Consider the following 72,089-nt stretch of genomic DNA (forward strand, 5'->3'; position numbering starts at 1 on the left):
GGATGGAAAGAAGTCTGCTAGGTTGAAATCTAAATTGAGATTATAATTTTTAGTGAGCTTTAAATTGTCACAATATTAGACACGCCATAGTACTAATAATTGATGCTTTATAAAAATCTTTTTTTGGTAGTGTTTCATTTTGTTTGGAAATATTCAAGTTCTAAAAATTGACTAACAGTGGACTTTTCCATCTGCAGATTATACTGAATGGCCAACAGAGGCAGTGTTGCAGAGGAATATTTCTCTGCTTGCTGAGAAAAAAAAAGAAAAGTCATTCCTCAGCCTTCTCCATGCCTCGATAAATATACTTGGTAAGTCAAACTCTCATTTAATAATTTTGCCATTAATAAAAATTTCATACCATCTGATGGCACTCTGTGCCTTTTAGTGGGGTCTTCCGCATTTATATAATCTTCAAAGATGGTAGCAATCTGGGTAACGCTGTGGCCATCATGATAGTTTATCAAAGACTTTGGCTGTCTATGTGGCTGACAAAATCTTCTTTAGATACTTGTGCAGGCAATTTCTCCTCTGAGTTAATTACCATCTTTCAGGCTGGAATGAGGTTTCTTAGGTTAAAGCAATTGACTTACTTTCAGATGGAGGGAAGCTATTTAACCTGTTTCCCTGCTCTCTGCGAGTGGGACACTGATACTCAAGATGGACTGGTATTTAGAAACTGTGTTCTTCTAACTCTAGCCCTCTTTAAATAGGAGCCCAATGCTTTCAATGGTGCAGAGTACTTTCCCATTACACCTCCTACTTGCTGTGCAGACTTATTCCCAGATACATCCCTAGTGTGTAATTGCTGATGTCTGGTCCTCCGGTGTAATCGTCATCCAGGGCGATTGATCAAGTGGTGCCATTACATCACAAAGCTACAGCAGGATGTCATCTCACATGAGGGCCAATCAGTTGCCTCTTCTAACTCTAGTCCTCTTTAAATAGGAGCACAATGCTTTTAATGGTTCAGTGTACTTTCCCATTACACCTCCTACTTGCTGTGCAGTCATATTTACAGGTAGTTACCTAGTGTGTAATTGCTGATGTCTGGTCCTCCGGTGTAATCGTCACCAAGGGCGATTGGTCAAGTGGTGCCATTACATCACAAAGGTACAGCAGGATATCATCTAACATGAGGGCCAATCAGTTGCCTAGTACGCAATAGGATACATGTATCATGGTATAGCAAAGGGAGCAATGTAGACAGGATGCCCAGCTGAAGACTAAGGTGGTGAGATGAAATGACCTAGGCCATTATTTGAAACGTATACTTTTGTTTGAAGGAGTGGTTGATCATAACATTCTGGAGTTCTCTATAGGTTAGCTGATAGGGATGTGCTAAAATTAAGATGTTGGAATCTGTTATTCATAGTTTTTATTATTCCCACAAACTGTAGCGTAAACCTTCCTCCCTTAACATATCAGATCACTGAATTGCGATGGTGTACCATAACCTATAATAATTCCTGTGAGAAGGGCACACTATCTTGTCTGCCAAAGAGATCTTTCTATCGAAGTCCTCATATAGGTGCTAGAGTTGTGTAGAGAGTACCAGCAAATGAGGTATAGGATGGAAAGAAGTCTGCTAGGTTGAAATCTAAATTGAGATTATAATTTTTAGTGAGCTTTAAATTGTCACAATATTAGACACGCCATAGTACTAATAATTGATGCTTTATAAAAATCTTTTTTTGGTAGTGTTGCATTTTGTTTGGAAATATTCAAGTTCTAAAAATTGACTAACAGTGGACTTTTCCATCTGCAGATTATACTGAATGGCCAACAGAGGCAGTGTTGCAGAGGAATATTTCTCTGCTTGCTGAGAAAAAAAAAGAAAAGTCATTCCTCAGCCTTCTCCATGCCTCGATAAATATACTTGGTAAGTCAAACTCTCATTTAATAATTTTGCCATTAATAAAAATTTCATACCATCTGATGGCACTCAGTGCCTTTTAGTGGGGTCTTCCGCATTTATATAATCTTCAAAGATGGTAGCAATCTGGGTAACGCTGTGGCCATCATGATAGTTTATCAAAGACTTTGGCTGTCTATGTGGCTGACAAAATCTTCTTTAGATACTTGTGCAGGCAATTTCTCCTCTGAGTTAATTACCATCTTTCAGGCTGGAATGAGGTTTCTTAGGTTAGAGCAATTGACTTACTTTCAGATGGAGGGAAGCTATTTAACCTGTTTCCCTGCTCTCTGCGAGTGGGACACTGATACTCAAGATGGACTGGTATTTAGAAACTGTGTTCTTCTAACTCTAGCCCTCTTTAAATAGGAGCCCAATGCTTTCAATGATGCAGAGTACTTTCCCATTACACCTCCTACTTGCTGTGCAGACTTATTCCCAGATACATCCCTAGTGTGTAATTGCTGATGTCTGGTCCTCCGGTGTAATCGTCATCCAGGGCGATTGATCAAGTGGTGCCATTACATCACAAAGCTACAGCAGAATGTCATCTCACATGAGGGCCAATCAGTTGCCTCTTCTAACTCTAGTCCTCTTTAAATAGGAGCACAATGCTTTTAATGGTTCAGTGCACTTTCCCATTACACCTTCTACTTGCTGTGCAGTCATATTTACAGGTAGTTACCTAGTGTGTAATTGCTGATGTCTGGTCCTCCGGTGTAATCGTCACCAAGGGCGATTGGTCAAGTGGTGTCATTACATCACAAAGCTACAGCAGGATATCATCTAACATGAGGGCCAATCAGTTGCCTAGTACGCAATAGGATACATGTATCATGGTATAGCAAAGGGAGCAATGTAGACAGGATGCCCAGCTGAAGACTAAGGTGGTGAGATGAAATGACCTAGGCCCTTATTTGAAACGTATACATTTGTTTGAAGGAGTGGTTGATCATAACATTCTGGAGTTCTCTATAGGTTAGCTGATAGGGATGTGCTAAAATTAAGATGTTGGAATCTGTTATTCATAGTTTTTATTATTCCCACAAACTGTAGCGTAAACCTTCCTCCCTTAACATATCAGATCACTGAATTGCGATGGTGTACCATAACCTATAATAATTCCTGTGAGAAGGGCACACTATCTTGTCTGCCAAAGAGATCTTTCTATCGAAGTCCTCATATAGGTGCTAGAGTTGTGTAGAGAGTACCAGCAAATGAGGTATAGGATGGAAAGAAGTCTGCTAGGTTGAAATCTAAATTGAGATTATAATTTTTAGTGAGCTTTAAATTGTCACAATATTAGACACGCCATAGTACTAATAATTGATGCTTTATAAAAATCTTTTTTTGGTAGTGTTGCATTTTGTTTGGAAATATTCAAGTTCTAAAAATTGACTAACAGTGGACTTTTCCATCTGCAGATTATACTGAATGGCCAACAGAGGCAGTGTTGCAGAGGAATATTTCTCTGCTTGCTGAGAAAAAAAAAGAAAAGTCATTCCTCAGCCTTCTCCATGCCTCGATAAATATACTTGGTAAGTCAAACTCTCATTTAATAATTTTGCCATTAATAAAAATGTCATACCATCTGATGGCACTCAGTGCCTTTTAGTGGGGTCTTCCGCATTTATATAATCTTCAAAGATGGTAGCAATCTGGGTAACGCTGTGGCCATCATGATAGTTTATCAAAGACTTTGGCTGTCTATGTGGCTGACAAAATTTTCTTTAGATACTTGTGCAGGCAATTTCTTCTCTAAGTTAATTACCATCTTACTTGCTGGAATGAGGTTTCTTAGGTTAGAGCAATTGACTTACTTTCAGATGGAGGGAAGCTATTTAACCTGTTTCCCTGCTCTCTGCGAGTGGGACACTGATACTCAAGATGGACTGGTATTTAGAAACTGTGTTCTTCTAACTCTAGCCCTCTTTAAATAGGAGCCCAATGCTTTCAATGATGCAGAGTACTTTCCCATTACACCTCCTACTTGCTGTGCAGACTTATTCCCAGATACATCCCTAGTGTGTAATTGCTGATGTCTGGTCCTCCGGTGTAATCGTCATCCAGGGCGATTGATCAAGTGGTGCCATTACATCACAAAGCTACAGCAGAATGTCATCTCACATGAGGGCCAATCAGTTGCCTCTTCTAACTCTAGTCCTCTTTAAATAGGAGCACAATGCTTTTAATGGTTCAGTGCACTTTCCCATTACACCTTCTACTTGCTGTGCAGTCATATTTACAGGTAGTTACCTAGTGTGTAATTGCTGATGTCTGGTCCTCCGGTGTAATCGTCACCAAGGGCGATTGGTCAAGTGGTGTCATTACATCACAAAGCTACAGCAGGATATCATCTAACATGAGGGCCAATCAGTTGCCTAGTACGCAATAGGATACATGTATCATGGTATAGCAAAGGGAGCAATGTAGACAGGATGCCCAGCTGAAGACTAAGGTGGTGAGATGAAATGACCTAGGCCCTTATTTGAAACGTATACATTTGTTTGAAGGAGTGGTTGATCATAACATTCTGGAGTTCTCTATAGGTTAGCTGATAGGGATGTGCTAAAATTAAGATGTTGGAATCTGTTATTCATAGTTTTTATTATTCCCACAAACTGTAGCGTAAACCTTCCTCCCTTAACATATCAGATCACTGAATTGCGATGGTGTACCATAACCTATAATAATTCCTGTGAGAAGGGCACACTATCTTGTCTGCCAAAGAGATCTTTCTATCGAAGTCCTCATATAGGTGCTAGAGTTGTGTAGAGAGTACCAGCAAATGAGGTATAGGATGGAAAGAAGTCTGCTAGGTTGAAATCTAAATTGAGATTATACTTTTTAGTGAGCTTTAAATTGTCACAATATTAGACACGCCATAGTACTAATAATTGATGCTTTATAAAAATCTTTTTTTGGTAGTGTTGCATTTTGTTTGGAAATATTCAAGTTCTAAAAATTGACTAACAGTGGACTTTTCCATCTGCAGATTATACTGAATGGCCAACAGAGGCAGTGTTGCAGAGGAATATTTCTCTGCTTGCTGAGAAAAAAAAAGAAAAGTCATTCCTCAGCCTTCTCCATGCCTCGATAAATATACTTGGTAAGTCAAACTCTCATTTAATAATTTTGCCATTAATAAAAATTTCATACCATCTGATGGCACTCAGTGCCTTTTAGTGGGGTCTTCCGCATTTATATAATCTTCAAAGATGGTAGCAATCTGGGTAACGCTGTGGCCATCATGATAGTTTATCAAAGACTTTGGCTGTCTATGTGGCTGACAAAATCTTCTTTAGATACTTGTGCAGGCAATTTCTCCTCTGAGTTAATTACCATCTTTCAGGCTGGAATGAGGTTTCTTAGGTTAGAGCAATTGACTTACTTTCAGATGGAGGGAAGCTATTCAACCTGTTTCCCTGCTCTCTGCGAGTGGGACACTGATACTCAAGATGGGCTGGTATTTAGAAACTGTGTTCTTCTAACTCTAGCCCTCTTTAAATAGGAGCCCAATGCTTTCAATGGTGCAGAGTACTTACCCATTACACCTCCTACTTGCTGTGCAGACTTATTCCCAGATACATCCCTAGTGTGTAATTGCTGATGTCTGGTCCTCAGGTGTAATCGTCATCCAGGGCGATTGATCAAGTGGTGCCATTACATCACAAAGCTACAGCAGGATGTCATCTCACATGAGGGCCAATCAGTTGCCTCTTCTAACTCTAGTCATCTTTAAATAGGAGCACAATGCTTTTAATGGTTCAGTGTACTTTCCCATTACACCTCCTACTTGCTGTGCAGTCATATTTACAGGTAGTTACCTAGTGTGTAATTGCTGATGTCTGGTCCTCCGGTGTAATCGTCACCAAGGGCGATTGGTCAAGTGGTGCCATTACATCACAAAGGTACAGCAGGATATCATCTAACATGAGGGCCAATCAGTTGCCTAGTACGCAATAGGATACATGTATCATGGTATAGCAAAGGGAGCAATGTAGACAGGATGCCCAGCTGAAGACTAAGGTGGTGAGATGAAATGACCTAGGCCCTTATTTGAAACGTATACATTTGTTTGAAGGAGTGGTTGATCATAACATTCTGGAGTTCTCTATAGGTTAGCTGATAGGGATGTGCTAAAATTAAGATGTTGGAATCTGTTATTCATAGTTTTTATTATTCCCACAAACTGTAGCGTAAACCTTCCTCCCTTAACATATCAGATCACTGAATTGCGATGGTGTACCATAACCTATAATAATTCCTGTGAGAAGGGCACACTATCTTGTCTGCCAAAGAGATCTTTCTATCGAAGTCCTCATATAGGTGCTAGAGTTGTGTAGAGAGTACCAGCAAATGAGGTATAGGATGGAAAGAAGTCTGCTAGGTTGAAATCTAAATTGAGATTATACTTTTTAGTGAGCTTTAAATTGTCACAATATTAGACACGCCATAGTACTAATAATTGATGCTTTATAAAAATCTTTTTTTGGTAGTGTTGCATTTTGTTTGGAAATATTCAAGTTCTAAAAATTGACTAACAGTGGACTTTTCCATCTGCAGATTATACTGAATGGCCAACAGAGGCAGTGTTGCAGAGGAATATTTCTCTGCTTGCTGAGAAAAAAAAAGAAAAGTCATTCCTCAGCCTTCTCCATGCCTCGATAAATATACTTGGTAAGTCAAACTCTCATTTAATAATTTTGCCATTAATAAAAATTTCATACCATCTGATGGCACTCAGTGCCTTTTAGTGGGGTCTTCCGCATTTATATAATCTTCAAAGATGGTAGCAATCTGGGTAACGCTGTGGCCATCATGATAGTTTATCAAAGACTTTGGCTGTCTATGTGGCTGACAAAATCTTCTTTAGATACTTGTGCAGGCAATTTCTCCTCTGAGTTAATTACCATCTTTCAGGCTGGAATGAGGTTTCTTAGGTTAGAGCAATTGACTTACTTTCAGATGGAGGGAAGCTATTCAACCTGTTTCCCTGCTCTCTGCGAGTGGGACACTGATACTCAAGATGGACTGGTATTTAGAAACTGTGTTCTTCTAACTCTAGCCCTCTTTAAATAGGAGCCCAATGCTTTCAATGGTGCAGAGTACTTACCCATTACACCTCCTACTTGCTGTGCAGACTTATTCCCAGATACATCCCTAGTGTGTAATTGCTGATGTCTGGTCCTCCGGTGTAATCGTCATCCAGGGCGATTGATCAAGTGGTGCCATTACATCACAAAGCTACAGCAGGATGTCATCTCACATGAGGGCCAATCAGTTGCCTCTTCTAACTCTAGTCATCTTTAAATAGGAGCACAATGCTTTTAATGGTTCAGTGTACTTTCCCATTACACCTCCTACTTGCTGTGCAGTCATATTTACAGGTAGTTACCTAGTGTGTAATTGCTGATGTCTGGTCCTCCGGTGTAATCGTCACCAAGGGCGATTGGTCAAGTGGTGCCATTACATCACAAAGGTACAGCAGGATATCATCTAACATGAGGGCCAATCAGTTGCCTAGTACGCAATAGGATACATGTATCATGGTATAGCAAAGGGAGCAATGTAGACAGGATGCCCAGCTGAAGACTAAGGTGGTGAGATGAAATGACCTAGGCCATTATTTGAAACGTATACTTTTGTTTGAAGGAGTGGTTGATCATAACATTCTGGAGTTCTCTATAGGTTAGCTGATAGGGATGTGCTAAAATTAAGATGTTGGAATCTGTTATTCATAGTTTTTATTATTCCCACAAACTGTAGCGTAAACCTTCCTCCCTTAACATATCAGATCACTGAATTGCGATGGTGTACCATAACCTATAATAATTCCTGTGAGAAGGGCACACTATCTTGTCTGCCAAAGAGATCTTTCTATCGAAGTCCTCATATAGGTGCTAGAGTTGTGTAGAGAGTACCAGCAAATGAGGTATAGGATGGAAAGAAGTCTGCTAGGTTGAAATCTAAATTGAGATTATACTTTTTAGTGAGCTTTAAATTGTCACAATATTAGACACGCCATAGTACTAATAATTGATGCTTTATAAAAATCTTTTTTTGGTAGTGTTGCATTTTGTTTGGAAATATTCAAGTTCTAAAAATTGACTAACAGTGGACTTTTCCATCTGCAGATTATACTGAATGGCCAACAGAGGCAGTGTTGCAGAGGAATATTTCTCTGCTTGCTGAGAAAAAAAAGAAAAGTCATTCCTCAGCCTTCTCCATGCCTCGATAAATATACTTGGTAAGTCAAACTCTCATTTAATAATTTTGCCATTAATAAAAATTTCATACCATCTGATGGCACTCAGTGCCTTTTAGTGGGGTCTTCCGCATTTATATAATCTTCAAAGATGGTAGCAATCTGGGTAACGCTGTGGCCATCATGATAGTTTATCAAAGACTTTGGCTGTCTATGTGGCTGACAAAATCTTCTTTAGATACTTGTGCAGGCAATTTCTCCTCTGAGTTAATTACCATCTTTCAGGCTGGAATGAGGTTTCTTAGGTTAGAGCAATTGACTTACTTTCAGATGGAGGGAAGCTATTCAACCTGTTTCCCTGCTCTCTGCGAGTGGGACACTGATACTCAAGATGGACTGGTATTTAGAAACTGTGTTCTTCTAACTCTAGCCCTCTTTAAATAGGAGCCCAATGCTTTCAATGGTGCAGAGTACTTACCCATTACACCTCCTACTTGCTGTGCAGACTTATTCCCAGATACATCCCTAGTGTGTAATTGCTGATGTCTGGTCCTCCGGTGTAATCGTCATCCAGGGCGATTGATCAAGTGGTGCCATTACATCACAAAGCTACAGCAGGATGTCATCTCACATGAGGGCCAATCAGTTGCCTCTTCTAACTCTAGTCCTCTTTAAATAGGAGCACAATGCTTTTAATGGTTCAGTGTACTTTCCCATTACACCTCCTACTTGCTGTGCAGTCATATTTACAGGTAGTTACCTAGTGTGTAATTGCTGATGTCTGGTCCTCCGGTGTAATCGTCACCAAGGGCGATTGGTCAAGTGGTGCCATTACATCACAAAGGTACAGCAGGATATCATCTAACATGAGGGCCAATCAGTTGCCTAGTACGCAATAGGATACATGTATCATGGTATAGCAAAGGGAGCAATGTAGACAGGATGCCCAGCTGAAGACTAAGGTGGTGAGATGAAATGACCTAGGCCATTATTTGAAACGTATACTTTTGTTTGAAGGAGTGGTTGATCATAACATTCTGGAGTTCTCTATAGGTTAGCTGATAGGGATGTGCTAAAATTAAGATGTTGGAATCTGTTATTCATAGTTTTTATTATTCCCACAAACTGTAGCGTAAACCTTCCTCCCTTAACATATCAGATCACTGAATTGCGATGGTGTACCATAACCTATAATAATTCCTGTGAGAAGGGCACACTATCTTGTCTGCCAAAGAGATCTTTCTATCGAAGTCCTCATATAGGTGCTAGAGTTGTGTAGAGAGTACCAGCAAATGAGGTATAGGATGGAAAGAAGTCTGCTAGGTTGAAATCTAAATTGAGATTATAATTTTTAGTGAGCTTTAAATTGTCACAATATTAGACACGCCATAGTACTAATAATTGATGCTTTATAAAAATCTTTTTTTGGTAGTGTTGCATTTTGTTTGGAAATATTCAAGTTCTAAAAATTGACTAACAGTGGACTTTTCCATCTGCAGATTATACTGAATGGCCAACAGAGGCAGTGTTGCAGAGGAATATTTCTCTGCTTGCTGAGAAAAAAAAAGAAAAGTCATTCCTCAGCCTTCTCCATGCCTCGATAAATATACTTGGTAAGTCAAACTCTCATTTAATAATTTTGCCATTAATAAAAATTTCATACCATCTGATGGCACTCAGTGCCTTTTAGTGGGGTCTTCCGCATTTATATAATCTTCAAAGATGGTAGCAATCTGGGTAACGCTGTGGCCATCATGATAGTTTATCAAAGACTTTGGCTGTCTATGTGGCTGACAAAATCTTCTTTAGATACTTGTGCAGGCAATTTCTCCTCTGAGTTAATTACCATCTTTCAGGCTGGAATGAGGTTTCTTAGGTTAGAGCAATTGACTTACTTTCAGATGGAGGGAAGCTATTTAACCTGTTTCCCTGCTCTCTGCGAGTGGGACACTGATACTCAAGATGGACTGGTATTTAGAAACTGTGTTCTTCTAACTCTAGCCCTCTTTAAATAGGAGCCCAATGCTTTCAATGATGCAGAGTACTTTCCCATTACACCTCCTACTTGCTGTGCAGACTTATTCCCAGATACATCCCTAGTGTGTAATTGCTGATGTCTGGTCCTCCGGTGTAATCGTCATCCAGGGCGATTGATCAAGTGGTGCCATTACATCACAAAGCTACAGCAGAATGTCATCTCACATGAGGGCCAATCAGTTGCCTCTTCTAACTCTAGTCCTCTTTAAATAGGACCACAATGCTTTTAATGGTTCAGTGCACTTTCCCATTACACCTTCTACTTGCTGTGCAGTCATATTTACAGGTAGTTACCTAGTGTGTAATTGCTGATGTCTGGTCCTCCGGTGTAATCGTCACCAAGGGCGATTGGTCAAGTGGTGCCATTACATCACAAAGCTACAGCAGGATATCATCTAACATGAGGGCCAATCAGTTGGCTAGTACGCAATAGGATACATGTATCATGGTATAGCAAAGGGAGCAATGTAGACAGGATGCCCAGCTGAAGACTAAGGTGGTGAGATGAAATGACCTAGGCCCTTATTTGAAACGTATACATTTGTTTGAAGGAGTGGTTGATCATAACATTCTGGAGTTCTCTATAGGTTAGCTGATAGGGATGTGCTAAAATTAAGATGTTGGAATCTGTTATTCATAGTTTTTATTATTCCCACAAACTGTAGCGTAAACCTTCCTCCCTTAACATATCAGATCACTGAATTGCGATGGTGTACCATAACCTATAATAATTCCTGTGAGAAGGGCACACTATCTTGTCTGCCAAAGAGATCTTTCTATCGAAGTCCTCATATAGGTGCTAGAGTTGTGTAGAGAGTACCAGCAAATGAGGTATAGGATGGAAAGAAGTCTGCTAGGTTGAAATCTAAATTGAGATTATACTTTTTAGTGAGCTTTAAATTGTCACAATATTAGACACGCCATAGTACTAATAATTGATGCTTTATAAAAATCTTTTTTTGGTAGTGTTGCATTTTGTTTGGAAATATTCAAGTTCTAAAAATTGACTAACAGTGGACTTTTCCATCTGCAGATTATACTGAATGGCCAACAGAGGCAGTGTTGCAGAGGAATATTTCTCTGCTTGCTGAGAAAAAAAAAGAAAAGTCATTCCTCAGCCTTCTCCATGCCTCGATAAATATACTTGGTAAGTCAAACTCTCATTTAATAATTTTGCCATTAATAAAAATTTCATACCATCTGATGGCACTCAGTGCCTTTTAGTGGGGTCTTCCGCATTTATATAATCTTCAAAGATGGTAGCAATCTGGGTAACGCTGTGGCCATCATGATAGTTTATCAAAGACTTTGGCTGTCTATGTGGCTGACAAAATCTTCTTTAGATACTTGTGCAGGCAATTTCTCCTCTGAGTTAATTACCATCTTTCAGGCTGGAATGAGGTTTCTTAGGTTAGAGCAATTGACTTACTTTCAGATGGAGGGAAGCTATTCAACCTGTTTCCCTGCTCTCTGCGAGTGGGACACTGATACTCAAGATGGACTGGTATTTAGAAACTGTGTTCTTCTAACTCTAGCCCTCTTTAAATAGGAGCCCAATGCTTTCAATGGTGCAGAGTACTTACCCATTACACCTCCTACTTGCTGTGCAGACTTATTCCCAGATACATCCCTAGTGTGTAATTGCTGATGTCTGGTCCTCCGGTGTAATCGTCATCCAGGGCGATTGATCAAGTGGTGCCATTACATCACAAAGCTACAGCAGGATGTCATCTCACATGAGGGCCAATCAGTTGCCTCTTCTAACTCTAGTCATCTTTAAATAGGAGCACAATGCTTTTAATGGTTCAGTGTACTTTCCCATCACACCTCCTACTTGCTGTGCAGTCATATTTACAGGTAGTTACCTAGTGTGTAATTGCTGATGTCTGGTCCTCCGGTGTAATCGTCACCAAGGGCGATTGGTCAAGTGGTGCCATTACATCACAAAGGTACAGCAGGATATCATCTAACATGAGGGCCAATCAGTTGCCTAGTACGCAATAGGATACATGTATCATGGTATAGCAAAGGGAGCAATGTAGACAGGATGCCCAGCTGAAGACTAAGGTGGTGAGATGAAATGACCTAGGCCATTATTTGAAACGTATACTTTTGTTTGAAGGAGTGGTTGATCATAACATTCTGGAGTTCTCTATAGGTTAGCTGATAGGGATGTGCTAAAATTAAGATGTTGGAATCTGTTATTCATAGTTTTTATTATTCCCACAAACTGTAGCGTAAACCTTCCTCCCTTAACATATCAGATCACTGAATTGCGATGGTGTACCATAACCTATAATAATTCCTGTGAGAAGGGCACACTATCTTGTCTGCCAAAGAGATCTTTCTATCGAAGTCCTCATATAGGTGCTAGAGTTGTGTAGAGAGTACCAGCAAATGAGGTATAGGATGGAAAGAAGTCTGCTAGGTTGAAATCTAAATTGAGATTATACTTTTTAGTGAGCTTTAAATTGTCACAATATTAGACACGCCATAGTACTAATAATTGATGCTTTATAAAAATCTTTTTTTGGTAGTGTTGCATTTTGTTTGGAAATATTCAAGTTCTAAAAATTGACTAACAGTGGACTTTTCCATCTGCAGATTATACTGAATGGCCAACAGAGGCAGTGTTGCAGAGGAATATTTCTCTGCTTGCTGAGAAAAAAAAGAAAAGTCATTCCTCAGCCTTCTCCATGCCTCGATAAATATACTTGGTAAGTCAAACTCTCATTTAATAATTTTGCCATTAATAAAAATTTCATACCATCTGATGGCACTCAGTGCCTTTTAGTGGGGTCTTCCGCATTTATATAATCTTCAAAGATGGTAGCAATCTGGGTAACGCTGTGGCCATCATGATAGTTTATCAAAGACTTTGGCTGTCTATGTGGCTGACAAAATCTTCTTTAGATACTTGTGCAGGCAATTTCTCCTCTGAGTTAATTACCATCTTTCAGGCTGGAATGAGGTTTCTTAGGTTAGAGCAATTGACTTACTTTCAGATGGAGGGAAGCTATTCAACCTGTTTCCCTGCTCTCTGCGAGTGGGACACTGATACTCAAGATGGACTGGTGTTTAGAAACTGTGTTCTTCTAACTCTAGCCCTCTTTAAATAGGAGCCCAATGCTTTCAATGGTGCAGAGTACTTACCCATTACACCTCCTACTTGCTGTGCAGACTTATTCCCAGATACATCCTTAGTGTGTAATTGCTGATGTCTGGTCCTCCGGTGTAATCGTCATCCAGGGCGATTGATCAAGTGGTGCCATTACATCACAAAGCTACAGCAGGATGTCATCTCACATGAGGGCCAATCAGTTGCCTCTTCTAACTCTAGTCCTCTTTAAATAGGAGCACAATGCTTTTAATGGTTCAGTGTACTTTCCCATTACACCTCCTACTTGCTGTGCAGTCATATTTACAGGTAGTTACCTAGTGTGTAATTGCTGATGTCTGGTCCTCCGGTGTAATCGTCACCAAGGGCGATTGGTCAAGTGGTGCCATTACATCACAAAGGTACAGCAGGATATCATCTAACATGAGGGCCAATCAGTTGCCTAGTACGCAATAGGATACATGTATCATGGTATAGCAAAGGGAGCAATGTAGACAGGATGCCCAGCTGAAGACTAAGGTGGTGAGATGAAATGACCTAGGCCATTATTTGAAACGTATACTTTTGTTTGAAGGAGTGGTTGATCATAACATTCTGGAGTTCTCTATAGGTTAGCTGATAGGGATGTGCTAAAATTAAGATGTTGGAATCTGTTATTCATAGTTTTTATTATTCCCACAAACTGTAGCGTAAACCTTCCTCCCTTAACATATCAGATCACTGAATTGCGATGGTGTACCATAACCTATAATAATTCCTGTGAGAAGGGCACACTATCTTGTCTGCCAAAGAGATCTTTCTATCGAAGTCCTCATATAGGTGCTAGAGTTGTGTAGAGAGTACCAGCAAATGAGGTATAGGATGGAAAGAAGTCTGCTAGGTTGAAATCTAAATTGAGATTATAATTTTTAGTGAGCTTTAAATTGTCACAATATTAGACACGCCATAGTACTAATAATTGATGCTTTATAAAAATCTTTTTTTGGTAGTGTTGCATTTTGTTTGGAAATATTCAAGTTCTAAAAATTGACTAACAGTGGACTTTTCCATCTGCAGATTATACTGAATGGCCAACAGAGGCAGTGTTGCAGAGGAATATTTCTCTGCTTGCTGAGAAAAAAAAAGAAAAGTCATTCCTCAGCCTTCTCCATGCCTCGATAAATATACTTGGTAAGTCAAACTCTCATTTAATAATTTTGCCATTAATAAAAATTTCATACCATCTGATGGCACTCAGTGCCTTTTAGTGGGGTCTTCCGCATTTATATAATCTTCAAAGATGGTAGCAATCTGGGTAACGCTGTGGCCATCATGATAGTTTATCAAAGACTTTGGCTGTCTATGTGGCTGACAAAATCTTCTTTAGATACTTGTGCAGGCAATTTCTCCTCTGAGTTAATTACCATCTTTCAGGCTGGAATGAGGTTTCTTAGGTTAGAGCAATTGACTTACTTTCAGATGGAGGGAAGCTATTTAACCTGTTTCCCTGCTCTCTGCGAGTGGGACACTGATACTCAAGATGGACTGGTATTTAGAAACTGTGTTCTTCTAACTCTAGCCCTCTTTAAATAGGAGCCCAATGCTTTCAATGATGCAGAGTACTTTCCCATTACACCTCCTACTTGCTGTGCAGACTTATTCCCAGATACATCCCTAGTGTGTAATTGCTGATGTCTGGTCCTCCGGTGTAATCGTCATCCAGGGCGATTGATCAAGTGGTGCCATTACATCACAAAGCTACAGCAGAATGTCATCTCACATGAGGGCCAATCAGTTGCCTCTTCTAACTCTAGTCCTCTTTAAATAGGACCACAATGCTTTTAATGGTTCAGTGCACTTTCCCATTACACCTTCTACTTGCTGTGCAGTCATATTTACAGGTAGTTACCTAGTGTGTAATTGCTGATGTCTGGTCCTCCGGTGTAATCGTCACCAAGGGCGATTGGTCAAGTGGTGTCATTACATCACAAAGCTACAGCAGGATATCATCTAACATGAGGGCCAATCAGTTGCCTAGTACGCAATAGGATACATGTATCATGGTATAGCAAAGGGAGCAATGTAGACAGGATGCCCAGCTGAAGACTAAGGTGGTGAGATGAAATGACCTAGGCCCTTATTTGAAACGTATACATTTGTTTGAAGGAGTGGTTGATCATAACATTCTGGAGTTCTCTATAGGTTAGCTGATAGGGATGTGCTAAAATTAAGATGTTGGAATCTGTTATTCATAGTTTTTATTATTCCCACAAACTGTAGCGTAAACCTTCCTCCCTTAACATATCAGATCACTGAATTGCGATGGTGTACCATAACCTATAATAATTCCTGTGAGAAGGGCACACTATCTTGTCTGCCAAAGAGATCTTTCTATCGAAGTCCTCATATAGGTGCTAGAGTTGTGTAGAGAGTACCAGCAAATGAGGTATAGGATGGAAAGAAGTCTGCTAGGTTGAAATCTAAATTGAGATTATACTTTTTAGTGAGCTTTAAATTGTCACAATATTAGACACGCCATAGTACTAATAATTGATGCTTTATAAAAATCTTTTTTTGGTAGTGTTGCATTTTGTTTGGAAATATTCAAGTTCTAAAAATTGACTAACAGTGGACTTTTCCATCTGCAGATTATACTGAATGGCCAACAGAGGCAGTGTTGCAGAGGAATATTTCTCTGCTTGCTGAGAAAAAAAAAGAAAAGTCATTCCTCAGCCTTCTCCATGCCTCGATAAATATACTTGGTAAGTCAAACTCTCATTTAATAATTTTGCCATTAATAAAAATTTCATACCATCTGATGGCACTCAGTGCCTTTTAGTGGGGTCTTCCGCATTTATATAATCTTCAAAGATGGTAGCAATCTGGGTAACGCTGTGGCCATCATGATAGTTTATCAAAGACTTTGGCTGTCTATGTGGCTGACAAAATCTTCTTTAGATACTTGTGCAGGCAATTTCTCCTCTGAGTTAATTACCATCTTTCAGGCTGGAATGAGGTTTCTTAGGTTAGAGCAATTGACTTACTTTCAGATGGAGGGAAGCTATTCAACCTGTTTCCCTGCTCTCTGCGAGTGGGACACTGATACTCAAGATGGACTGGTATTTAGAAACTGTGTTCTTCTAACTCTAGCCCTCTTTAAATAGGAGCCCAATGCTTTCAATGGTGCAGAGTACTTACCCATTACACCTCCTACTTGCTGTGCAGACTTATTCCCAGATACATCCCTAGTGTGTAATTGCTGATGTCTGGTCCTCCGGTGTAATCGTCATCCAGGGCGATTGATCAAGTGGTGCCATTACATCACAAAGCTACAGCAGAATGTCATCTCACATGAGGGCCAATCAGTTGCCTCTTCTAACTCTAGTCCTCTTTAAATAGGACCACAATGCTTTTAATGGTTCAGTGCACTTTCCCATTACACCTTCTACTTGCTGTGCAGTCATATTTACAGGTAGTTACCTAGTGTGTAATTGCTGATGTCTGGTCCTCCGGTGTAATCGTCACCAAGGGCGATTGGTCAAGTGGTGCCATTACATCACAAAGCTACAGCAGGATATCATCTAACATGAGGGCCAATCAGTTGGCTAGTACGCAATAGGATACATGTATCATGGTATAGCAAAGGGAGCAATGTAGACAGGATGCCCAGCTGAAGACTAAGGTGGTGAGATGAAATGACCTAGGCCCTTATTTGAAACGTATACATTTGTTTGAAGGAGTGGTTGATCATAACATTCTGGAGTTCTCTATAGGTTAGCTGATAGGGATGTGCTAAAATTAAGATGTTGGAATCTGTTATTCATAGTTTTTATTATTCCCACAAACTGTAGCGTAAACCTTCCTCCCTTAACATATCAGATCACTGAATTGCGATGGTGTACCATAACCTATAATAATTCCTGTGAGAAGGGCACACTATCTTGTCTGCCAAAGAGATCTTTCTATCGAAGTCCTCATATAGGTGCTAGAGTTGTGTAGAGAGTACCAGCAAATGAGGTATAGGATGGAAAGAAGTCTGCTAGGTTGAAATCTAAATTGAGATTATACTTTTTAGTGAGCTTTAAATTGTCACAATATTAGACACGCCATAGTACTAATAATTGATGCTTTATAAAAATCTTTTTTTGGTAGTGTTGCATTTTGTTTGGAAATATTCAAGTTCTAAAAATTGACTAACAGTGGACTTTTCCATCTGCAGATTATACTGAATGGCCAACAGAGGCAGTGTTGCAGAGGAATATTTCTCTGCTTGCTGAGAAAAAAAAAGAAAAGTCATTCCTCAGCCTTCTCCATGCCTCGATAAATATACTTGGTAAGTCAAACTCTCATTTAATAATTTTGCCATTAATAAAAATTTCATACCATCTGATGGCACTCAGTGCCTTTTAGTGGGGTCTTCCGCATTTATATAATCTTCAAAGATGGTAGCAATCTGGGTAACGCTGTGGCCATCATGATAGTTTATCAAAGACTTTGGCTGTCTATGTGGCTGACAAAATCTTCTTTAGATACTTGTGCAGGCAATTTCTCCTCTGAGTTAATTACCATCTTTCAGGCTGGAATGAGGTTTCTTAGGTTAGAGCAATTGACTTACTTTCAGATGGAGGGAAGCTATTCAACCTGTTTCCCTGCTCTCTGCGAGTGGGACACTGATACTCAAGATGGACTGGTATTTAGAAACTGTGTTCTTCTAACTCTAGCCCTCTTTAAATAGGAGCCCAATGCTTTCAATGGTGCAGAGTACTTACCCATTACACCTCCTACTTGCTGTGCAGACTTATTCCCAGATACATCCCTAGTGTGTAATTGCTGATGTCTGGTCCTCCGGTGTAATCGTCATCCAGGGCGATTGATCAAGTGGTGCCATTACATCACAAAGCTACAGCAGGATGTCATCTCACATGAGGGCCAATCAGTTGCCTCTTCTAACTCTAGTCATCTTTAAATAGGAGCACAATGCTTTTAATGGTTCAGTGTACTTTCCCATCACACCTCCTACTTGCTGTGCAGTCATATTTACAGGTAGTTACCTAGTGTGTAATTGCTGATGTCTGGTCCTCCGGTGTAATCGTCACCAAGGGCGATTGGTCAAGTGGTGCCATTACATCACAAAGGTACAGCAGGATATCATCTAACATGAGGGCCAATCAGTTGCCTAGTACGCAATAGGATACATGTATCATGGTATAGCAAAGGGAGCAATGTAGACAGGATGCCCAGCTGAAGACTAAGGTGGTGAGATGAAATGACCTAGGCCATTATTTGAAACGTATACTTTTGTTTGAAGGAGTGGTTGATCATAACATTCTGGAGTTCTCTATAGGTTAGCTGATAGGGATGTGCTAAAATTAAGATGTTGGAATCTGTTATTCATAGTTTTTATTATTCCCACAAACTGTAGCGTAAACCTTCCTCCCTTAACATATCAGATCACTGAATTGCGATGGTGTACCATAACCTATAATAATTCCTGTGAGAAGGGCACACTATCTTGTCTGCCAAAGAGATCTTTCTATCGAAGTCCTCATATAGGTGCTAGAGTTGTGTAGAGAGTACCAGCAAATGAGGTATAGGATGGAAAGAAGTCTGCTAGGTTGAAATCTAAATTGAGATTATACTTTTTAGTGAGCTTTAAATTGTCACAATATTAGACACGCCATAGTACTAATAATTGATGCTTTATAAAAATCTTTTTTTGGTAGTGTTGCATTTTGTTTGGAAATATTCAAGTTCTAAAAATTGACTAACAGTGGACTTTTCCATCTGCAGATTATACTGAATGGCCAACAGAGGCAGTGTTGCAGAGGAATATTTCTCTGCTTGCTGAGAAAAAAAAGAAAAGTCATTCCTCAGCCTTCTCCATGCCTCGATAAATATACTTGGTAAGTCAAACTCTCATTTAATAATTTTGCCATTAATAAAAATTTCATACCATCTGATGGCACTCAGTGCCTTTTAGTGGGGTCTTCCGCATTTATATAATCTTCAAAGATGGTAGCAATCTGGGTAACGCTGTGGCCATCATGATAGTTTATCAAAGACTTTGGCTGTCTATGTGGCTGACAAAATCTTCTTTAGATACTTGTGCAGGCAATTTCTCCTCTGAGTTAATTACCATCTTTCAGGCTGGAATGAGGTTTCTTAGGTTAGAGCAATTGACTTACTTTCAGATGGAGGGAAGCTATTCAACCTGTTTCCCTGCTCTCTGCGAGTGGGACACTGATACTCAAGATGGACTGGTGTTTAGAAACTGTGTTCTTCTAACTCTAGCCCTCTTTAAATAGGAGCCCAATGCTTTCAATGGTGCAGAGTACTTACCCATTACACCTCCTACTTGCTGTGCAGACTTATTCCCAGATACATCCTTAGTGTGTAATTGCTGATGTCTGGTCCTCCGGTGTAATCGTCATCCAGGGCGATTGATCAAGTGGTGCCATTACATCACAAAGCTACAGCAGGATGTCATCTCACATGAGGGCCAATCAGTTGCCTCTTCTAACTCTAGTCCTCTTTAAATAGGAGCACAATGCTTTTAATGGTTCAGTGTACTTTCCCATTACACCTCCTACTTGCTGTGCAGTCATATTTACAGGTAGTTACCTAGTGTGTAATTGCTGATGTCTGGTCCTCCGGTGTAATCGTCACCAAGGGCGATTGGTCAAGTGGTGCCATTACATCACAAAGGTACAGCAGGATATCATCTAACATGAGGGCCAATCAGTTGCCTAGTACGCAATAGGATACATGTATCATGGTATAGCAAAGGGAGCAATGTAGACAGGATGCCCAGCTGAAGACTAAGGTGGTGAGATGAAATGACCTAGGCCATTATTTGAAACGTATACTTTTGTTTGAAGGAGTGGTTGATCATAACATTCTGGAGTTCTCTATAGGTTAGCTGATAGGGATGTGCTAAAATTAAGATGTTGGAATCTGTTATTCATAGTTTTTATTATTCCCACAAACTGTAGCGTAAACCTTCCTCCCTTAACATATCAGATCACTGAATTGCGATGGTGTACCATAACCTATAATAATTCCTGTGAGAAGGGCACACTATCTTGTCTGCCAAAGAGATCTTTCTATCGAAGTCCTCATATAGGTGCTAGAGTTGTGTAGAGAGTACCAGCAAATGAGGTATAGGATGGAAAGAAGTCTGCTAGGTTGAAATCTAAATTGAGATTATAATTTTTAGTGAGCTTTAAATTGTCACAATATTAGACACGCCATAGTACTAATAATTGATGCTTTATAAAAATCTTTTTTTGGTAGTGTTGCATTTTGTTTGGAAATATTCAAGTTCTAAAAATTGACTAACAGTGGACTTTTCCATCTGCAGATTATACTGAATGGCCAACAGAGGCAGTGTTGCAGAGGAATATTTCTCTGCTTGCTGAGAAAAAAAAAGAAAAGTCATTCCTCAGCCTTCTCCATGCCTCGATAAATATACTTGGTAAGTCAAACTCTCATTTAATAATTTTGCCATTAATAAAAATTTCATACCATCTGATGGCACTCAGTGCCTTTTAGTGGGGTCTTCCGCATTTATATAATCTTCAAAGATGGTAGCAATCTGGGTAACGCTGTGGCCATCATGATAGTTTATCAAAGACTTTGGCTGTCTATGTGGCTGACAAAATCTTCTTTAGATACTTGTGCAGGCAATTTCTCCTCTGAGTTAATTACCATCTTTCAGGCTGGAATGAGGTTTCTTAGGTTAGAGCAATTGACTTACTTTCAGATGGAGGGAAGCTATTTAACCTGTTTCCCTGCTCTCTGCGAGTGGGACACTGATACTCAAGATGGACTGGTATTTAGAAACTGTGTTCTTCTAACTCTAGCCCTCTTTAAATAGGAGCCCAATGCTTTCAATGATGCAGAGTACTTTCCCATTACACCTCCTACTTGCTGTGCAGACTTATTCCCAGATACATCCCTAGTGTGTAATTGCTGATGTCTGGTCCTCCGGTGTAATCGTCATCCAGGGCGATTGATCAAGTGGTGCCATTACATCACAAAGCTACAGCAGAATGTCATCTCACATGAGGGCCAATCAGTTGCCTCTTCTAACTCTAGTCCTCTTTAAATAGGACCACAATGCTTTTAATGGTTCAGTGCACTTTCCCATTACACCTTCTACTTGCTGTGCAGTCATATTTACAGGTAGTTACCTAGTGTGTAATTGCTGATGTCTGGTCCTCCGGTGTAATCGTCACCAAGGGCGATTGGTCAAGTGGTGTCATTACATCACAAAGCTACAGCAGGATATCATCTAACATGAGGGCCAATCAGTTGCCTAGTACGCAATAGGATACATGTATCATGGTATAGCAAAGGGAGCAATGTAGACAGGATGCCCAGCTGAAGACTAAGGTGGTGAGATGAAATGACCTAGGCCCTTATTTGAAACGTATACATTTGTTTGAAGGAGTGGTTGATCATAACATTCTGGAGTTCTCTATAGGTTAGCTGATAGGGATGTGCTAAAATTAAGATGTTGGAATCTGTTATTCATAGTTTTTATTATTCCCACAAACTGTAGCGTAAACCTTCCTCCCTTAACATATCAGATCACTGAATTGCGATGGTGTACCATAACCTATAATAATTCCTGTGAGAAGGGCACACTATCTTGTCTGCCAAAGAGATCTTTCTATCGAAGTCCTCATATAGGTGCTAGAGTTGTGTAGAGAGTACCAGCAAATGAGGTATAGGATGGAAAGAAGTCTGCTAGGTTGAAATCTAAATTGAGATTATACTTTTTAGTGAGCTTTAAATTGTCACAATATTAGACACGCCATAGTACTAATAATTGATGCTTTATAAAAATCTTTTTTTGGTAGTGTTGCATTTTGTTTGGAAATATTCAAGTTCTAAAAATTGACTAACAGTGGACTTTTCCATCTGCAGATTATACTGAATGGCCAACAGAGGCAGTGTTGCAGAGGAATATTTCTCTGCTTGCTGAGAAAAAAAAAGAAAAGTCATTCCTCAGCCTTCTCCATGCCTCGATAAATATACTTGGTAAGTCAAACTCTCATTTAATAATTTTGCCATTAATAAAAATTTCATACCATCTGATGGCACTCAGTGCCTTTTAGTGGGGTCTTCCGCATTTATATAATCTTCAAAGATGGTAGCAATCTGGGTAACGCTGTGGCCATCATGATAGTTTATCAAAGACTTTGGCTGTCTATGTGGCTGACAAAATCTTCTTTAGATACTTGTGCAGGCAATTTCTCCTCTGAGTTAATTACCATCTTTCAGGCTGGAATGAGGTTTCTTAGGTTAGAGCAATTGACTTACTTTCAGATGGAGGGAAGCTATTCAACCTGTTTCCCTGCTCTCTGCGAGTGGGACACTGATACTCAAGATGGACTGGTATTTAGAAACTGTGTTCTTCTAACTCTAGCCCTCTTTAAATAGGAGCCCAATGCTTTCAATGGTGCAGAGTACTTACCCATTACACCTCCTACTTGCTGTGCAGACTTATTCCCAGATACATCCCTAGTGTGTAATTGCTGATGTCTGGTCCTCCGGTGTAATCGTCATCCAGGGCGATTGATCAAGTGGTGCCATTACATCACAAAGCTACAGCAGGATGTCATCTCACATGAGGGCCAATCAGTTGCCTCTTCTAACTCTAGTCATCTTTAAATAGGAGCACAATGCTTTTAATGGTTCAGTGTACTTTCCCATTACACCTCCTACTTGCTGTGCAGTCATATTTACAGGTAGTTACCTAGTGTGTAATTGCTGATGTCTGGTCCTCCGGTGTAATCGTCACCAAGGGCGATTGGTCAAGTGGTGCCATTACATCACAAAGGTACAGCAGGATATCATCTAACATGAGGGCCAATCAGTTGCCTAGTACGCAATAGGATACATGTATCATGGTATAGCAAAGGGAGCAATGTAGACAGGATGCCCAGCTGAAGACTAAGGTGGTGAGATGAAATGACCTAGGCCATTATTTGAAACGTATACTTTTGTTTGAAGGAGTGGTTGATCATAACATTCTGGAGTTCTCTATAGGTTAGCTGATAGGGATGTGCTAAAATTAAGATGTTGGAATCTGTTATTCATAGTTTTTATTATTCCCACAAACTGTAGCGTAAACCTTCCTCCCTTAACATATCAGATCACTGAATTGCGATGGTGTACCATAACCTATAATAATTCCTGTGAGAAGGGCACACTATCTTGTCTGCCAAAGAGATCTTTCTATCGAAGTCCTCATATAGGTGCTAGAGTTGTGTAGAGAGTACCAGCAAATGAGGTATAGGATGGAAAGAAGTCTGCTAGGTTGAAATCTAAATTGAGATTATACTTTTTAGTGAGCTTTAAATTGTCACAATATTAGACACGCCATAGTACTAATAATTGATGCTTTATAAAAATCTTTTTTTGGTAGTGTTGCATTTTGTTTGGAAATATTCAAGTTCTAAAAATTGACTAACAGTGGACTTTTCCATCTGCAGATTATACTGAATGGCCAACAGAGGCAGTGTTGCAGAGGAATATTTCTCTGCTTGCTGAGAAAAAAAAGAAAAGTCATTCCTCAGCCTTCTCCATGCCTCGATAAATATACTTGGTAAGTCAAACTCTCATTTAATAATTTTGCCATTAATAAAAATTTCATACCATCTGATGGCACTCAGTGCCTTTTAGTGGGGTCTTCCGCATTTATATAATCTTCAAAGATGGTAGCAATCTGGGTAACGCTGTGGCCATCATGATAGTTTATCAAAGACTTTGGCTGTCTATGTGGCTGACAAAATCTTCTTTAGATACTTGTGCAGGCAATTTCTCCTCTGAGTTAATTACCATCTTTCAGGCTGGAATGAGGTTTCTTAGGTTAGAGCAATTGACTTACTTTCAGATGGAGGGAAGCTATTCAACCTGTTTCCCTGCTCTCTGCGAGTGGGACACTGATACTCAAGATGGACTGGTATTTAGAAACTGTGTTCTTCTAACTCTAGCCCTCTTTAAATAGGAGCCCAATGCTTTCAATGGTGCAGAGTACTTACCCATTACACCTCCTACTTGCTGTGCAGACTTATTCCCAGATACATCCCTAGTGTGTAATTGCTGATGTCTGGTCCTCCGGTGTAATCGTCACCAAGGGCGATTGGTCAAGTGGTGCCATTACATCACAAAGCTACAGCAGGATATCATCTAACATGAGGGCCAATCAGTTGCCTAGTACGCAATAGGATACATGTATCATGGTATAGCAAAGGGAGCAATGTAGACAGGATGCCCAGCTGAAGACTAAGGTGGTGAGATGAAATGACCTAGGCCATTATTTGAAACGTATACATTTGTTTGAAGGAGTGGTTGATCATAACATTCTGGAGTTCTCTATAGGTTAGCTGATAGGGATGTGCTAAAATTAAGATGTTGGAATCTGTTATTCATAGTTTTTATTATTCCCACAAACTGTAGCGTAAACCTTCCTCCTTAACATATCAGATCACTGAATTGCGATGGTGTACCATAACCTATAATAATTCCTGTGAGAAGGGCACACTATCTTGTCTGCCAAAGAGATCTTTCTATCGAAGTCCTCATATAGGTGCTAGAGTTGTGTAGAGAGTACCAGCAAATGAGGTATAGGATGGAAAGAAGTCTGCTAGGTTGAAATCTAAATTGAGATTATAATTTTTAGTGAGCTTTAAATTGTCACAATATTAGACACGCCATAGTACTAATAATTGATGCTTTATAAAAATCTTTTTTTGGTAGTGTTGCATTTTGTTTGGAAATATTCAAGTTCTAAAAATTGACTAACAGTGGACTTTTCCATCTGCAGATTATACTGAATGGCCAACAGAGGCAGTGTTGCAGAGGAATATTTCTCTGCTTGCTGAGAAAAAAAAAGAAAAGTCATTCCTCAGCCTTCTCCATGCCTCGATAAATATACTTGGTAAGTCAAACTCTCATTTAATAATTTTGCCATTAATAAAAATTTCATACCATCTGATGGCACTCAGTGCCTTTTAGTGGGGTCTTCCGCATTTATATAATCTTCAAAGATGGTAGCAATCTGGGTAACGCTGTGGCCATCATGATAGTTTATCAAAGACTTTGGCTGTCTATGTGGCTGACAAAATCTTCTTTAGATACTTGTGCAGGCAATTTCTCCTCTGAGTTAATTACCATCTTTCAGGCTGGAATGAGGTTTCTTAGGTTAGAGCAATTGACTTACTTTCAGATGGAGGGAAGCTATTTAACCTGTTTCCCTGCTCTCTGCGAGTGGGACACTGATACTCAAGATGGACTGGTATTTAGAAACTGTGTTCTTCTAACTCTAGCCCTCTTTAAATAGGAGCCCAATGCTTTCAATGATGCAGAGTACTTTCCCATTACACCTCCTACTTGCTGTGCAGACTTATTCCCAGATACATCCCTAGTGTGTAATTGCTGATGTCTGGTCCTCCGGTGTAATCGTCATCCAGGGCGATTGATCAAGTGGTGCCATTACATCACAAAGCTACAGCAGAATGTCATCTCACATGAGGGCCAATCAGTTGCCTCTTCTAACTCTAGTCCTCTTTAAATAGGACCACAATGCTTTTAATGGTTCAGTGCACTTTCCCATTACACCTTCTACTTGCTGTGCAGTCATATTTACAGGTAGTTACCTAGTGTGTAATTGCTGATGTCTGGTCCTCCGGTGTAATCGTCACCAAGGGCGATTGGTCAAGTGGTGTCATTACATCACAAAGCTACAGCAGGATATCATCTAACATGAGGGCCAATCAGTTGCCTAGTACGCAATAGGATACATGTATCATGGTATAGCAAAGGGAGCAATGTAGACAGGATGCCCAGCTGAAGACTAAGGTGGTGAGATGAAATGACCTAGGCCCTTATTTGAAACGTATACATTTGTTTGAAGGAGTGGTTGATCATAACATTCTGGAGTTCTCTATAGGTTAGCTGATAGGGATGTGCTAAAATTAAGATGTTGGAATCTGTTATTCATAGTTTTTATTATTCCCACAAACTGTAGCGTAAACCTTCCTCCCTTAACATATCAGATCACTGAATTGCGATGGTGTACCATAACCTATAATAATTCCTGTGAGAAGGGCACACTATCTTGTCTGCCAAAGAGATCTTTCTATCGAAGTCCTCATATAGGTGCTAGAGTTGTGTAGAGAGTACCAGCAAATGAGGTATAGGATGGAAAGAAGTCTGCTAGGTTGAAATCTAAATTGAGATTATAATTTTTAGTGAGCTTTAAATTGTCACAATATTAGACACGCCATAGTACTAATAATTGATGCTTTATAAAAATCTTTTTTTGGTAGTGTTGCATTTTGTTTGGAAATATTCAAGTTCTAAAAATTGACTAACAGTGGACTTTTCCATCTGCAGATTATACTGAATGGCCAACAGAGGCAGTGTTGCAGAGGAATATTTCTCTGCTTGCTGAGAGAAAAAAAAAGAAAAGTCATTCCTCAGCCTTCTCCATGCCTCGATAAATATACATGGTAAGCCAAACTCTCATTTAATAATTTTGCCATTAATAAAAAGTTCATACCATCTGATGGCTCTCAGTGCCTTTTAGTGGGGTCTTCCGCATTTATATAATCTTCAAAGACGGTAGCAATATGGGTAACGCTATGGCCATCATGATAGTTTATCAAAGACTTTGGCTGTCTATGTGGCTGACAAAATCTTCTTTAGATACTTGTGCAGGCAATTTCTCCTCTGAGTTAATTACCATCTTTCAGGCTGGAATGAGGTTTCTTAGGTTAGAGCAATTGACTTACTTTCAGATGGAGGGAAGCTATTTAACCTGTTTCCCTGCTCTCTGCGAGTGGGACACTGATACTCAAGATGGACTGGTATTTAGAAACTGTGTTCTTCTAACTCTAGCCCTCTTTAAATAGGAGCCCAATGCTTTCAATGATGCAGAGTACTTTCCCATTACACCTCCTACTTGCTGTGCAGACTTATTCCCAGATACATCCCTAGTGTGTAATTGCTGATGTCTGGTCCTCCGGTGTAATCGTCATCCAGGGCGATTGATCAAGTGGTGCCATTACATCACAAAGCTACAGCAGAATGTCATCTCACATGAGGGCCAATCAGTTGCCTCTTCTAACTCTAGTCCTCTTTAAATAGGACCACAATGCTTTTAATGGTTCAGTGCACTTTCCCATTACACCTTCTACTTGCTGTGCAGTCATATTTACAGGTAGTTACCTAGTGTGTAATTGCTGATGTCTGGTCCTCCGGTGTAATCGTCACCAAGGGCGATTGGTCAAGTGGTGTCATTACATCACAAAGCTACAGCAGGATATCATCTAACATGAGGGCCAATCAGTTGCCTAGTACGCAATAGGATACATGTATCATGGTATAGCAAAGGGAGCAATGTAGACAGGATGCCCAGCTGAAGACTAAGGTGGTGAGATGAAATGACCTAGGCCCTTATTTGAAACGTATACATTTGTTTGAAGGAGTGGTTGATCATAACATTCTGGAGTTCTCTATAGGTTAGCTGATAGGGATGTGCTAAAATTAAGATGTTGGAATCTGTTATTCATAGTTTTTATTATTCCCACAAACTGTAGCGTAAACCTTCCTCCCTTAACATATCAGATCACTGAATTGCGATGGTGTACCATAACCTATAATAATTCCTGTGAGAAGGGCACACTATCTTGTCTGCCAAAGAGATCTTTCTATCGAAGTCCTCATATAGGTGCTAGAGTTGTGTAGAGAGTACCAGCAAATGAGGTATAGGATGGAAAGAAGTCTGCTAGGTTGAAATCTAAATTGAGATTATAATTTTTAGTGAGCTTTAAATTGTCACAATATTAGACACGCCATAGTACTAATAATTGATGCTTTATAAAAATCTTTTTTTGGTAGTGTTGCATTTTGTTTGGAAATATTCAAGTTCTAAATTGACTAACAGTGGACTTTTCCATCTGCAGATTATACTGAATGGCCAACAGAGGCAGTGTTGCAGAGGAATATTTCTCTGCTTGCTGAGAAAAAAAAAGAAAAGTCATTCCTCAGCCTTCTCCATGCCTCGATAAATATACTTGGTAAGTCAAACTCTCATTTAATAATTTTGCCATTAATAAAAATTTCATACCATCTGATGGCACTCAGTGCCTTTTAGTGGGGTCTTCCGCATTTATATAATCTTCAAAGATGGTAGCAATCTGGGTAACGCTGTGGCCATCATGATAGTTTATCAAAGACTTTGGCTGTCTATGTGGCTGACAAAATCTTCTTTAGATACTTGTGCAGGCAATTTCTCCTCTGAGTTAATTACCATCTTTCAGGCTGGAATGAGGTTTCTTAGGTTAGAGCAATTGACTTACTTTCAGATGGAGGGAAGCTATTTAACCTGTTTCCCTGCTCTCTGCGAGTGGGACACTGATACTCAAGATGGACTGGTATTTAGAAACTGTGTTCTTCTAACTCTAGCCCTCTTTAAATAGGAGCCCAATGCTTTCAATGATGCAGAGTACTTTCCCATTACACCTCCTACTTGCTGTGCAGACTTATTCCCAGATACATCCCTAGTGTGTAATTGCTGATGTCTGGTCCTCCGGTGTAATCGTCATCCAGGGCGATTGATCAAGTGGTGCCATTACATCACAAAGCTACAGCAGAATGTCATCTCACATGAGGGCCAATCAGTTGCCTCTTCTAACTCTAGTCCTCTTTAAATAGGACCACAATGCTTTTAATGGTTCAGTGCACTTTCCCATTACACCTTCTACTTGCTGTGCAGTCATATTTACAGGTAGTTACCTAGTGTGTAATTGCTGATGTCTGGTCCTCCGGTGTAATCGTCACCAAGGGCGATTGGTCAAGTGGTGTCATTACATCACAAAGCTACAGCAGGATATCATCTAACATGAGGGCCAATCAGTTGCCTAGTACGCAATAGGATACATGTATCATGGTATAGCAAAGGGAGCAATGTAGACAGGATGCCCAGCTGAAGACTAAGGTGGTGAGATGAAATGACCTAGGCCCTTATTTGAAACGTATACATTTGTTTGAAGGAGTGGTTGATCATAACATTCTGGAGTTCTCTATAGGTTAGCTGATAGGGATGTGCTAAAATTAAGATGTTGGAATCTGTTATTCATAGTTTTTATTATTCCCACAAACTGTAGCGTAAACCTTCCTCCCTTAACATATCAGATCACTGAATTGCGATGGTGTACCATAACCTATAATAATTCCTGTGAGAAGGGCACACTATCTTGTCTGCCAAAGAGATCTTTCTATCGAAGTCCTCATATAGGTGCTAGAGTTGTGTAGAGAGTACCAGCAAATGAGGTACAGGATGGAAAGAAGTCTGCTAGGTTGAAATCTAAATTGAGATTATAATTTTTAGTGAGCTTTAAATTGTCACAATATTAGACACGCCATAGTACTAATAATTGATGCTTTATAAAAATCTTTTTTTGGTAGTGTTTCATTTTGTTTGGAAATATTCAAGTTCTAAAAATTGACTAACAGTGGACTTTTCCATCTGCAGATTATACTGAATGGCCAACAGAGGCAGTGTTGCAGAGGAATATTTCTCTGCTTGCTGAGAAAAAAAAAGAAAAGTCATTCCTCAGCCTTCTCCATGCCTCGATAAATATACTTGGTAAGTCAAACTCTCATTTAATAATTTTGCCATTAATAAAAATTTCATACCATCTGATGGCACTCTGTGCCTTTTAGTGGGGTCTTCCGCATTTATATAATCTTCAAAGATGGTAGCAATCTGGGTAACGCTGTGGCCATCATGATAGTTTATCAAAGACTTTGGCTGTCTATGTGGCTGACAAAATCTTCTTTAGATACTTGTGCAGGCAATTTCTCCTCTGAGTTAATTACCATCTTTCAGGCTGGAATGAGGTTTCTTAGGTTAAAGCAATTGACTTACTTTCAGATGGAGGGAAGCTATTTAACCTGTTTCCCTGCTCTCTGCGAGTGGGACACTGATACTCAAGATGGACTGGTATTTAGAAACTGTGTTCTTCTAACTCTAGCCCTCTTTAAATAGGAGCCCAATGCTTTCAATGGTGCAGAGTACTTTCCCATTACACCTCCTACTTGCTGTGCAGACTTATTCCCAGATACATCCCTAGTGTGTAATTGCTGATGTCTGGTCCTCCGGTGTAATCGTCATCCAGGGCGATTGATCAAGTGGTGCCATTACATCACAAAGCTACAGCAGGATGTCATCTCACATGAGGGCCAATCAGTTGCCTCTTCTAACTCTAGTCCTCTTTAAATAGGAGCACAATGCTTTTAATGGTTCAGTGTACTTTCCCATTACACCTCCTACTTGCTGTGCAGTCATATTTACAGGTAGTTACCTAGTGTGTAATTGCTGATGTCTGGTCCTCCGGTGTAATCGTCACCAAGGGCGATTGGTCAAGTGGTGCCATTACATCACAAAGGTACAGCAGGATATCATCTAACATGAGGGCCAATCAGTTGCCCAGTACGCAATAGGATACATGTATCATGGTATAGCAAAGGGAGCAATGTAGACAGGATGCCCAGCTGAAGACTAAGGTGGTGAGATGAAATGACCTAGGCCATTATTTGAAACGTATACTTTTGTTTGAAGGAGTGGTTGATCATAACATTCTGGAGTTCTCTATAGGTTAGCTGATAGGGATGTGCTAAAATTAAGATGTTGGAATCTGTTATTCATAGTTTTTATTATTCCCACAAACTGTAGCGTAAACCTTCCTCCCTTAACATATCAGATCACTGAATTGCGATGGTGTACCATAACCTATAATAATTCCTGTGAGAAGGGCACACTATCTTGTCTGCCAAAGAGATCTTTCTATCGAAGTCCTCATATAGGTGCTAGAGTTGTGTAGAGAGTACCAGCAAATGAGGTATAGGATGGAAAGAAGTCTGCTAGGTTGAAATCTAAATTGAGATTATAATTTTTAGTGAGCTTTAAATTGTCACAATATTAGACACGCCATAGTACTAATAATTGATGCTTTATAAAAATCTTTTTTTGGTAGTGTTGCATTTTGTTTGGAAATATTCAAGTTCTAAAAATTGACTAACAGTGGACTTTTCCATCTGCAGATTATACTGAATGGCCAACAGAGGCAGTGTTGCAGAGGAATATTTCTCTGCTTGCTGAGAAAAAAAAAGAAAAGTCATTCCTCAGCCTTCTCCATGCCTCGATAAATATACTTGGTAAGTCAAACTCTCTCATTTAATAATTTTGCCATTAATAAAAATTTCATACCATCTGATGGCACTCAGTGCCTTTTAGTGGGGTCTTCCGCATTTATATAATCTTCAAAGATGGTAGCAATCTGGGTAACGCTGTGGCCATCATGATAGTTTATCAAAGACTTTGGCTGTCTATGTGGCTGACAAAATCTTCTTTAGATACTTGTGCAGGCAATTTCTCCTCTGAGTTAATTACCATCTTTCAGGCTGGAATGAGGTTTCTTAGGTTAGAGCAATTGACTTACTTTCAGATGGAGGGAAGCTATTTAACCTGTTTCCCTGCTCTCTGCGAGTGGGACACTGATACTCAAGATGGACTGGTATTTAGAAACTGTGTTCTTCTAACTCTAGCCCTCTTTAAATAGGAGCCCAATGCTTTCAATGATGCAGAGTACTTTCCCATTACACCTCCTACTTGCTGTGCAGACTTATTCCCAGATACATCCCTAGTGTGTAATTGCTGATGTCTGGTCCTCCGGTGTAATCGTCATCCAGGGCGATTGATCAAGTGGTGCCATTACATCACAAAGCTACAGCAGAATGTCATCTCACATGAGGGCCAATCAGTTGCCTCTTCTAACTCTAGTCCTCTTTAAATAGGAGCACAATGCTTTTAATGGTTCAGTGCACTTTCCCATTACACCTTCTACTTGCTGTGCAGTCATATTTACAGGTAGTTACCTAGTGTGTAATTGCTGATGTCTGGTCCTCCGGTGTAATCGTCACCAAGGGCGATTGGTCAAGTGGTGTCATTACATCACAAAGCTACAGCAGGATATCATCTAACATGAGGGCCAATCAGTTGCCTAGTACGCAATAGGATACATGTATCATGGTATAGCAAAGGGAGCAATGTAGACAGGATGCCCAGCTGAAGACTAAGGTGGTGAGATGAAATGACCTAGGCCCTTATTTGAAACGTATACATTTGTTTGAAGGAGTGGTTGATCATAACATTCTGGAGTTCTCTATAGGTTAGCTGATAGGGATGTGCTAAAATTAAGATGTTGGAATCTGTTATTCATAGTTTTTATTATTCCCACAAACTGTAGCGTAAACCTTCCTCCCTTAACATATCAGATCACTGAATTGCGATGGTGTACCATAACCTATAATAATTCCTGTGAGAAGGGCACACTATCTTGTCTGCCAAAGAGATCTTTCTATCGAAGTCCTCATATAGGTGCTAGAGTTGTGTAGAGAGTACCAGCAAATGAGGTATAGGATGGAAAGAAGTCTGCTAGGTTGAAATCTAAATTGAGATTATAATTTTTAGTGAGCTTTAAATTGTCACAATATTAGACACGCCATAGTACTAATAATTGATGCTTTATAAAAATCTTTTTTTGGTAGTGTTGCATTTTGTTTGGAAATATTCAAGTTCTAAAAATTGACTAACAGTGGACTTTTCCATCTGCAGATTATACTGAATGGCCAACAGAGGCAGTGTTGCAGAGGAATATTTCTCTGCTTGCTGAGAAAAAAAAAGAAAAGTCATTCCTCAGCCTTCTCCATGCCTCGATAAATATACTTGGTAAGTCAAACTCTCATTTAATAATTTTGCCATTAATAAAAATTTCATACCATCTGATGGCACTCTGTGCCTTTTAGTGGGGTCTTCCGCATTTATATAATCTTCAAAGATGGTAGCAATCTGGGTAACGCTGTGGCCATCATGATAGTTTATCAAAGACTTTGGCTGTCTATGTGGCTGACAAAATTTTCTTTAGATACTTGTGCAGGCAATTTCTTCTCTAAGTTAATTACCATCTTACTTGCTGGAATGAGGTTTCTTAGGTTAGAGCAATTGACTTACTTTCAGATGGAGGGAAGCTATTTAACCTGTTTCCCTGCTCTCTGCGAGTGGGACACTGATACTCAAGATGGACTGGTATTTAGAAACTGTGTTCTTCTAACTCTAGCCCTCTTTAAATAGGAGCCCAATGCTTTCAATGATGCAGAGTACTTTCCCATTACACCTCCTACTTGCTGTGCAGACTTATTCCCAGATACATCCCTAGTGTGTAATTGCTGATGTCTGGTCCTCCGGTGTAATCGTCATCCAGGGCGATTGATCAAGTGGTGCCATTACATCACAAAGCTACAGCAGAATGTCATCTCACATGAGGGCCAATCAGTTGCCTCTTCTAACTCTAGTCCTCTTTAAATAGGACCACAATGCTTTTAATGGTTCAGTGCACTTTCCCATTACACCTTCTACTTGCTGTGCAGTCATATTTACAGGTAGTTACCTAGTGTGTAATTGCTGATGTCTGGTCCTCCGGTGTAATCGTCACCAAGGGCGATTGGTCAAGTGGTGTCATTACATCACAAAGCTACAGCAGGATATCATCTAACATGAGGGCCAATCAGTTGCCTAGTACGCAATAGGATACATGTATCATGGTATAGCAAAGGGAGCAATGTAGACAGGATGCCCAGCTGAAGACTAAGGTGGTGAGATGAAATGACCTAGGCCCTTATTTGAAACGTATACATTTGTTTGAAGGAGTGGTTGATCATAACATTCTGGAGTTCTCTATAGGTTAGCTGATAGGGATGTGCTAAAATTAAGATGTTGGAATCTGTTATTCATAGTTTTTATTATTCCCACAAACTGTAGCGTAAACCTTCCTCCCTTAACATATCAGATCACTGAATTGCGATGGTGTACCATAACCTATAATAATTCCTGTGAGAAGGGCACACTATCTTGTCTGCCAAAGAGATCTTTCTATCGAAGTCCTCATATAGGTGCTAGAGTTGTGTAGAGAGTACCAGCAAATGAGGTACAGGATGGAAAGAAGTCTGCTAGGTTGAAATCTAAATTGAGATTATAATTTTTAGTGAGCTTTAAATTGTCACAATATTAGACACGCCATAGTACTAATAATTGATGCTTTATAAAAATCTTTTTTTGGTAGTGTTGCATTTTGTTTGGAAATATTCAAGTTCTAAAAATTGACTAACAGTGGACTTTTCCATCTGCAGATTATACTGAATGGCCAACAGAGGCAGTGTTGCAGAGGAATATTTCTCTGCTTGCTGAGAAAAAAAAAGAAAAGTCATTCCTCAGCCTTCTCCATGCCTCGATAAATATACTTGGTAAGTCAAACTCTCATTTAATAATTTTGCCATTAATAAAAATTTCATACCATCTGATGGCACTCTGTGCCTTTTAGTGGGGTCTTCCGCATTTATATAATCTTCAAAGATGGTAGCAATCTGGGTAACGCTGTGGCCATCATGATAGTTTATCAAAGACTTTGGCTGTCTATGTGGCTGACAAAATCTTCTTTAGATACTTGTGCAGGCAATTTCTCCTCTGAGTTAATTACCATCTTTCAGGCTGGAATGAGGTTTCTTAGGTTAAAGCAATTGACTTACTTTCAGATGGAGGGAAGCTATTTAACCTGTTTCCCTGCTCTCTGCGAGTGGGACACTGATACTCAAGATGGACTGGTATTTAGAAACTGTGTTCTTCTAACTCTAGCCCTCTTTAAATAGGAGCCCAATGCTTTCAATGGTGCAGAGTACTTTCCCATTACACCTCCTACTTGCTGTGCAGACTTATTCCCAGATACATCCCTAGTGTGTAATTGCTGATGTCTGGTCCTCCGGTGTAATCGTCATCCAGGGCGATTGATCAAGTGGTGCCATTACATCACAAAGCTACAGCAGGATGTCATCTCACATGAGGGCCAATCAGTTGCCTCTTCTAACTCTAGTCCTCTTTAAATAGGAGCACAATGCTTTTAATGGTTCAGTGTACTTTCCCATTACACCTCCTACTTGCTGTGCAGTCATATTTACAGGTAGTTACCTAGTGTGTAATTGCTGATGTCTGGTCCTCCGGTGTAATCGTCACCAAGGGCGATTGGTCAAGTGGTGCCATTACATCACAAAGGTACAGCAGGATATCATCTAACATGAGGGCCAATCAGTTGCCTAGTACGCAATAGGATACATGTATCATGGTATAGCAAAGGGAGCAATGTAGACAGGATGCCCAGCTGAAGACTAAGGTGGTGAGATGAAATGACCTAGGCCATTATTTGAAACGTATACTTTTGTTTGAAGGAGTGGTTGATCATAACATTCTGGAGTTCTCTATAGGTTAGCTGATAGGGATGTGCTAAAATTAAGATGTTGGAATCTGTTATTCATAGTTTTTATTATTCCCACAAACTGTAGCGTAAACCTTCCTCCCTTAACATATCAGATCACTGAATTGCGATGGTGTACCATAACCTATAATAATTCCTGTGAGAAGGGCACACTATCTTGTCTGCCAAAGAGATCTTTCTATCGAAGTCCTCATATAGGTGCTAGAGTTGTGTAGAGAGTACCAGCAAATGAGGTATAGGATGGAAAGAAGTCTGCTAGGTTGAAATCTAAATTGAGATTATAATTTTTAGTGAGCTTTAAATTGTCACAATATTAGACACGCCATAGTACTAATAATTGATGCTTTATAAAAATCTTTTTTTGGTAGTGTTGCATTTTGTTTGGAAATATTCAAGTTCTAAAAATTGACTAACAGTGGACTTTTCCATCTGCAGATTATACTGAATGGCCAACAGAGGCAGTGTTGCAGAGGAATATTTCTCTGCTTGCTGAGAAAAAAAAAGAAAAGTCATTCCTCAGCCTTCTCCATGCCTCGATAAATATACTTGGTAAGTCAAACTCTCATTTAATAATTTTGCCATTAATAAAAATTTCATACCATCTGATGGCACTCAGTGCCTTTTAGTGGGGTCTTCCGCATTTATATAATCTTCAAAGATGGTAGCAATCTGGGTAACGCTGTGGCCATCATGATAGTTTATCAAAGACTTTGGCTGTCTATGTGGCTGACAAAATCTTCTTTAGATACTTGTGCAGGCAATTTCTCCTCTGAGTTAATTACCATCTTTCAGGCTGGAATGAGGTTTCTTAGGTTAGAGCAATTGACTTACTTTCAGATGGAGGGAAGCTATTTAACCTGTTTCCCTGCTCTCTGCGAGTGGGACACTGATACTCAAGATGGACTGGTATTTAGAAACTGTGTTCTTCTAACTCTAGCCCTCTTTAAATAGGAGCCCAATGCTTTCAATGATGCAGAGTACTTTCCCATTACACCTCCTACTTGCTGTGCAGACTTATTCCCAGATACATCCCTAGTGTGTAATTGCTGATGTCTGGTCCTCCGGTGTAATCGTCATCCAGGGCGATTGATCAAGTGGTGCCATTACATCACAAAGCTACAGCAGAATGTCATCTCACATGAGGGCCAATCAGTTGCCTCTTCTAACTCTAGTCCTCTTTAAATAGGAGCACAATGCTTTTAATGGTTCAGTGCACTTTCCCATTACACCTTCTACTTGCTGTGCAGTCATATTTACAGGTAGTTACCTAGTGTGTAATTGCTGATGTCTGGTCCTCCGGTGTAATCGTCACCAAGGGCGATTGGTCAAGTGGTGTCATTACATCACAAAGCTACAGCAGGATATCATCTAACATGAGGGCCAATCAGTTGCCTAGTACGCAATAGGATACATGTATCATGGTATAGCAAAGGGAGCAATGTAGACAGGATGCCCAGCTGAAGACTAAGGTGGTGAGATGAAATGACCTAGGCCCTTATTTGAAACGTATACATTTGTTTGAAGGAGTGGTTGATCATAACATTCTGGAGTTCTCTATAGGTTAGCTGATAGGGATGTGCTAAAATTAAGATGTTGGAATCTGTTATTCATAGTTTTTATTATTCCCACAAACTGTAGCGTAAACCTTTCTCCCTTAACATATCAGATCACTGAATTGCGATGGTGTACCATAACCTATAATAATTCCTGTGAGAAGGGCACACTATCTTGTCTGCCAAAGAGATCTTTCTATCGAAGTCCTCATATAGGTGCTAGAGTTGTGTAGAGAGTACCAGCAAATGAGGTATAGGATGGAAAGAAGTCTGCTAGGTTGAAATCTAAATTGAGATTATAATTTTTAGTGAGCTTTAAATTGTCACAATATTAGACACGCCATAGTACTAATAATTGATGCTTTATAAAAATCTTTTTTTGGTAGTGTTGCATTTTGTTTGGAAATATTCAAGTTCTAAAAATTGACTAACAGTGGACTTTTCCATCTGCAGATTATACTGAATGGCCAACAGAGGCAGTGTTGCAGAGGAATATTTCTCTGCTTGCTGAGAAAAAAAAAGAAAAGTCATTCCTCAGCCTTCTCCATGCCTCGATAAATATACTTGGTAAGTCAAACTCTCATTTAATAATTTTGCCATTAATAAAAATGTCATACCATCTGATGGCACTCAGTGCCTTTTAGTGGGGTCTTCCGCATTTATATAATCTTCAAAGATGGTAGCAATCTGGGTAACGCTGTGGCCATCATGATAGTTTATCAAAGACTTTGGCTGTCTATGTGGCTGACAAAATTTTCTTTAGATACTTGTGCAGGCAATTTCTTCTCTAAGTTAATTACCATCTTACTTGCTGGAATGAGGTTTCTTAGGTTAGAGCAATTGACTTACTTTCAGATGGAGGGAAGCTATTTAACCTGTTTCCCTGCTCTCTGCGAGTGGGACACTGATACTCAAGATGGACTGGTATTTAGAAACTGTGTTCTTCTAACTCTAGCCCTCTTTAAATAGGAGCCCAATGCTTTCAATGATGCAGAGTACTTTCCCATTACACCTCCTACTTGCTGTGCAGACTTATTCCCAGATACATCCCTAGTGTGTAATTGCTGATGTCTGGTCCTCCGGTGTAATCGTCATCCAGGGCGATTGATCAAGTGGTGCCATTACATCACAAAGCTACAGCAGAATGTCATCTCACATGAGGGCCAATCAGTTGCCTCTTCTAACTCTAGTCCTCTTTAAATAGGAGCACAATGCTTTTAATGGTTCAGTGCACTTTCCCATTACACCTTCTACTTGCTGTGCAGTCATATTTACAGGTAGTTACCTAGTGTGTAATTGCTGATGTCTGGTCCTCCGGTGTAATCGTCACCAAGGGCGATTGGTCAAGTGGTGTCATTACATCACAAAGCTACAGCAGGATATCATCTAACATGAGGGCCAATCAGTTGCCTAGTACGCAATAGGATACATGTATCATGGTATAGCAAAGGGAGCAATGTAGACAGGATGCCCAGCTGAAGACTAAGGTGGTGAGATGAAATGACCTAGGCCCTTATTTGAAACGTATACATTTGTTTGAAGGAGTGGTTGATCATAACATTCTGGAGTTCTCTATAGGTTAGCTGATAGGGATGTGCTAAAATTAAGATGTTGGAATCTGTTATTCATAGTTTTTATTATTCCCACAAACTGTAGCGTAAACCTTCCTCCCTTAACATATCAGATCACTGAATTGCGATGGTGTACCATAACCTATAATAATTCCTGTGAGAAGGGCACACTATCTTGTCTGCCAAAGAGATCTTTCTATCGAAGTCCTCATATAGGTGCTAGAGTTGTGTAGAGAGTACCAGCAAATGAGGTATAGGATGGAAAGAAGTCTGCTAGGTTGAAATCTAAATTGAGATTATACTTTTTAGTGAGCTTTAAATTGTCACAATATTAGACACGCCATAGTACTAATAATTGATGCTTTATAAAAATCTTTTTTTGGTAGTGTTGCATTTTGTTTGGAAATATTCAAGTTCTAAAAATTGACTAACAGTGGACTTTTCCATCTGCAGATTATACTGAATGGCCAACAGAGGCAGTGTTGCAGAGGAATATTTCTCTGCTTGCTGAGAAAAAAAAAGAAAAGTCATTCCTCAGCCTTCTCCATGCCTCGATAAATATACTTGGTAAGTCAAACTCTCATTTAATAATTTTGCCATTAATAAAAATTTCATACCATCTGATGGCACTCAGTGCCTTTTAGTGGGGTCTTCCGCATTTATATAATCTTCAAAGATGGTAGCAATCTGGGTAACGCTGTGGCCATCATGATAGTTTATCAAAGACTTTGGCTGTCTATGTGGCTGACAAAATCTTCTTTAGATACTTGTGCAGGCAATTTCTCCTCTGAGTTAATTACCATCTTTCAGGCTGGAATGAGGTTTCTTAGGTTAGAGCAATTGACTTACTTTCAGATGGAGGGAAGCTATTCAACCTGTTTCCCTGCTCTCTGCGAGTGGGACACTGATACTCAAGATGGGCTGGTATTTAGAAACTGTGTTCTTCTAACTCTAGCCCTCTTTAAATAGGAGCCCAATGCTTTCAATGGTGCAGAGTACTTACCCATTACACCTCCTACTTGCTGTGCAGACTTATTCCCAGATACATCCCTAGTGTGTAATTGCTGATGTCTGGTCCTCAGGTGTAATCGTCATCCAGGGCGATTGATCAAGTGGTGCCATTACATCACAAAGCTACAGCAGGATGTCATCTCACATGAGGGCCAATCAGTTGCCTCTTCTAACTCTAGTCATCTTTAAATAGGAGCACAATGCTTTTAATGGTTCAGTGTACTTTCCCATTACACCTCCTACTTGCTGTGCAGTCATATTTACAGGTAGTTACCTAGTGTGTAATTGCTGATGTCTGGTCCTCCGGTGTAATCGTCACCAAGGGCGATTGGTCAAGTGGTGCCATTACATCACAAAGGTACAGCAGGATATCATCTAACATGAGGGCCAATCAGTTGCCTAGTACGCAATAGGATACATGTATCATGGTATAGCAAAGGGAGCAATGTAGACAGGATGCCCAGCTGAAGACTAAGGTGGTGAGATGAAATGACCTAGGCCCTTATTTGAAACGTATACATTTGTTTGAAGGAGTGGTTGATCATAACATTCTGGAGTTCTCTATAGGTTAGCTGATAGGGATGTGCTAAAATTAAGATGTTGGAATCTGTTATTCATAGTTTTTATTATTCCCACAAACTGTAGCGTAAACCTTCCTCCCTTAACATATCAGATCACTGAATTGCGATGGTGTACCATAACCTATAATAATTCCTGTGAGAAGGGCACACTATCTTGTCTGCCAAAGAGATCTTTCTATCGAAGTCCTCATATAGGTGCTAGAGTTGTGTAGAGAGTACCAGCAAATGAGGTATAGGATGGAAAGAAGTCTGCTAGGTTGAAATCTAAATTGAGATTATACTTTTTAGTGAGCTTTAAATTGTCACAATATTAGACACGCCATAGTACTAATAATTGATGCTTTATAAAAATCTTTTTTTGGTAGTGTTGCATTTTGTTTGGAAATATTCAAGTTCTAAAAATTGACTAACAGTGGACTTTTCCATCTGCAGATTATACTGAATGGCCAACAGAGGCAGTGTTGCAGAGGAATATTTCTCTGCTTGCTGAGAAAAAAAAAGAAAAGTCATTCCTCAGCCTTCTCCATGCCTCGATAAATATACTTGGTAAGTCAAACTCTCATTTAATAATTTTGCCATTAATAAAAATTTCATACCATCTGATGGCACTCAGTGCCTTTTAGTGGGGTCTTCCGCATTTATATAATCTTCAAAGATGGTAGCAATCTGGGTAACGCTGTGGCCATCATGATAGTTTATCAAAGACTTTGGCTGTCTATGTGGCTGACAAAATCTTCTTTAGATACTTGTGCAGGCAATTTCTCCTCTGAGTTAATTACCATCTTTCAGGCTGGAATGAGGTTTCTTAGGTTAGAGCAATTGACTTACTTTCAGATGGAGGGAAGCTATTCAACCTGTTTCCCTGCTCTCTGCGAGTGGGACACTGATACTCAAGATGGACTGGTATTTAGAAACTGTGTTCTTCTAACTCTAGCCCTCTTTAAATAGGAGCCCAATGCTTTCAATGGTGCAGAGTACTTACCCATTACACCTCCTACTTGCTGTGCAGACTTATTCCCAGATACATCCCTAGTGTGTAATTGCTGATGTCTGGTCCTCCGGTGTAATCGTCATCCAGGGCGATTGATCAAGTGGTGCCATTACATCACAAAGCTACAGCAGGATGTCATCTCACATGAGGGCCAATCAGTTGCCTCTTCTAACTCTAGTCATCTTTAAATAGGAGCACAATGCTTTTAATGGTTCAGTGTACTTTCCCATTACACCTCCTACTTGCTGTGCAGTCATATTTACAGGTAGTTACCTAGTGTGTAATTGCTGATGTCTGGTCCTCCGGTGTAATCGTCACCAAGGGCGATTGGTCAAGTGGTGCCATTACATCACAAAGGTACAGCAGGATATCATCTAACATGAGGGCCAATCAGTTGCCTAGTACGCAATAGGATACATGTATCATGGTATAGCAAAGGGAGCAATGTAGACAGGATGCCCAGCTGAAGACTAAGGTGGTGAGATGAAATGACCTAGGCCATTATTTGAAACGTATACTTTTGTTTGAAGGAGTGGTTGATCATAACATTCTGGAGTTCTCTATAGGTTAGCTGATAGGGATGTGCTAAAATTAAGATGTTGGAATCTGTTATTCATAGTTTTTATTATTCCCACAAACTGTAGCGTAAACCTTCCTCCCTTAACATATCAGATCACTGAATTGCGATGGTGTACCATAACCTATAATAATTCCTGTGAGAAGGGCACACTATCTTGTCTGCCAAAGAGATCTTTCTATCGAAGTCCTCATATAGGTGCTAGAGTTGTGTAGAGAGTACCAGCAAATGAGGTATAGGATGGAAAGAAGTCTGCTAGGTTGAAATCTAAATTGAGATTATACTTTTTAGTGAGCTTTAAATTGTCACAATATTAGACACGCCATAGTACTAATAATTGATGCTTTATAAAAATCTTTTTTTGGTAGTGTTGCATTTTGTTTGGAAATATTCAAGTTCTAAAAATTGACTAACAGTGGACTTTTCCATCTGCAGATTATACTGAATGGCCAACAGAGGCAGTGTTGCAGAGGAATATTTCTCTGCTTGCTGAGAAAAAAAAGAAAAGTCATTCCTCAGCCTTCTCCATGCCTCGATAAATATACTTGGTAAGTCAAACTCTCATTTAATAATTTTGCCATTAATAAAAATTTCATACCATCTGATGGCACTCAGTGCCTTTTAGTGGGGTCTTCCGCATTTATATAATCTTCAAAGATGGTAGCAATCTGGGTAACGCTGTGGCCATCATGATAGTTTATCAAAGACTTTGGCTGTCTATGTGGCTGACAAAATCTTCTTTAGATACTTGTGCAGGCAATTTCTCCTCTGAGTTAATTACCATCTTTCAGGCTGGAATGAGGTTTCTTAGGTTAGAGCAATTGACTTACTTTCAGATGGAGGGAAGCTATTCAACCTGTTTCCCTGCTCTCTGCGAGTGGGACACTGATACTCAAGATGGACTGGTATTTAGAAACTGTGTTCTTCTAACTCTAGCCCTCTTTAAATAGGAGCCCAATGCTTTCAATGGTGCAGAGTACTTACCCATTACACCTCCTACTTGCTGTGCAGACTTATTCCCAGATACATCCCTAGTGTGTAATTGCTGATGTCTGGTCCTCCGGTGTAATCGTCATCCAGGGCGATTGATCAAGTGGTGCCATTACATCACAAAGCTACAGCAGGATGTCATCTCACATGAGGGCCAATCAGTTGCCTCTTCTAACTCTAGTCCTCTTTAAATAGGAGCACAATGCTTTTAATGGTTCAGTGTACTTTCCCATTACACCTCCTACTTGCTGTGCAGTCATATTTACAGGTAGTTACCTAGTGTGTAATTGCTGATGTCTGGTCCTCCGGTGTAATCGTCACCAAGGGCGATTGGTCAAGTGGTGCCATTACATCACAAAGGTACAGCAGGATATCATCTAACATGAGGGCCAATCAGTTGCCTAGTACGCAATAGGATACATGTATCATGGTATAGCAAAGGGAGCAATGTAGACAGGATGCCCAGCTGAAGACTAAGGTGGTGAGATGAAATGACCTAGGCCATTATTTGAAACGTATACTTTTGTTTGAAGGAGTGGTTGATCATAACATTCTGGAGTTCTCTATAGGTTAGCTGATAGGGATGTGCTAAAATTAAGATGTTGGAATCTGTTATTCATAGTTTTTATTATTCCCACAAACTGTAGCGTAAACCTTCCTCCCTTAACATATCAGATCACTGAATTGCGATGGTGTACCATAACCTATAATAATTCCTGTGAGAAGGGCACACTATCTTGTCTGCCAAAGAGATCTTTCTATCGAAGTCCTCATATAGGTGCTAGAGTTGTGTAGAGAGTACCAGCAAATGAGGTATAGGATGGAAAGAAGTCTGCTAGGTTGAAATCTAAATTGAGATTATAATTTTTAGTGAGCTTTAAATTGTCACAATATTAGACACGCCATAGTACTAATAATTGATGCTTTATAAAAATCTTTTTTTGGTAGTGTTGCATTTTGTTTGGAAATATTCAAGTTCTAAAAATTGACTAACAGTGGACTTTTCCATCTGCAGATTATACTGAATGGCCAACAGAGGCAGTGTTGCAGAGGAATATTTCTCTGCTTGCTGAGAAAAAAAAAGAAAAGTCATTCCTCAGCCTTCTCCATGCCTCGATAAATATACTTGGTAAGTCAAACTCTCATTTAATAATTTTGCCATTAATAAAAATTTCATACCATCTGATGGCACTCAGTGCCTTTTAGTGGGGTCTTCCGCATTTATATAATCTTCAAAGATGGTAGCAATCTGGGTAACGCTGTGGCCATCATGATAGTTTATCAAAGACTTTGGCTGTCTATGTGGCTGACAAAATCTTCTTTAGATACTTGTGCAGGCAATTTCTCCTCTGAGTTAATTACCATCTTTCAGGCTGGAATGAGGTTTCTTAGGTTAGAGCAATTGACTTACTTTCAGATGGAGGGAAGCTATTTAACCTGTTTCCCTGCTCTCTGCGAGTGGGACACTGATACTCAAGATGGACTGGTATTTAGAAACTGTGTTCTTCTAACTCTAGCCCTCTTTAAATAGGAGCCCAATGCTTTCAATGATGCAGAGTACTTTCCCATTACACCTCCTACTTGCTGTGCAGACTTATTCCCAGATACATCCCTAGTGTGTAATTGCTGATGTCTGGTCCTCCGGTGTAATCGTCATCCAGGGCGATTGATCAAGTGGTGCCATTACATCACAAAGCTACAGCAGAATGTCATCTCACATGAGGGCCAATCAGTTGCCTCTTCTAACTCTAGTCCTCTTTAAATAGGACCACAATGCTTTTAATGGTTCAGTGCACTTTCCCATTACACCTTCTACTTGCTGTGCAGTCATATTTACAGGTAGTTACCTAGTGTGTAATTGCTGATGTCTGGTCCTCCGGTGTAATCGTCACCAAGGGCGATTGGTCAAGTGGTGCCATTACATCACAAAGCTACAGCAGGATATCATCTAACATGAGGGCCAATCAGTTGGCTAGTACGCAATAGGATACATGTATCATGGTATAGCAAAGGGAGCAATGTAGACAGGATGCCCAGCTGAAGACTAAGGTGGTGAGATGAAATGACCTAGGCCCTTATTTGAAACGTATACATTTGTTTGAAGGAGTGGTTGATCATAACATTCTGGAGTTCTCTATAGGTTAGCTGATAGGGATGTGCTAAAATTAAGATGTTGGAATCTGTTATTCATAGTTTTTATTATTCCCACAAACTGTAGCGTAAACCTTCCTCCCTTAACATATCAGATCACTGAATTGCGATGGTGTACCATAACCTATAATAATTCCTGTGAGAAGGGCACACTATCTTGTCTGCCAAAGAGATCTTTCTATCGAAGTCCTCATATAGGTGCTAGAGTTGTGTAGAGAGTACCAGCAAATGAGGTATAGGATGGAAAGAAGTCTGCTAGGTTGAAATCTAAATTGAGATTATACTTTTTAGTGAGCTTTAAATTGTCACAATATTAGACACGCCATAGTACTAATAATTGATGCTTTATAAAAATCTTTTTTTGGTAGTGTTGCATTTTGTTTGGAAATATTCAAGTTCTAAAAATTGACTAACAGTGGACTTTTCCATCTGCAGATTATACTGAATGGCCAACAGAGGCAGTGTTGCAGAGGAATATTTCTCTGCTTGCTGAGAAAAAAAAAGAAAAGTCATTCCTCAGCCTTCTCCATGCCTCGATAAATATACTTGGTAAGTCAAACTCTCATTTAATAATTTTGCCATTAATAAAAATTTCATACCATCTGATGGCACTCAGTGCCTTTTAGTGGGGTCTTCCGCATTTATATAATCTTCAAAGATGGTAGCAATCTGGGTAACGCTGTGGCCATCATGATAGTTTATCAAAGACTTTGGCTGTCTATGTGGCTGACAAAATCTTCTTTAGATACTTGTGCAGGCAATTTCTCCTCTGAGTTAATTACCATCTTTCAGGCTGGAATGAGGTTTCTTAGGTTAGAGCAATTGACTTACTTTCAGATGGAGGGAAGCTATTCAACCTGTTTCCCTGCTCTCTGCGAGTGGGACACTGATACTCAAGATGGACTGGTATTTAGAAACTGTGTTCTTCTAACTCTAGCCCTCTTTAAATAGGAGCCCAATGCTTTCAATGGTGCAGAGTACTTACCCATTACACCTCCTACTTGCTGTGCAGACTTATTCCCAGATACATCCCTAGTGTGTAATTGCTGATGTCTGGTCCTCCGGTGTAATCGTCATCCAGGGCGATTGATCAAGTGGTGCCATTACATCACAAAGCTACAGCAGGATGTCATCTCACATGAGGGCCAATCAGTTGCCTCTTCTAACTCTAGTCATCTTTAAATAGGAGCACAATGCTTTTAATGGTTCAGTGTACTTTCCCATCACACCTCCTACTTGCTGTGCAGTCATATTTACAGGTAGTTACCTAGTGTGTAATTGCTGATGTCTGGTCCTCCGGTGTAATCGTCACCAAGGGCGATTGGTCAAGTGGTGCCATTACATCACAAAGGTACAGCAGGATATCATCTAACATGAGGGCCAATCAGTTGCCTAGTACGCAATAGGATACATGTATCATGGTATAGCAAAGGGAGCAATGTAGACAGGATGCCCAGCTGAAGACTAAGGTGGTGAGATGAAATGACCTAGGCCATTATTTGAAACGTATACTTTTGTTTGAAGGAGTGGTTGATCATAACATTCTGGAGTTCTCTATAGGTTAGCTGATAGGGATGTGCTAAAATTAAGATGTTGGAATCTGTTATTCATAGTTTTTATTATTCCCACAAACTGTAGCGTAAACCTTCCTCCCTTAACATATCAGATCACTGAATTGCGATGGTGTACCATAACCTATAATAATTCCTGTGAGAAGGGCACACTATCTTGTCTGCCAAAGAGATCTTTCTATCGAAGTCCTCATATAGGTGCTAGAGTTGTGTAGAGAGTACCAGCAAATGAGGTATAGGATGGAAAGAAGTCTGCTAGGTTGAAATCTAAATTGAGATTATACTTTTTAGTGAGCTTTAAATTGTCACAATATTAGACACGCCATAGTACTAATAATTGATGCTTTATAAAAATCTTTTTTTGGTAGTGTTGCATTTTGTTTGGAAATATTCAAGTTCTAAAAATTGACTAACAGTGGACTTTTCCATCTGCAGATTATACTGAATGGCCAACAGAGGCAGTGTTGCAGAGGAATATTTCTCTGCTTGCTGAGAAAAAAAAGAAAAGTCATTCCTCAGCCTTCTCCATGCCTCGATAAATATACTTGGTAAGTCAAACTCTCATTTAATAATTTTGCCATTAATAAAAATTTCATACCATCTGATGGCACTCAGTGCCTTTTAGTGGGGTCTTCCGCATTTATATAATCTTCAAAGATGGTAGCAATCTGGGTAACGCTGTGGCCATCATGATAGTTTATCAAAGACTTTGGCTGTCTATGTGGCTGACAAAATCTTCTTTAGATACTTGTGCAGGCAATTTCTCCTCTGAGTTAATTACCATCTTTCAGGCTGGAATGAGGTTTCTTAGGTTAGAGCAATTGACTTACTTTCAGATGGAGGGAAGCTATTCAACCTGTTTCCCTGCTCTCTGCGAGTGGGACACTGATACTCAAGATGGACTGGTGTTTAGAAACTGTGTTCTTCTAACTCTAGCCCTCTTTAAATAGGAGCCCAATGCTTTCAATGGTGCAGAGTACTTACCCATTACACCTCCTACTTGCTGTGCAGACTTATTCCCAGATACATCCTTAGTGTGTAATTGCTGATGTCTGGTCCTCCGGTGTAATCGTCATCCAGGGCGATTGATCAAGTGGTGCCATTACATCACAAAGCTACAGCAGGATGTCATCTCACATGAGGGCCAATCAGTTGCCTCTTCTAACTCTAGTCCTCTTTAAATAGGAGCACAATGCTTTTAATGGTTCAGTGTACTTTCCCATTACACCTCCTACTTGCTGTGCAGTCATATTTACAGGTAGTTACCTAGTGTGTAATTGCTGATGTCTGGTCCTCCGGTGTAATCGTCACCAAGGGCGATTGGTCAAGTGGTGCCATTACATCACAAAGGTACAGCAGGATATCATCTAACATGAGGGCCAATCAGTTGCCTAGTACGCAATAGGATACATGTATCATGGTATAGCAAAGGGAGCAATGTAGACAGGATGCCCAGCTGAAGACTAAGGTGGTGAGATGAAATGACCTAGGCCATTATTTGAAACGTATACTTTTGTTTGAAGGAGTGGTTGATCATAACATTCTGGAGTTCTCTATAGGTTAGCTGATAGGGATGTGCTAAAATTAAGATGTTGGAATCTGTTATTCATAGTTTTTATTATTCCCACAAACTGTAGCGTAAACCTTCCTCCCTTAACATATCAGATCACTGAATTGCGATGGTGTACCATAACCTATAATAATTCCTGTGAGAAGGGCACACTATCTTGTCTGCCAAAGAGATCTTTCTATCGAAGTCCTCATATAGGTGCTAGAGTTGTGTAGAGAGTACCAGCAAATGAGGTATAGGATGGAAAGAAGTCTGCTAGGTTGAAATCTAAATTGAGATTATAATTTTTAGTGAGCTTTAAATTGTCACAATATTAGACACGCCATAGTACTAATAATTGATGCTTTATAAAAATCTTTTTTTGGTAGTGTTGCATTTTGTTTGGAAATATTCAAGTTCTAAAAATTGACTAACAGTGGACTTTTCCATCTGCAGATTATACTGAATGGCCAACAGAGGCAGTGTTGCAGAGGAATATTTCTCTGCTTGCTGAGAAAAAAAAAGAAAAGTCATTCCTCAGCCTTCTCCATGCCTCGATAAATATACTTGGTAAGTCAAACTCTCATTTAATAATTTTGCCATTAATAAAAATTTCATACCATCTGATGGCACTCAGTGCCTTTTAGTGGGGTCTTCCGCATTTATATAATCTTCAAAGATGGTAGCAATCTGGGTAACGCTGTGGCCATCATGATAGTTTATCAAAGACTTTGGCTGTCTATGTGGCTGACAAAATCTTCTTTAGATACTTGTGCAGGCAATTTCTCCTCTGAGTTAATTACCATCTTTCAGGCTGGAATGAGGTTTCTTAGGTTAGAGCAATTGACTTACTTTCAGATGGAGGGAAGCTATTTAACCTGTTTCCCTGCTCTCTGCGAGTGGGACACTGATACTCAAGATGGACTGGTATTTAGAAACTGTGTTCTTCTAACTCTAGCCCTCTTTAAATAGGAGCCCAATGCTTTCAATGATGCAGAGTACTTTCCCATTACACCTCCTACTTGCTGTGCAGACTTATTCCCAGATACATCCCTAGTGTGTAATTGCTGATGTCTGGTCCTCCGGTGTAATCGTCATCCAGGGCGATTGATCAAGTGGTGCCATTACATCACAAAGCTACAGCAGAATGTCATCTCACATGAGGGCCAATCAGTTGCCTCTTCTAACTCTAGTCCTCTTTAAATAGGACCACAATGCTTTTAATGGTTCAGTGCACTTTCCCATTACACCTTCTACTTGCTGTGCAGTCATATTTACAGGTAGTTACCTAGTGTGTAATTGCTGATGTCTGGTCCTCCGGTGTAATCGTCACCAAGGGCGATTGGTCAAGTGGTGTCATTACATCACAAAGCTACAGCAGGATATCATCTAACATGAGGGCCAATCAGTTGCCTAGTACGCAATAGGATACATGTATCATGGTATAGCAAAGGGAGCAATGTAGACAGGATGCCCAGCTGAAGACTAAGGTGGTGAGATGAAATGACCTAGGCCCTTATTTGAAACGTATACATTTGTTTGAAGGAGTGGTTGATCATAACATTCTGGAGTTCTCTATAGGTTAGCTGATAGGGATGTGCTAAAATTAAGATGTTGGAATCTGTTATTCATAGTTTTTATTATTCCCACAAACTGTAGCGTAAACCTTCCTCCCTTAACATATCAGATCACTGAATTGCGATGGTGTACCATAACCTATAATAATTCCTGTGAGAAGGGCACACTATCTTGTCTGCCAAAGAGATCTTTCTATCGAAGTCCTCATATAGGTGCTAGAGTTGTGTAGAGAGTACCAGCAAATGAGGTATAGGATGGAAAGAAGTCTGCTAGGTTGAAATCTAAATTGAGATTATACTTTTTAGTGAGCTTTAAATTGTCACAATATTAGACACGCCATAGTACTAATAATTGATGCTTTATAAAAATCTTTTTTTGGTAGTGTTGCATTTTGTTTGGAAATATTCAAGTTCTAAAAATTGACTAACAGTGGACTTTTCCATCTGCAGATTATACTGAATGGCCAACAGAGGCAGTGTTGCAGAGGAATATTTCTCTGCTTGCTGAGAAAAAAAAAGAAAAGTCATTCCTCAGCCTTCTCCATGCCTCGATAAATATACTTGGTAAGTCAAACTCTCATTTAATAATTTTGCCATTAATAAAAATTTCATACCATCTGATGGCACTCAGTGCCTTTTAGTGGGGTCTTCCGCATTTATATAATCTTCAAAGATGGTAGCAATCTGGGTAACGCTGTGGCCATCATGATAGTTTATCAAAGACTTTGGCTGTCTATGTGGCTGACAAAATCTTCTTTAGATACTTGTGCAGGCAATTTCTCCTCTGAGTTAATTACCATCTTTCAGGCTGGAATGAGGTTTCTTAGGTTAGAGCAATTGACTTACTTTCAGATGGAGGGAAGCTATTCAACCTGTTTCCCTGCTCTCTGCGAGTGGGACACTGATACTCAAGATGGACTGGTATTTAGAAACTGTGTTCTTCTAACTCTAGCCCTCTTTAAATAGGAGCCCAATGCTTTCAATGGTGCAGAGTACTTACCCATTACACCTCCTACTTGCTGTGCAGACTTATTCCCAGATACATCCCTAGTGTGTAATTGCTGATGTCTGGTCCTCCGGTGTAATCGTCATCCAGGGCGATTGATCAAGTGGTGCCATTACATCACAAAGCTACAGCAGGATGTCATCTCACATGAGGGCCAATCAGTTGCCTCTTCTAACTCTAGTCATCTTTAAATAGGAGCACAATGCTTTTAATGGTTCAGTGTACTTTCCCATTACACCTCCTACTTGCTGTGCAGTCATATTTACAGGTAGTTACCTAGTGTGTAATTGCTGATGTCTGGTCCTCCGGTGTAATCGTCACCAAGGGCGATTGGTCAAGTGGTGCCATTACATCACAAAGGTACAGCAGGATATCATCTAACATGAGGGCCAATCAGTTGCCTAGTACGCAATAGGATACATGTATCATGGTATAGCAAAGGGAGCAATGTAGACAGGATGCCCAGCTGAAGACTAAGGTGGTGAGATGAAATGACCTAGGCCATTATTTGAAACGTATACTTTTGTTTGAAGGAGTGGTTGATCATAACATTCTGGAGTTCTCTATAGGTTAGCTGATAGGGATGTGCTAAAATTAAGATGTTGGAATCTGTTATTCATAGTTTTTATTATTCCCACAAACTGTAGCGTAAACCTTCCTCCCTTAACATATCAGATCACTGAATTGCGATGGTGTACCATAACCTATAATAATTCCTGTGAGAAGGGCACACTATCTTGTCTGCCAAAGAGATCTTTCTATCGAAGTCCTCATATAGGTGCTAGAGTTGTGTAGAGAGTACCAGCAAATGAGGTATAGGATGGAAAGAAGTCTGCTAGGTTGAAATCTAAATTGAGATTATACTTTTTAGTGAGCTTTAAATTGTCACAATATTAGACACGCCATAGTACTAATAATTGATGCTTTATAAAAATCTTTTTTTGGTAGTGTTGCATTTTGTTTGGAAATATTCAAGTTCTAAAAATTGACTAACAGTGGACTTTTCCATCTGCAGATTATACTGAATGGCCAACAGAGGCAGTGTTGCAGAGGAATATTTCTCTGCTTGCTGAGAAAAAAAAGAAAAGTCATTCCTCAGCCTTCTCCATGCCTCGATAAATATACTTGGTAAGTCAAACTCTCATTTAATAATTTTGCCATTAATAAAAATTTCATACCATCTGATGGCACTCAGTGCCTTTTAGTGGGGTCTTCCGCATTTATATAATCTTCAAAGATGGTAGCAATCTGGGTAACGCTGTGGCCATCATGATAGTTTATCAAAGACTTTGGCTGTCTATGTGGCTGACAAAATCTTCTTTAGATACTTGTGCAGGCAATTTCTCCTCTGAGTTAATTACCATCTTTCAGGCTGGAATGAGGTTTCTTAGGTTAGAGCAATTGACTTACTTTCAGATGGAGGGAAGCTATTCAACCTGTTTCCCTGCTCTCTGCGAGTGGGACACTGATACTCAAGATGGACTGGTATTTAGAAACTGTGTTCTTCTAACTCTAGCCCTCTTTAAATAGGAGCCCAATGCTTTCAATGGTGCAGAGTACTTACCCATTACACCTCCTACTTGCTGTGCAGACTTATTCCCAGATACATCCCTAGTGTGTAATTGCTGATGTCTGGTCCTCCGGTGTAATCGTCACCAAGGGCGATTGGTCAAGTGGTGCCATTACATCACAAAGCTACAGCAGGATATCATCTAACATGAGGGCCAATCAGTTGCCTAGTACGCAATAGGATACATGTATCATGGTATAGCAAAGGGAGCAATGTAGACAGGATGCCCAGCTGAAGACTAAGGTGGTGAGATGAAATGACCTAGGCCATTATTTGAAACGTATACATTTGTTTGAAGGAGTGGTTGATCATAACATTCTGGAGTTCTCTATAGGTTAGCTGATAGGGATGTGCTAAAATTAAGATGTTGGAATCTGTTATTCATAGTTTTTATTATTCCCACAAACTGTAGCGTAAACCTTCCTCCTTAACATATCAGATCACTGAATTGCGATGGTGTACCATAACCTATAATAATTCCTGTGAGAAGGGCACACTATCTTGTCTGCCAAAGAGATCTTTCTATCGAAGTCCTCATATAGGTGCTAGAGTTGTGTAGAGAGTACCAGCAAATGAGGTATAGGATGGAAAGAAGTCTGCTAGGTTGAAATCTAAATTGAGATTATAATTTTTAGTGAGCTTTAAATTGTCACAATATTAGACACGCCATAGTACTAATAATTGATGCTTTATAAAAATCTTTTTTTGGTAGTGTTGCATTTTGTTTGGAAATATTCAAGTTCTAAAAATTGACTAACAGTGGACTTTTCCATCTGCAGATTATACTGAATGGCCAACAGAGGCAGTGTTGCAGAGGAATATTTCTCTGCTTGCTGAGAAAAAAAAAGAAAAGTCATTCCTCAGCCTTCTCCATGCCTCGATAAATATACTTGGTAAGTCAAACTCTCATTTAATAATTTTGCCATTAATAAAAATTTCATACCATCTGATGGCACTCAGTGCCTTTTAGTGGGGTCTTCCGCATTTATATAATCTTCAAAGATGGTAGCAATCTGGGTAACGCTGTGGCCATCATGATAGTTTATCAAAGACTTTGGCTGTCTATGTGGCTGACAAAATCTTCTTTAGATACTTGTGCAGGCAATTTCTCCTCTGAGTTAATTACCATCTTTCAGGCTGGAATGAGGTTTCTTAGGTTAGAGCAATTGACTTACTTTCAGATGGAGGGAAGCTATTTAACCTGTTTCCCTGCTCTCTGCGAGTGGGACACTGATACTCAAGATGGACTGGTATTTAGAAACTGTGTTCTTCTAACTCTAGCCCTCTTTAAATAGGAGCCCAATGCTTTCAATGATGCAGAGTACTTTCCCATTACACCTCCTACTTGCTGTGCAGACTTATTCCCAGATACATCCCTAGTGTGTAATTGCTGATGTCTGGTCCTCCGGTGTAATCGTCATCCAGGGCGATTGATCAAGTGGTGCCATTACATCACAAAGCTACAGCAGAATGTCATCTCACATGAGGGCCAATCAGTTGCCTCTTCTAACTCTAGTCCTCTTTAAATAGGACCACAATGCTTTTAATGGTTCAGTGCACTTTCCCATTACACCTTCTACTTGCTGTGCAGTCATATTTACAGGTAGTTACCTAGTGTGTAATTGCTGATGTCTGGTCCTCCGGTGTAATCGTCACCAAGGGCGATTGGTCAAGTGGTGTCATTACATCACAAAGCTACAGCAGGATATCATCTAACATGAGGGCCAATCAGTTGCCTAGTACGCAATAGGATACATGTATCATGGTATAGCAAAGGGAGCAATGTAGACAGGATGCCCAGCTGAAGACTAAGGTGGTGAGATGAAATGACCTAGGCCCTTATTTGAAACGTATACATTTGTTTGAAGGAGTGGTTGATCATAACATTCTGGAGTTCTCTATAGGTTAGCTGATAGGGATGTGCTAAAATTAAGATGTTGGAATCTGTTATTCATAGTTTTTATTATTCCCACAAACTGTAGCGTAAACCTTCCTCCCTTAACATATCAGATCACTGAATTGCGATGGTGTACCATAACCTATAATAATTCCTGTGAGAAGGGCACACTATCTTGTCTGCCAAAGAGATCTTTCTATCGAAGTCCTCATATAGGTGCTAGAGTTGTGTAGAGAGTACCAGCAAATGAGGTATAGGATGGAAAGAAGTCTGCTAGGTTGAAATCTAAATTGAGATTATAATTTTTAGTGAGCTTTAAATTGTCACAATATTAGACACGCCATAGTACTAATAATTGATGCTTTATAAAAATCTTTTTTTGGTAGTGTTGCATTTTGTTTGGAAATATTCAAGTTCTAAAAATTGACTAACAGTGGACTTTTCCATCTGCAGATTATACTGAATGGCCAACAGAGGCAGTGTTGCAGAGGAATATTTCTCTGCTTGCTGAGAGAAAAAAAAAGAAAAGTCATTCCTCAGCCTTCTCCATGCCTCGATAAATATACATGGTAAGCCAAACTCTCATTTAATAATTTTGCCATTAATAAAAAGTTCATACCATCTGATGGCTCTCAGTGCCTTTTAGTGGGGTCTTCCGCATTTATATAATCTTCAAAGACGGTAGCAATATGGGTAACGCTATGGCCATCATGATAGTTTATCAAAGACTTTGGCTGTCTATGTGGCTGACAAAATCTTCTTTAGATACTTGTGCAGGCAATTTCTCCTCTGAGTTAATTACCATCTTTCAGGCTGGAATGAGGTTTCTTAGGTTAGAGCAATTGACTTACTTTCAGATGGAGGGAAGCTATTTAACCTGTTTCCCTGCTCTCTGCGAGTGGGACACTGATACTCAAGATGGACTGGTATTTAGAAACTGTGTTCTTCTAACTCTAGCCCTCTTTAAATAGGAGCCCAATGCTTTCAATGATGCAGAGTACTTTCCCATTACACCTCCTACTTGCTGTGCAGACTTATTCCCAGATACATCCCTAGTGTGTAATTGCTGATGTCTGGTCCTCCGGTGTAATCGTCATCCAGGGCGATTGATCAAGTGGTGCCATTACATCACAAAGCTACAGCAGAATGTCATCTCACATGAGGGCCAATCAGTTGCCTCTTCTAACTCTAGTCCTCTTTAAATAGGACCACAATGCTTTTAATGGTTCAGTGCACTTTCCCATTACACCTTCTACTTGCTGTGCAGTCATATTTACAGGTAGTTACCTAGTGTGTAATTGCTGATGTCTGGTCCTCCGGTGTAATCGTCACCAAGGGCGATTGGTCAAGTGGTGTCATTACATCACAAAGCTACAGCAGGATATCATCTAACATGAGGGCCAATCAGTTGCCTAGTACGCAATAGGATACATGTATCATGGTATAGCAAAGGGAGCAATGTAGACAGGATGCCCAGCTGAAGACTAAGGTGGTGAGATGAAATGACCTAGGCCCTTATTTGAAACGTATACATTTGTTTGAAGGAGTGGTTGATCATAACATTCTGGAGTTCTCTATAGGTTAGCTGATAGGGATGTGCTAAAATTAAGATGTTGGAATCTGTTATTCATAGTTTTTATTATTCCCACAAACTGTAGCGTAAACCTTCCTCCCTTAACATATCAGATCACTGAATTGCGATGGTGTACCATAACCTATAATAATTCCTGTGAGAAGGGCACACTATCTTGTCTGCCAAAGAGATCTTTCTATCGAAGTCCTCATATAGGTGCTAGAGTTGTGTAGAGAGTACCAGCAAATGAGGTATAGGATGGAAAGAAGTCTGCTAGGTTGAAATCTAAATTGAGATTATAATTTTTAGTGAGCTTTAAATTGTCACAATATTAGACACGCCATAGTACTAATAATTGATGCTTTATAAAAATCTTTTTTTGGTAGTGTTGCATTTTGTTTGGAAATATTCAAGTTCTAAATTGACTAACAGTGGACTTTTCCATCTGCAGATTATACTGAATGGCCAACAGAGGCAGTGTTGCAGAGGAATATTTCTCTGCTTGCTGAGAAAAAAAAAGAAAAGTCATTCCTCAGCCTTCTCCATGCCTCGATAAATATACTTGGTAAGTCAAACTCTCATTTAATAATTTTGCCATTAATAAAAATTTCATACCATCTGATGGCACTCAGTGCCTTTTAGTGGGGTCTTCCGCATTTATATAATCTTCAAAGATGGTAGCAATCTGGGTAACGCTGTGGCCATCATGATAGTTTATCAAAGACTTTGGCTGTCTATGTGGCTGACAAAATCTTCTTTAGATACTTGTGCAGGCAATTTCTCCTCTGAGTTAATTACCATCTTTCAGGCTGGAATGAGGTTTCTTAGGTTAGAGCAATTGACTTACTTTCAGATGGAGGGAAGCTATTTAACCTGTTTCCCTGCTCTCTGCGAGTGGGACACTGATACTCAAGATGGACTGGTATTTAGAAACTGTGTTCTTCTAACTCTAGCCCTCTTTAAATAGGAGCCCAATGCTTTCAATGATGCAGAGTACTTTCCCATTACACCTCCTACTTGCTGTGCAGACTTATTCCCAGATACATCCCTAGTGTGTAATTGCTGATGTCTGGTCCTCCGGTGTAATCGTCATCCAGGGCGATTGATCAAGTGGTGCCATTACATCACAAAGCTACAGCAGAATGTCATCTCACATGAGGGCCAATCAGTTGCCTCTTCTAACTCTAGTCCTCTTTAAATAGGACCACAATGCTTTTAATGGTTCAGTGCACTTTCCCATTACACCTTCTACTTGCTGTGCAGTCATATTTACAGGTAGTTACCTAGTGTGTAATTGCTGATGTCTGGTCCTCCGGTGTAATCGTCACCAAGGGCGATTGGTCAAGTGGTGTCATTACATCACAAAGCTACAGCAGGATATCATCTAACATGAGGGCCAATCAGTTGCCTAGTACGCAATAGGATACATGTATCATGGTATAGCAAAGGGAGCAATGTAGACAGGATGCCCAGCTGAAGACTAAGGTGGTGAGATGAAATGACCTAGGCCCTTATTTGAAACGTATACATTTGTTTGAAGGAGTGGTTGATCATAACATTCTGGAGTTCTCTATAGGTTAGCTGATAGGGATGTGCTAAAATTAAGATGTTGGAATCTGTTATTCATAGTTTTTATTATTCCCACAAACTGTAGCGTAAACCTTCCTCCCTTAACATATCAGATCACTGAATTGCGATGGTGTACCATAACCTATAATAATTCCTGTGAGAAGGGCACACTATCTTGTCTGCCAAAGAGATCTTTCTATCGAAGTCCTCATATAGGTGCTAGAGTTGTGTAGAGAGTACCAGCAAATGAGGTATAGGATGGAAAGAAGTCTGCTAGGTTGAAATCTAAATTGAGATTATAATTTTTAGTGAGCTTTAAATTGTCACAATATTAGACACGCCATAGTACTAATAATTGATGCTTTATAAAAATCTTTTTTTGGTAGTGTTGCATTTTGTTTGGAAATATTCAAGTTCTAAAAATTGACTAACAGTGGACTTTTCCATCTGCAGATTATACTGAATGGCCAACAGAGGCAGTGTTGCAGAGGAATATTTCTCTGCTTGCTGAGAGAAAAAAAAAGAAAAGTCATTCCTCAGCCTTCTCCATGCCTCGATAAATATACATGGTAAGCCAAACTCTCATTTAATAATTTTGCCATTAATAAAAAGTTCATACCATCTGATGGCTCTCAGTGCCTTTTAGTGGGGTCTTCCGCATTTATATAATCTTCAAAGACGGTAGCAATATGGGTAACGCTATGGCCATCATGATAGTTTATCAAAGACTTTGGCTGTCTATGTGGCTGACAAAATCTTCTTTAGATACTTGTGCAGGCAATTTCTCCTCTGAGTTAATTACCATCTTTCAGGCTGGAATGAGGTTTCTTAGGTTAGAGCAATTGACTTACTTTCAGATGGAGGGAAGCTATTTAACCTGTTTCCCTGCTCTCTGCGAGTGGGACACTGATACTCAAGATGGACTGGTATTTAGAAACTGTGTTCTTCTAACTCTAGCCCTCTTTAAATAGGAGCCCAATGCTTTCAATGATGCAGAGTACTTTCCCATTACACCTCCTACTTGCTGTGCAGACTTATTCCCAGATACATCCCTAGTGTGTAATTGCTGATGTCTGGTCCTCCGGTGTAATCGTCATCCAGGGCGATTGATCAAGTGGTGCCATTACATCACAAAGCTACAGCAGAATGTCATCTCACATGAGGGCCAATCAGTTGCCTCTTCTAACTCTAGTCCTCTTTAAATAGGACCACAATGCTTTTAATGGTTCAGTGCACTTTCCCATTACACCTTCTACTTGCTGTGCAGTCATATTTACAGGTAGTTACCTAGTGTGTAATTGCTGATGTCTGGTCCTCCGGTGTAATCGTCACCAAGGGCGATTGGTCAAGTGGTGTCATTACATCACAAAGCTACAGCAGGATATCATCTAACATGAGGGCCAATCAGTTGCCTAGTACGCAATAGGATACATGTATCATGGTATAGCAAAGGGAGCAATGTAGACAGGATGCCCAGCTGAAGACTAAGGTGGTGAGATGAAATGACCTAGGCCCTTATTTGAAACGTATACATTTGTTTGAAGGAGTGGTTGATCATAACATTCTGGAGTTCTCTATAGGTTAGCTGATAGGGATGTGCTAAAATTAAGATGTTGGAATCTGTTATTCATAGTTTTTATTATTCCCACAAACTGTAGCGTAAACCTTCCTCCCTTAACATATCAGATCACTGAATTGCGATGGTGTACCATAACCTATAATAATTCCTGTGAGAAGGGCACACTATCTTGTCTGCCAAAGAGATCTTTCTATCGAAGTCCTCATATAGGTGCTAGAGTTGTGTAGAGAGTACCAGCAAATGAGGTATAGGATGGAAAGAAGTCTGCTAGGTTGAAATCTAAATTGAGATTATAATTTTTAGTGAGCTTTAAATTGTCACAATATTAGACACGCCATAGTACTAATAATTGATGCTTTATAAAAATCTTTTTTTGGTAGTGTTGCATTTTGTTTGGAAATATTCAAGTTCTAAATTGACTAACAGTGGACTTTTCCATCTGCAGATTATACTGAATGGCCAACAGAGGCAGTGTTGCAGAGGAATATTTCTCTGCTTGCTGAGAAAAAAAAAGAAAAGTCATTCCTCAGCCTTCTCCATGCCTCGATAAATATACTTGGTAAGTCAAACTCTCATTTAATAATTTTGCCATTAATAAAAATTTCATACCATCTGATGGCACTCAGTGCCTTTTAGTGGGGTCTTCCGCATTTATATAATCTTCAAAGATGGTAGCAATCTGGGTAACGCTGTGGCCATCATGATAGTTTATCAAAGACTTTGGCTGTCTATGTGGCTGACAAAATCTTCTTTAGATACTTGTGCAGGCAATTTCTCCTCTGAGTTAATTACCATCTTTCAGGCTGGAATGAGGTTTCTTAGGTTAGAGCAATTGACTTACTTTCAGATGGAGGGAAGCTATTTAACCTGTTTCCCTGCTCTCTGCGAGTGGGACACTGATACTCAAGATGGACTGGTATTTAGAAACTGTGTTCTTCTAACTCTAGCCCTCTTTAAATAGGAGCCCAATGCTTTCAATGATGCAGAGTACTTTCCCATTACACCTCCTACTTGCTGTGCAGACTTATTCCCAGATACATCCCTAGTGTGTAATTGCTGATGTCTGGTCCTCCGGTGTAATCGTCATCCAGGGCGATTGATCAAGTGGTGCCATTACATCACAAAGCTACAGCAGAATGTCATCTCACATGAGGGCCAATCAGTTGCCTCTTCTAACTCTAGTCCTCTTTAAATAGGACCACAATGCTTTTAATGGTTCAGTGCACTTTCCCATTACACCTTCTACTTGCTGTGCAGTCATATTTACAGGTAGTTACCTAGTGTGTAATTGCTGATGTCTGGTCCTCCGGTGTAATCGTCACCAAGGGCGATTGGTCAAGTGGTGTCATTACATCACAAAGCTACAGCAGGATATCATCTAACATGAGGGCCAATCAGTTGCCTAGTACGCAATAGGATACATGTATCATGGTATAGCAAAGGGAGCAATGTAGACAGGATGCCCAGCTGAAGACTAAGGTGGTGAGATGAAATGACCTAGGCCCTTATTTGAAACGTATACATTTGTTTGAAGGAGTGGTTGATCATAACATTCTGGAGTTCTCTATAGGTTAGCTGATAGGGATGTGCTAAAATTAAGATGTTGGAATCTGTTATTCATAGTTTTTATTATTCCCACAAACTGTAGCGTAAACCTTCCTCCCTTAACATATCAGATCACTGAATTGCGATGGTGTACCATAACCTATAATAATTCCTGTGAGAAGGGCACACTATCTTGTCTGCCAAAGAGATCTTTCTATCGAAGTCCTCATATAGGTGCTAGAGTTGTGTAGAGAGTACCAGCAAATGAGGTATAGGATGGAAAGAAGTCTGCTAGGTTGAAATCTAAATTGAGATTATAATTTTTAGTGAGCTTTAAATTGTCACAATATTAGACACGCCATAGTACTAATAATTGATGCTTTATAAAAATCTTTTTTTGGTAGTGTTGCATTTTGTTTGGAAATATTCAAGTTCTAAAAATTGACTAACAGTGGACTTTTCCATCTGCAGATTATACTGAATGGCCAACAGAGGCAGTGTTGCAGAGGAATATTTCTCTGCTTGCTGAGAGAAAAAAAAAGAAAAGTCATTCCTCAGCCTTCTCCATGCCTCGATAAATATACATGGTAAGCCAAACTCTCATTTAATAATTTTGCCATTAATAAAAAGTTCATACCATCTGATGGCTCTCAGTGCCTTTTAGTGGGGTCTTCCGCATTTATATAATCTTCAAAGACGGTAGCAATATGGGTAACGCTATGGCCATCATGATAGTTTATCAAAGACTTTGGCTGTCTATGTGGCTGACAAAATCTTCTTTAGATACTTGTGCAGGCAATTTCTCCTCTGAGTTAATTACCATCTTTCAGGCTGGAATGAGGTTTCTTAGGTTAGAGCAATTGACTTACTTTCAGATGGAGGGAAGCTATTTAACCTGTTTCCCTGCTCTCTGCGAGTGGGACACTGATACTCAAGATGGACTGGTATTTAGAAACTGTGTTCTTCTAACTCTAGCCCTCTTTAAATAGGAGCCCAATGCTTTCAATGATGCAGAGTACTTTCCCATTACACCTCCTACTTGCTGTGCAGACTTATTCCCAGATACATCCCTAGTGTGTAATTGCTGATGTCTGGTCCTCCGGTGTAATCGTCATCCAGGGCGATTGATCAAGTGGTGCCATTACATCACAAAGCTACAGCAGAATGTCATCTCACATGAGGGCCAATCAGTTGCCTCTTCTAACTCTAGTCCTCTTTAAATAGGACCACAATGCTTTTAATGGTTCAGTGCACTTTCCCATTACACCTTCTACTTGCTGTGCAGTCATATTTACAGGTAGTTACCTAGTGTGTAATTGCTGATGTCTGGTCCTCCGGTGTAATCGTCACCAAGGGCGATTGGTCAAGTGGTGTCATTACATCACAAAGCTACAGCAGGATATCATCTAACATGAGGGCCAATCAGTTGCCTAGTACGCAATAGGATACATGTATCATGGTATAGCAAAGGGAGCAATGTAGACAGGATGCCCAGCTGAAGACTAAGGTGGTGAGATGAAATGACCTAGGCCCTTATTTGAAACGTATACATTTGTTTGAAGGAGTGGTTGATCATAACATTCTGGAGTTCTCTATAGGTTAGCTGATAGGGATGTGCTAAAATTAAGATGTTGGAATCTGTTATTCATAGTTTTTATTATTCCCACAAACTGTAGCGTAAACCTTCCTCCCTTAACATATCAGATCACTGAATTGCGATGGTGTACCATAACCTATAATAATTCCTGTGAGAAGGGCACACTATCTTGTCTGCCAAAGAGATCTTTCTATCGAAGTCCTCATATAGGTGCTAGAGTTGTGTAGAGAGTACCAGCAAATGAGGTATAGGATGGAAAGAAGTCTGCTAGGTTGAAATCTAAATTGAGATTATAATTTTTAGTGAGCTTTAAATTGTCACAATATTAGACACGCCATAGTACTAATAATTGATGCTTTATAAAAATCTTTTTTTGGTAGTGTTGCATTTTGTTTGGAAATATTCAAGTTCTAAAAATTGACTAACAGTGGACTTTTCCATCTGCAGATTATACTGAATGGCCAACAGAGGCAGTGTTGCAGAGGAATATTTCTCTGCTTGCTGAGAAAAAAAAAGAAAAGTCATTCCTCAGCCTTCTCCATGCCTCGATAAATATACTTGGTAAGTCAAACTCTCATTTAATAATTTTGCCATTAATAAAAATTTCATACCATCTGATGGCACTCAGTGCCTTTTAGTGGGGTCTTCCGCATTTATATAATCTTCAAAGATGGTAGCAATCTGGGTAACGCTGTGGCCATCATGATAGTTTATCAAAGACTTTGGCTGTCTATGTGGCTGACAAAATCTTCTTTAGATACTTGTGCAGGCAATTTCTCCTCTGAGTTAATTACCATCTTTCAGGCTGGAATGAGGTTTCTTAGGTTAGAGCAATTGACTTACTTTCAGATGGAGGGAAGCTATTTAACCTGTTTCCCTGCTCTCTGCGAGTGGGACACTGATACTCAAGATGGACTGGTATTTAGAAACTGTGTTCTTCTAACTCTAGCCCTCTTTAAATAGGAGCCCAATGCTTTCAATGATGCAGAGTACTTTCCCATTACACCTCCTACTTGCTGTGCAGACTTATTCCCAGATACATCCCTAGTGTGTAATTGCTGATGTCTGGTCCTCCGGTGTAATCGTCATCCAGGGCGATTGATCAAGTGGTGCCATTACATCACAAAGCTACAGCAGAATGTCATCTCACATGAGGGCCAATCAGTTGCCTCTTCTAACTCTAGTCCTCTTTAAATAGGACCACAATGCTTTTAATGGTTCAGTGCACTTTCCCATTACACCTTCTACTTGCTGTGCAGTCATATTTACAGGTAGTTACCTAGTGTGTAATTGCTGATGTCTGGTCCTCCGGTGTAATCGTCACCAAGGGCGATTGGTCAAGTGGTGTCATTACATCACAAAGCTACAGCAGGATATCATCTAACATGAGGGCCAATCAGTTGCCTAGTACGCAATAGGATACATGTATCATGGTATAGCAAAGGGAGCAATGTAGACAGGATGCCCAGCTGAAGACTAAGGTGGTGAGATGAAATGACCTAGGCCCTTATTTGAAACGTATACATTTGTTTGAAGGAGTGGTTGATCATAACATTCTGGAGTTCTCTATAGGTTAGCTGATAGGGATGTGCTAAAATTAAGATGTTGGAATCTGTTATTCATAGTTTTTATTATTCCCACAAACTGTAGCGTAAACCTTCCTCCCTTAACATATCAGATCACTGAATTGCGATGGTGTACCATAACCTATAATAATTCCTGTGAGAAGGGCACACTATCTTGTCTGCCAAAGAGATCTTTCTATCGAAGTCCTCATATAGGTGCTAGAGTTGTGTAGAGAGTACCAGCAAATGAGGTATAGGATGGAAAGAAGTCTGCTAGGTTGAAATCTAAATTGAGATTATAATTTTTAGTGAGCTTTAAATTGTCACAATATTAGACACGCCATAGTACTAATAATTGATGCTTTATAAAAATCTTTTTTTGGTAGTGTTGCATTTTGTTTGGAAATATTCAAGTTCTAAAAATTGACTAACAGTGGACTTTTCCATCTGCAGATTATACTGAATGGCCAACAGAGGCAGTGTTGCAGAGGAATATTTCTCTGCTTGCTGAGAAAAAAAAAGAAAAGTCATTCCTCAGCCTTCTCCATGCCTCGATAAATATACTTGGTAAGTCAAACTCTCATTTAATAATTTTGCCATTAATAAAAATTTCATACCATCTGATGGCACTCAGTGCCTTTTAGTGGGGTCTTCCGCATTTATATAATCTTCAAAGATGGTAGCAATCTGGGTAACGCTGTGGCCATCATGATAGTTTATCAAAGACTTTGGCTGTCTATGTGGCTGACAAAATCTTCTTTAGATACTTGTGCAGGCAATTTCTCCTCTGAGTTAATTACCATCTTTCAGGCTGGAATGAGGTTTCTTAGGTTAAAGCAATTGACTTACTTTCAGATGGAGGGAAGCTATTTAACCTGTTTCCCTGCTCTCTGCGAGTGGGACACTGATACTCAAGATGGACTGGTATTTAGAAACTGTGTTCTTCTAACTCTAGCCCTCTTTAAATAGGAGCCCAATGCTTTCAATGGTGCAGAGTACTTTCCCATTACACCTGCTACTTGCTGTGCAGACTTATTCCCAGATACATGCCTAGTGTGTAATTGCTGATGTCTGGTCCTCCAGTGTAATCATCATCCAGGGCGATTGATCAAGTGGTGCCATTACATCACAAAGCTACAGCAGGATGTCATCTCACATGAGGGCCAATCAGTTGCCTCTTCTAACTCTAGTCCTCTTTAAATAGGAGCACAATGCTTTTAATGGTTCAGTGTACTTTCCCATTACACCTCCTACTTGCTGTGCAGTCATATTTACAGGTAGTTACCTAGTGTGTAATTGCTGATGTCTGGTCCTCCGGTGTAATCGTCACCAAGGGCGATTGGTCAAGTGGTGCCATTACATCACAAAGCTACAGCAGGATATCATCTAACATGAGGGCCAATCAGTTGCCTAGTACGCAATAGGATACATGTATCATGGTATAGCAAAGGGAGCAATGTAGACAGGATGCCCAGCTGAAGACTAAGGTGGTGAGATGAAATGACCTAGGCCATTATTTGAAACGTATACATTTGTTTGAAGGAGTGGTTGATCATAACATTCTGGAGTTCTCTATAGGTTAGCTGATAGGGATGTGCTAAAATTAAGATGTTGGAATCTGTTATTCATAGTTTTTATTATTCCCACAAACTGTAGCGTAAACCTTCCTCCTTAACATATCAGATCACTGAATTGCGATGGTGTACCATAACCTATAATAATTCCTGTGAGAAGGGCACACTATCTTGTCTGCCAAAGAGATCTTTCTATCGAAGTCCTCATATAGGTGCTAGAGTTGTGTAGAGAGTACCAGCAAATGAGGTATAGGATGGAAAGAAGTCTGCTAGGTTGAAATCTAAATTGAGATTATAATTTTTAGTGAGCTTTAAATTGTCACAATATTAGACACGCCATAGTACTAATAATTGATGCTTTATAAAAATCTTTTTTTGGTAGTGTTGCATTTGGTTTGGAAATATTCAAGTTCTAAAAATTGACTAACAGTGGACTTTTCCATCTGCAGATTATACTGAATGGCCAACAGAGGCAGTGTTGCAGAGGAATATTTCTCTGCTTGCTGAGAAAAAAAAAGAAAAGTCATTCCTCAGCCTTCTCCATGCCTCGATAAATATACTTGGTAAGTCAAACTCTCATTTAATAATTTTGCCATTAATAAAAATTTCATACCATCTGATGGCACTCAGTGCCTTTTAGTGGGGTCTTCCGCATTTATATAATCTTCAAAGATGGTAGCAATCTGGGTAACGCTATGGCCATCATGATAGTTTATCAAAGACTTTGGCTGTCTATGTGGCTGACAAAATCTTCTTTAGATACTTGTGCAGGCAATTTCTCCTCTGAGTTAATTACCATCTTTCAGGCTGGAATGAGGTTTCTTAGGTTAGAGCAATTGACTTACTTTCAGATGGAGGGAAGCTATTTAACCTGTTTCCCTGCTCTCTGCGAGTGGGACACTGATACTCAAGATGGACTGGTATTTAGAAACTGTGTTCTTCTAACTCTAGCCCTCTTTAAATAGGAGCCCAATGCTTTCAATGGTGCAGAGTACTTTCCCATTACACCTCCTACTTGCTGTGCAGACTTATTCCCAGATACATCCCTAGTGTGTAATTGCTGATGTCTGGTCCTCCGGTGTAATCGTCATCCAGGGCGATTGATCAAGTGGTGCCATTACATCACAAAGCTACAGCAGGATGTCATCTCACATGAGGGCCAATCAGTTGCCTCTTCTAACTCTAGTCCTCTTTAAATAGGAGCACAATGCTTTTAATGGTTCAGTGTACTTTCCCATTACACCTCCTACTTGCTGTGCAGTCATATTTACAGGTAGTTACCTAGTGTGTAATTGCTGATGTCTGGTCCTCCGGTGTAATCGTCACCAAGGGCGATTGGTCAAGTGGTGCCATTACATCACAAAGCTACAGCAGGATATCATCTAACATGAGGGCCAATCAGTTGCCTAGTACGCAATAGGATACATGTATCATGGTATAGCAAAGGGAGCAATGTAGACAGGATGCCCAGCTGAAGACTAAGGTGGTGAGATGAAATGACCTAGGCCATTATTTGAAACGTATACTTTTGTTTGAAGGAGTGGTTGATCATAACATTCTGGAGTTCTCTATAGGTTAGCTGATAGGGATGTGCTAAAATTAAGATGTTGGAATCTGTTATTCATAGTTTTTATTATTCCCACAAACTGTAGCGTAAACCTTCCTCCCTTAACATATCAGATCACTGAATTGCGATGGTGTACCATAACCTATAATAATTCCTGTGAGAAGGGCACACTATCTTGTCTGCCAAAGAGATCTTTCTATCGAAGTCCTCATATAGGTGCTAGAGTTGTGTAGAGAGTACCAGCAAATGAGGTATAGGATGGAAAGAAGTCTGCTAGGTTGAAATCTAAATTGAGATTATAATTTTTAGTGAGCTTTAAATTGTCACAATATTAGACACGCCATAGTACTAATAATTGATGCTTTATAAAAATCTTTTTTTGGTAGTGTTGCATTTGGTTTGGAAATATTCAAGTTCTAAAAATTGACTAACAGTGGACTTTTCCATCTGCAGATTATACTCAATGGCCAACAGAGGCAGTGTTGCAGAGGAATATTTCTCTGCTTGCTGAGAAAAAAAAAGAAAAGTCATTCCTCAGCCTTCTCCATGCCTCGATAAATATACTTGGTAAGTCAAACTCTCATTTAATAATTTTGCCATTAATAAAAATTTCATACCATCTGATGGCACTCAGTGCCTTTTAGTGGGGTCTTCCGCATTTATATAATCTTCAAAGACGGTAGCAATCTGGGTAACGCTATGGCCATCATGATAGTTTATCAAAGACTTTGGCTGTCTATGTGGCTGACAAAATCTTCTTTAGATACTTGTGCAGGCAATTTCTCCTCTGAGTTAATTACCATCTTTCAGGCTGGAATGAGGTTTCTTAGGTTAGAGCAATTGACTTACTTTCAGATGGAGGGAAGCTATTTAACCTGTTTCCCTGCTCTCTGCGAGTGGGACACTGATACTCAAGATGGACTGGTATTTAGAAACTGTGTTCTTCTAACTCTAGCCCTCTTTAAATAGGAGCCCAATGCTTTCAATGGTGCAGAGTACTTTCCCATTACACCTCCTACTTGCTGTGCAGACTTATTCCCAGATACATCCCTAGTGTGTAATTGCTGATGTCTGGTCCTCCGGTGTAATCGTCATCCAGGGCGATTGATCAAGTGGTGCCATTACATCACAAAGCTACAGCAGGATGTCATCTCACATGAGGGCCAATCAGTTGCCTCTTCTAACTCTAGTCCTCTTTAAATAGGAGCACAATGCTTTTAATGGTTCAGTGTACTTTCCCATTACACCTCCTACTTGCTGTGCAGTCATATTTACAGGTAGTTACCTAGTGTGTAATTGCTGATGTCTGGTCCTCCGGTGTAATCGTCACCAAGGGCGATTGGTCAAGTGGTGCCATTACATCACAAAGCTACAGCAGGATATCATCTAACATGAGGGCCAATCAGTTGCCTAGTATGCAATAGGATACATGTATCATGGTATAGCAAAGGGAGCAATGTAGACAGGATGCCCAGCTGAAGACTAAGGTGGTGAGATGAAATGACCTAGGCCATTATTTGAAACGTATACATTTGTTTGAAGGAGTGGTTGATCATAACATTCTGGAGTTCTCTATAGGTTAGCTGATAGGGAGGTGCTAAAATTAAGATGTTGGAATCTGTTATTCATAGTTTTTATTATTCCCACAAACTGTAGCGTAAACCTTCCTCCCTTAACATATCAGATCACTGAATTGCGATGGTGTACCATAACCTATAATAATTCCTGTGAGAAGGGCACACTATCTTGTCTGCCAAAGAGATCTTTCTATCGAAGTCCTCATATAGGTGCTAGAGTTGTGTAGAGAGTACCAGCAAATGAGGTATAGGATGGAAAGAAGTCTGCTAGGTTGAAATCTAAATTGAGATTATAATTTTTAGTGAGCTTTAAATTGTCACAATATTAGACACGCCATAGTACTAATAATTGATGCTTTATAAAAATCTTTTTTTGGTAGTGTTGCATTTTGTTTGGAAATATTCAAGTTCTAAAAATTGACTAACAGTGGACTTTTCCATCTGCAGATTATACTGAATGGCCAACAGAGGCAGTGTTGCAGAGGAATATTTCTCTGCTTGCTGAGAAAAAAAAAGAAAAGTCATTCCTCAGCCTTCTCCATGCCTCGATAAATATACTTGGTAAGTCAAACTCTCATTTAATAATTTTGCCATTAATAAAAATTTCATACCATCTGATGGCACTCAGTGCCTTTTAGTGGGGTCTTCCGCATTTATATAATCTTCAAAGATGGTAGCAATCTGGGTAACGCTGTGGCCATCATGATAGTTTATCAAAGACTTTGGCTGTCTATGTGGCTGACAAAATCTTCTTTAGATACTTGTGCAGGCAATTTCTCCTCTGAGTTAATTACCATCTTTCAGGCTGGAATGAGGTTTCTTAGGTTAAAGCAATTGACTTACTTTCAGATGGAGGGAAGCTATTTAACCTGTTTCCCTGCTCTCTGCGAGTGGGACACTGATACTCAAGATGGACTGGTATTTAGAAACTGTGTTCTTCTAACTCTAGCCCTCTTTAAATAGGAGCCCAATGCTTTCAATGGTGCAGAGTACTTTCCCATTACACCTCCTACTTGCTGTGCAGACTTATTCCCAGATACATCCCTAGTGTGTAATTGCTGATGTCTGGTCCTCCGGTGTAATCGTCATCCAGGGCGATTGATCAAGTGGTGCCATTACATCACAAAGCTACAGCAGGATGTCATCTCACATGAGGGCCAATCAGTTGCCTCTTCTAACTCTAGTCCTCTTTAAATAGGAGCACAATGCTTTTAATGGTTCAGTGTACTTTCCCATTACACCTCCTACTTGCTGTGCAGTCATATTTACAGGTAGTTACCTAGTGTGTAATTGCTGATGTCTGGTCCTCCGGTGTAATCGTCACCAAGGGCGATTGGTCAAGTGGTGCCATTACATCACAAAGCTACAGCAGGATATCATCTAACATGAGGGCCAATCAGTTGCCTAGTACGCAATAGGATACATGTATCATGGTATAGCAAAGGGAGCAATGTAGACAGGATGCCCAGCTGAAGACTAAGGTGGTGAGATGAAATGACCTAGGCCATTATTTGAAACGTATACATTTGTTTGAAGGAGTGGTTGATCATAACATTCTGGAGTTCTCTATAGGTTAGCTGATAGGGATGTGCTAAAATTAAGATGTTGGAATCTGTTATTCATAGTTTTTATTATTCCCACAAACTGTAGCGTAAACCTTCCTCCCTTAACATATCAGATCACTGAATTGCGATGGTGTACCATAACCTATAATAATTCCTGTGAGAAGGGCACACTATCTTGTCTGCCAAAGAGATCTTTCTATCGAAGTCCTCATATAGGTGCTAGAGTTGTGTAGAGAGTACCAGCAAATGAGGTATAGGATGGAAAGAAGTCTGCTAGGTTGAAATCTAAATTGAGATTATAATTTTTAGTGAGCTTTAAATTGTCACAATATTAGACACGCCATAGTACTAATAATTGATGCTTTATAAAAATCTTTTTTTGGTAGTGTTGCATTTTGTTTGGAAATATTCAAGTTCTAAAAATTGACTAACAGTGGACTTTTCCATCTGCAGATTATACTGAATGGCCAACAGAGGCAGTGTTGCAGAGGAATATTTCTCTGCTTGCTGAGAAAAAAAAAGAAAAGTCATTCCTCAGCCTTCTCCATGCCTCGATAAATATACTTGGTAAGTCAAACTCTCATTTAATAATTTTGCCATTAATAAAAATTTCATACCATCTGATGGCACTCAGTGCCTTTTAGTGGGGTCTTCCGCATTTATATAATCTTCAAAGACGGTAGCAATATGGGTAACGCTATGGCCATCATGATAGTTTATCAAAGACTTTAGCTGTCTATGTGGCTGACAAAATCTTCTTTAGATACTTGTGCCGGCAATTTCTCCTCTAAGTTAATTACCATCTTTCAGGCTGGAATGAGGTTTCTTAGGTTAGAGCAATTGACTTACTTTCAGATGGAGAGAAGCTATTTAACCTGTTTCCCTGCTCTCTGCGAGTGGGACACTGATACTCAAGATGGACTGGTATTTAGAAACTGTGTTCTTCTAACTCTAGCCCTCTTTAAATAGGAGCCAATGCTTTCAATGGTGCAGAGTACTTTCCCATTACACCTCCTACTTGCTGTGCAGACTTATTCCCAGATACATCCCTAGTGTGTAATTGCTGATGTCTGGTCCTCCGGTGTAATCGTCATCCAGGGCGATTGATCAAGTGGTGCCATTACATCACAAAGCTACAGCAGGATGTCATCTCATATGAGGGCCAATCAGTTGCCTCTTCTAACTCTAGTCCTCTTTAAATAGGACCACAATGCTTTTAATTGTTCAGTGTACTTTCCCATTACACCTTCTACTTGCTGTGCAGTCATATTTACAGGTAGTTACCTAGTGTGTAATTGCTGATGTCTGGTCCTCCGGTGTAATCGTCACCAAGGGCGATTGGTCAAGTGGTGTCATTACATCACAAAGCTACAGCAGGATATCATCTAACATGAGGGCCAATCAGTTGCCTAGTACGCAATAGGATACATGTATCATGGTATAGCAAAGGGAGCAATGTAGACAGGATGCCCAGCTGAAGACTAAGGTGGTGAGATGAAATGACCTAGGCCATTATTTGAAACGTATACATTTGTTTGAAGGAGTGGTTGATCATAACATTCTGGAGTTCTCTATAGGTTAGCTGATAGGGATGTGCTAAAATTAAGATGTTGGAATCTGTTATTCATAGTTTTTATTATTCCCACAAACTGTAGCGTAAACCTTCCTCCCTTAACATATCAGATCACTGAATTGCGATGGTGTACCATAACCTATAATAATTCCTGTGAGAAGGGCACACTATCTTGTCTGCCAAAGAGATCTTTCTATCGAAGTCCTCATATAGGTGCTAGAGTTGTGTAGAGAGTACCAGCAAATGAGGTACAGGATGGAAAGAAGTCTGCTAGGTTGAAATCTAAATTGAGATTATAATTTTTAGTGAGCTTTAAATTGTCACAATATTAGACACGCCATAGTACTAATAATTGATGCTTTATAAAAATCTTTTTTTGGTAGTGTTGCATTTTGTTTGGAAATATTCAAGTTCTAAAAATTGACTAACAGTGGACTTTTCCATCTGCAGATTATACTGAATGGCCAACAGAGGCAGTGTTGCAGAGGAATATTTCTCTGCTTGCTGAGAGAAAAAAAAAGAAAAGTCATTCCTCAGCCTTCTCCATGCCTCG

The sequence above is a fragment of the Lissotriton vulgaris genome, chromosome 10, assembly GCF_964263255.1.
Source record: "Lissotriton vulgaris chromosome 10, aLisVul1.2, whole genome shotgun sequence".
NCBI lineage: Eukaryota > Metazoa > Chordata > Amphibia > Caudata > Salamandridae > Lissotriton > Lissotriton vulgaris.